This window comes from Canis lupus, chromosome 34 (assembly GCF_011100685.1).
Source record: "Canis lupus familiaris isolate Mischka breed German Shepherd chromosome 34, alternate assembly UU_Cfam_GSD_1.0, whole genome shotgun sequence".
NCBI lineage: Eukaryota > Metazoa > Chordata > Mammalia > Carnivora > Canidae > Canis > Canis lupus.
Window position 1 is genome coordinate 27,404,572 of NC_049255.1, and position 72,089 is coordinate 27,476,660.

The following is a 72,089-nucleotide window of genomic DNA, read 5'->3' on the forward strand; positions in this document are numbered from 1 at the left end:
AGTACATAATAAATTACATAATATTTTAGTGTTGATTATATTCATGCTGCCTATATGAAAGGGGCTTCGTGTGTATATGTGTGTGCAGAAGAACAGATAAAGAATTATGGTGATTAGTTCCAAATATAATTTCATAATAGTAACAGTTATTAATACTGGAACTGTTAGTGAGGAAGATTGTGTGTGTGTTTATAAGATCTCTTATAACACCAGGATCATTCACAACTTTCTCCTTAGGGTCAGATATAGTTAAAAGGTATGTGGAACTTAAGAAACAAAACAGATGAACACAGGCGAAGGGAGGGAAAAGTGAAATAAAACCATGTCAGAGAGGGAGACAATCTGTAAGAGACTCCTAACTATAGGAAAAAAACTGAGGGTTGCTAGAGGGGAGGTGAGTAGCAGAATGGGGTAACTGGGTGATGAGCATTAAGGAGGACAAGTGATATAATGAACACTGGGTGTTATATGCAATGGATGAATAACTGAACTCTACATCTGAAACTAATGATACACTGTTAACTCATTGAATTTAAATTAAATAAAAAATTTTAAGAAAGGTTAATAAGACAACATGAAGCAAAAGATTTGTTGCTGTTATTTTTTTACAAAAGACCAAATAGGGTAAAGATGCCCTCTAGTGGAAAGTTAGGTCCTCTCTACAATCAAACTGAAAGCATGAAAAAAATCTGCTATCCATCGTTTTACTTTAAACTGCTCTACATATGCAATTGAGATGTAGGGTTTTTGCTTTCTTTCTGAACAATAGAATCAATAGAGAATTAAGAAATTAATTCTCTTACATATTAAATTATATTCCCATTCATATGCTCTTCTTGGATGGATTTTATTTATTTTAATTACTTCCATGGCACATTATCTTATAAATAGGGAAAACAAAATTGTCATGGTCAACAGTCTGTTGTTCTTTTTTGAAAAAAGAATTGGTCACTCTTTATTGACAAGTATATCTACTCTTATAAGTTTATGTAAGTAAATATTGACTTGTTCAATAGACAATCTGAATGTGTTATCAGAATTTGCTTTAATTTTATGAAAGAAATTATTTTAATATTATGAAAGTAAATAGTTTGTAAAGTTATCAAAAGAGATAATGATAAATATTAGAAAAGAAAGATGTTGACAGAAATGCTTATTATATGACTTCCAGTGTTGATAATGGTTGAAAAGGAGATAAAAGGATAAAGGAAATTGAATGTGTAGAATTAATTTTGTGGTCTTTTAAAAATAAAAATCTAGGCCAATTGGATATCTGTCAGGACAAAAAAAATATGAATCTTAACTTCCCCTCACATCATAGAGAAAAATTGATTCCAGGTGGATTGTAGATCTAAATGTAAAAGGTAAAAAAGGAGCTTCTAGAAGAAAACATAGGCATCTTTGGGATAGCAAATATTTCTCAAACTGTATACAAATAACGCCTACAAAGGAAATTTTTGATAATTGTAGTAAACGAAAATTAAGAGCTTCTTTAAATAAAAAACACTCCTAAAAGGAGTGGAAAGGCAAATCACATGCTGGGAGAAGACATTTGCAATACATGTATTCAATAAAGGACTCATCAAGAATATGTAAGGAATTCTTATAAATCAATAAGAAAAAGAATATAGTAGAAAAATGGACAACAATTTAATAGGAATTTTGCGAAAAAAATTCTAAGGACCAATAAACTTATGAAAATGTGTTCGACTTCCTTAGTCATCAGGGAAAGTAAACTTAAATCACAGTGTGATAGGTAGCACTATAACTAGAACTGTAGTGGTAAATGTTGGACAATGGGCTTTCCAGTAGGGGAAAAAAAGTATATCACAAATTGACATATAATAAAAAAAATACAATATAATATAAATTCTTCTAAATTCCATTTAGCCAATTGATGTTTATAGAATGAATGCTTTTATTGGTTTTTGCTGAACTCTTGTTTTTTTTTTTTAAGATTTTATGTACTTATTCATGAAAGACACAGAGAGAGAGGCAGAGACATAGAGGGAGAAGCAGGCCCCTCATAAGGAACCTGATGTGGGACTTGATCCCCGGACATGAGATCATACCCTGAGCCAAAGGCAGACGTTCAACCCCTGAGCCACCCAGGCATCACTTTGCTGACCTCTTGTAATCCATATCTGTTTGCAATTCAACCATGCTTTGATAATTTTTTTTAGCTATTCACAACATATCAGCTACAAATATGACACTTTTGAGTTTAACCTGCATTATTAACATTTCTCCATCACTTTCTTAAGTCTATATAAATCAACAGTACAATAAATCAAGCCCTGATAAGTAGCATTTCTCAATTTCTATGGTATAAACACTGAGCCGTAGTCAATTTCATATTACCCACAAGATTCTGCTGAAGTGATGCATGGCGGTGCACCATTATATAGTTTTTTCCACCATACAAATACAATTGGTGTAAATAGCCTTGATAGCATTGATGATCATCAGATGTAGTAAAATAGAAGGTAATGAAATTTGAATACTTAATACCTTGTTTTAATATAACCTACTTAAGTTTATATATAATTTAATTTTTTTTAGCAATACATTTTATTTATTTTTTTAATTTTTATTTATTTATGATAGTCACACATACAGAGAGAGAGAGAGAGAGAGAGAGGCAGAGACACAGGCAGAGGGAGAAGCAGGCTCCATGCACCGGAAGCCCGATGTGGGATTCGATCCCGGGCCTCCAGGATCGTGCCCTGGGCCAAAGGCAGGCACTAAACCGCTGCGCCACCCAGGGATCCCTATAATTTAATTTTTAATAATGATTGTGTTTAACAAATAGCTCTCAAAATAATAGAAAATTTAACCATTGGCTCCTGACAGCTGGTATGAGTCAACTTTAGCATACTCTTCAACCTACGAGAAGGAAAAAAATAGCCAATACCAAGTGTGGCTCTATGACCTGACAATTCAATTCCTAGACATATGACAGAAATGCACACATATATTCATCAAAGATATATATAAGAATGTTCACAGCAGCGCTATTTATGATAGCCCTGAACCAAAACAACCCCAAAGTCCATCAGTAATAGAATAGATAAATAAATCACAGTGTATTCAGCGATTATAAACCAACTATTATTACATGGTACCAATATGGATGAATCTCATAGATGTAATGTTGAGTGAAAGAAGCCAGACCCAAAGCATACATGCTGTATGTTTACATATATATAAAGTTCAGAAATAAGCAAAATTAATCTACAGTATAAAGGTGAGGAGAATGAATACCTTTTGGGGTTTAGGGCTCAAAGTTTAGGGCCCTGGTTATGTTCTTTTTCTTAACCTAATCCTTTTTTTTTTTTTTTTTTACCTAATCCTTTTTTTAAAAAATAATCCTTACCCCTAATGTGGGGTTTAGACTCATGAACCCAAGATCAAGAGACACATGTTCTATCAACTGAGCCAGCCAAGCACCCAATGTTTTTTTTTCTTATCTGGCATTGTGTATACAGATGTGTCCAGTTTATGAATATTCATCAAACCATACAACTGGAGACCTGTGTGTTTTTCCATGGTTGCTGCACTTCAAAAATATATTTACTTTAAAACATGTTCACAGCAGCGCTATTTATGATAGCCCTGAACCAAAACAACCTCTCAATTTCAAAAAACTAAAACTGACCTGTTAATTCCAAATAAATTGTTTGATTTGATTATATCTGAAGGAGTAGAGGAGTAGAAACCGGAAGACTAGGTAATGGAGTCACATTATCTAACCATGAGACTACGTGAAAGGAATTTTATTCCTTTTGTGACTCAATCCTTTCTACTTTAAGACAGTAGTATTTGTGAATTACACAAATCAGAAAACTGCTGAAAGAAGAAGCTTATCAAATATCTGTATTTTTTTAAGTTTATTTATTTATTTATTTATTTATTTATTTATTTATTTATTCATGAGAGACAGAGAGACAGAGAGAGAGAGAGAGAGAGAGAGGCAGAGACACAGGCAGAGGGAGAAGTAGGCTCCATGCAAGGAGCCCGATGTGGGACTTGATCCCGGGTCTTCAGGGTCACATCCTGGGCTGCAGGCGGTGCTAAACTGCTGCGCCACCAGGGCTGCCCCAAATATCTGTATTAACCTTAAAAATATCTAAATGTTTTATGAAGCAAAATTATGTCAGAGAAAAAAAATGCTACGTTTTCCCTAAAAATATGGCTTTCATGATAAGAATGAAGTAGCCATTTTAAAAGTCTTCAAAGACATAATAACCTTGTTCATTTTTGCCTTTGGCTTGGATCCACAGAAGGGAAACAGCTGCAGGCCAATAAAATAAAAAAGGAGTGCTTCCTAGTGAAAGATATGGATAAATGGTTAAATGAATATTGGAAATGGAGTGAAGGTTCCATCAGCTATAAACATGGGGAAAGGCAAGAAGCAGCTTTCTGCTGAATGGAAGTTAATTTAGCAATGTATATTGCAGATAAAAAAAATACTTTCCAGAGATTATTAAATCCTATAAATCTATACCTACATTTTCAAATTAGTATCAAATTAATTTTGAAGGTTTTCTCCTCCCATATATAGCATATCAAAATATTATGTAAAAAAGACATTAGATTCTGTTGCTACACAAAGACCCTCCTAGAAGTTTTACTGCTACAGCACATTTCACATTTCATAAATTTTTATGCCTGCTTTGACCTAGACTTTCCTTTCTGTGTGAGTTGCTTAGCAGAACTTAGCTAAAGAATATGTGATATGTCTAAAAGAGTATTCATTTTAGGTTAATGTGATGGAAAGAAATCCTTTCTTGAAGATTCCTGTGAGCTTTATGTTTTGGTCAAGAACGAACACCACCACTGAGCACCAGTTTGGCAATAATGCTACATATCTCTGAAAAGAGGCTTTAATCAACAATCAAAAATCTTGGAATTCTTTTACACATTTGGCTCTGCACATATAACCAAATTAATAAATGTGAATAGGCTCAGATCAACAGAACATCCAGATGCAGATACCACTTGGTTAAGTCAAACAAGGTTTATATATTTAGAAGTACAGCATGAAGTTGAAACATGTAGGATATACAGTAAAGAGATCAGTTTTCATTTCCTTAAATATCCCTCAAAAAGGCCACACCAGCAGACACACAGTTGCAGATGGTAAATCTGAGCAAATGAAGTTCACATTATACCTTTCAAAACTCAGATGCCACTTCAGACTAGTCTTACACACATGGCACTAAAGTAGTCTAGGACATGGTCTCGCTTGGATACATGCTGGAGACAGCTGTCCTATGGCCAGGTATACGTCATCTCAGAGGCATATGATACATATAAGGCTTGTAGGTGTGCAGTAAATAGTACTTGTACTCCTAAACAAACATTTCATTCATTAGTCTAACCCCCCCCCCCCCAAGCTAAAATACCTTGGGCTAGATATAAGCCTGATTTCCATGTTGTGGAGCAGAACAAGAATCCGTTACCCTGATGGCCTGGAAGTCATGTTAATGCACCATTGGACCAGCTCTAGGGCCTAGTCCACAAGTCCGGATTTACTTAGGTTGACAAGGAATCATAAGACTTGAAGGAAGGAAAAGAGACTGCAAAATATCTGCCCCAGCCAATAGTCTGTCTAATTATGTAGTCACTAGCCATTATAAGACAACTTTCTTTACATCATTATTTTCTACATGATTTTATTTTGTTCATTTGTTTTTGCCTTCTAAACCTCTTCATTGAAGTATGAAGAGTATTATATCTAGTTATCCTTTAATTGGGTGAAATAACCATTTGGTTGGGACATGTCCTTCCTTTCAACCCAGTTTTACATGATGGGATGTATGAAAGGGACTATAAGGGAGAGGAGGGAATCTGAGTGGGGAAAAATTAGAGAGGAAGACAAACGATGAAAGACCCCTAACTCTGGGAAACAAACAAAGAATGGAGGAAGGGGATGGGAGAGATGGGGTGACTGAGTCATGGGCACTAAGGAAGACACTTGATGGACTGAGCACTGGATGTTATACTATATGTTGGCAAATTGAATTTAAATAAAAAATTTTTTAAAAATAAATAAGTGATAGGATGTAAAGTTGCAGTGTCTACATGCAATCCCAGCAATTCAGGTTCATCATTGGATTAATCCATAATGTGTTAATTGGGGAAGAATTGCTAGATGTTACATGTCTCTGCCTAAAGCATAGCCTACTTTCACTACTTTGTCATGCTGAAACTCTTATTCGTCCTGGGTCATTCTGCTAAGACAGAGAACTGGTTAGAATCAGAAGCCAGATTCACACCCTGACTTTACCACCTCTGGTTCTATAATGTTTGTTAGGGCCGTAGACCTTGAGTAAGGTGGGATTAAATCTACTTCATGGATTTGAAATGACAGTTAAGATAATGTTTGTAACCTTGACTAGAACAGTGATTGACTCATAGTCTATGTTTGGTAAATATAAATTAAGTCTAAATCTGACAGTTTGGTCTTTTAGAATATGTAGCATATGCCAAAATTCTTTATTGTCCACAATTTCCACTGCCAGGGATGGGTTTTATTGAAAACCTTTAAACTTCAGCAATAAATTAATTGCCAGAAGTTAAGTTTGTTAGGTTCTGAACAGAAATAAAAATGCTTGCAGCTAAAAGCATTTCCTTGTACATGAAACTAAGGCTCATGACTACATGCCAAGCGACTCACAAATACATATCATATTCTGGGCCACCACTTACTTTCTTGGAAGCTTTTTGAGAAAATTAATGAGTGTAGCCAAGAGTTTGTTGAACTCAAGTAAATTTTCACTGAGCTGTTTGTTTGCCCACTTTGTTAGATGAGAGAGGGGCATAGTTGACAGGGCAGCTGATGGACTAGGAAAGAGTGAGTCTGCACAACAATGCAGGCAAGGAAAATGACGCTACATAGGGATTACAGTTTTAATTGGTTTCTCAAGGCACTTACAGACTATTCAGGAGCTAATTCTGAATTTTAAAGGGATACTGGAAGATTGCAGTCATGACCATTTAGGGCTTTCTATTTTACATTTATAAATATTAATTGAACACATTACCACTGTCTAAAAATGGTCTAATAAATATTTACCAAGATCATCTGGCTGTTAGACTTCTTAACTTTGTGCTCCCAACTGTGTTAATTTGGGCAATGAATGTGCAAATTGCTAAGCTCGTTTAAGGATTCTAAACTTGGAAGGGGCAGAGATGGGGATATAGAGGGAGTTCTTTGAAAATTAGCAAGAAAGGGACAGGACAGTAGCAGGCAATGGCTCAACTCTCCATCTCTGGTTACTGCCCAGTCTCCATCCACTCACATGAACTAGGCTCACCTGATTACAGATGCCGGCCCTGAACTTCTGTGTTAACTTATGCAAAGAAGCAGGGCCTTGCAGGAAGCCCCTCAGGTGTTACCTAGTCAAGTTCCCAGGGAAGCAGGGACCACAGCGTTAACAGGAATAGCTGTGTCCGAGGTGCAGACTGCTGTGTGCATCCTGCGAGAGTGATGTCTGTGTGGATTTGACTGGGTGAGTTGGCTCTAATGTGTGATGTTGGGTGATGTTCCTGGCTGCATGTCCCAAGTCTGGTCCTCCACCTTCCTTTGTGTCCTGGGACCTACCAAAAGCATGTTCACAAATTCCTTTCTGCTAAATAAGCCAGAGTCAGACTCTCTTGCTCGTAACTAGGATTATTATGTGATGGAGCTATTAATTCAATTTTTTAAAAGCCAGTGTTAGGTTGTCAAAATTTCCACGGATTGGGTGGATTTGGTGTGGCCAATTTGAGACCTCCCTGACAAGTGATAAGCTCCTTTATCAATGAAGGGGGAAAATAGAAAAATACGAACAGAATCCATACAAGTTAGGCTTCTTCATTTTTTCCCTCCTCATTTAAAAAAATTAAAACGGTATTTTTAACGGAGGAATAATTATATAATAATTCTTTAACAGGTTGTTATAGGTTCAAAGAAAAGGCAAGGATCGAAGGTAGAATGGCTGATAGGGCATAGGGCATAACTAGGTGCCACAGCTCTTGGCACACTGTGGAAGCATACTTCCTAATACCTGGGAAAATAGTGTAGCCTGGTGAGAAAAACAATGGAGACTTTTCCCTTTCTTTCTTTTAACATTCATGCCAATCAGTAAATGTTGTCTATTTTAAGCAAAACATTATGCTAGCAATCTGGAAAAACTCAAAGAATTGTGAGTCCCCTGAATGCCCTTGAAGGAAACACATTCATTCATTCATCTTTCAAATGTTTATTACATGCTATTTTATGAGATACAATGGATACAAAGGTATACAAGTTACAGCTCTTGTCCTCTGAAGCTTATGCTTAGTGAGTACCATTATTCCAAAGCCTAGATACCTGTGTGGCCTGATGGTACACAGGAGCGTATTAGATATATTTATTTACTTACTAGGTTATTTATTTTCAGCTAACATTTTAGACATGTACAACCAATTACCAGAGCCTATGATGTTTAAAAAACAAAACAAACAAACAAAAAAAAACGATGTTTGTTGCAGTAGCTCCAATTTACAGATTTAAGTATTTTATAACCAGCAAGTTATAAAATTCCCATGTTCCCAAAGGTGACATGTACAGGTACATTAACTAAAAGCATGCATCTAAAATTATGACTAATCTCATGGGATGCCTGGGTGGCTCAGTTGGTTAAGTCTCTGATTCTTGATTTCAGTTCAGATCATGACCTCAAGGTTGTGAGAGTGAGTCCAAGCCCGAGCCCAAGCTCAAGCCTGGGAGTGTGACTCTCCCTCTCCCTCTGCCCCTGCTCAAACACATATGTGTTCTCTTTCTTTCTCTAAAAAAATAAAATAAAATAAAATTATGACAAACCTCTTTTGAAAATGCAGAGATATAAAGTTACACTTCCTTTTAAGTGAATAGATTATTTATATACTTCAAAAATCAAATTTGGTTTATATCAGAGATGGATATCAGCTACAGAAGCCAATTACATAACTTTTTTTTATTTTTGGTATATAAGCAATAGCAATGGTATTAAAAGGAAATTACCCCCGCATTTTAATTGTCAATCTAGCATTTAAGAACATTCTGCAAAAAGATAGTGCAATTGAAAGGCTTTTCAAACTGCAAATTAAAACCTGCTAGGCTCGGATTAAAATTGGGAATGTTGCAGATGAAAAAGAAAGATACAGTTGGTTTATTGGATAGAATCAAAAGTCGTTGACATTTCTTTGAATCTTGAACTATTAAATTTCATTTCTCTAAATATTTCTATTAGGTTTTCTTAGTGGTACAAGTTATCTCGATTAGGTTACAAAGTTATTCTCTACAAAGCACTTTTATTTGCTGTAGAACAAAAACTGTTCTGCATTAACAGTATATGTATTTTTGCTATAAAATTTTATCATGGCAAACATCTAACAATTTTTCCACTAAAACAAATATAATATTTTTGTACTATCAGCATTGCATTTAAAAAACGTTAATGTTAAACCTAAAGAACAGGGGCAGCCCCTGTGGCTCAGTGGTTTAGTGCCACCTTCTGCCCAGGGTGTGATCCTGGAGACCCAGGATCGAGTCCCCTGTTGGGCTCCCTTCGTGGAGCCTGTTTCTCCCTCTGCCTGTGTCTGTGCCTCTCCCTCTTTGTGTCTCTCATGAACAAATAAATAAAATCTTTAAAAAAATAAACACAAAGAACCATTTTCTTATTTGGCTATTAGATACTGAGTTGGAAAAACCTACGGTTCTTTTGTGTTTCCCCTTGACTCTCACGCTTCTGCCACACTCAGCACTTTTGATACTTCTGGTCACCAAATGTGTAGAGGTTTTCCCATATCAAGCAATTCTCCAGCATACCTGGTAGGTGTCCTATAATTCTGACATTATCTACCTGGAGACAGTGATAGTGTCAGATCCTACAGGTTAAAGGCTCAGTCCCACAAGACTGCTCTCACCCCATTTCAGATGTCAGTCTCAAGTAACAGGTCCTTAGCCTACCTGCAATTTCTGTCTGACATGGGTACAAATCAGTGGTTCCCACTACCCACTCCCTAGATTCGCAGAACTGGGCAGCTTGCAGAACTCAGGGAAATGCTTAGTAATGTTACCAATTTATTAAAGGATATGATTGAGGATACAGGTAAACATTCATATGAAAAGATACATACGGCTATGTCTATCAGGGTCCTGAGCACAGGAGCTTCTGTCCCCCATGAAATTGGGGTGCATCACCCTCCCAGTACATGGATGTATTCACCTACTTAGAAGCTCTCTGAAACCCTTACTGTTGGGATTTTTTGGAGGCTTCCCTTACGTAAGCAGATGAATTATTAATTTCATTTCCAGCCCATTTCCCCCTCTGGAGGAGGGGGGTCGGTGAAGCTAACGATTTCAAGCTTCTAAAAATGACTTGGTCTTTCTGATAACCAGCCCTCACCCAGGAACCAAAGAGGATCCCGCCCAGAGTCACCTCAATAAAACAAAAAACACTCCTAGTGCTCTTATCACCTAGGAATTTACAAGGGTTTTAGGAGCCCTTTGTCAGGGATTCGGGATAAAGACCAAATATATATTTCTTATTATGCATCCCAATGTCACAGATAGAATTTAAATCTCTTACTAAGAAAGAAAGCCTATAAACAGAATGTAGAATTTCTTGAAGCTTAGAGTTTGAAGAACCACAAAAGGCAAAATCCAATTAAGTGGCGTAGCACTTGGAAGGAGGTTAAAGGCATTTATGTATTTTAAGACCTGAGTCAAAATCTCTGGGCTTCCATTCTTTCTAGGTATCATACCTTAGCTAAGTAACAACTTCCCTGAGCTTCAGTTCCTTTACCTGTTAAATTGGGATCACTACACATTTCTTGGGATTGTTGTGAAAATTAAATTAAATAGTGAGCGTAAGGTGTCTGGCTTGTCATAGGTAATTTAACAAATATGTGTTCTGTATCTTTTCCTTCTCTAAGAGCTTAAGATCCAGTTGGGACTATAATGCCATAAACACCCAGGAGGGGGTAAAGAAAAATCCAGGAGTTAAGCCACAGCTCACAGGCACTGAGGTGGCTGGAGAAGATGATCTTTCATGTCCCTTCCAGCTCTGAACATCGATTATTCTATGACAGCTGTATAAGAAGTGTCATGGGGCAGTGCATGATGAATCGGCGATTGGGAAGTGCAGACACTAAGTGCTGTGAGGTCGAAGAAGAGAGCATCTGCCCTGGGCTGGAATGGTTTTGGAAGACCATTAAAAAATTCTGAGCGTCTGAGCTACAACAAAAGCCCAATTCAATTAGGAGAGCAACTGGCAAGAGTCTGATTATAATACAAATTCAGGCCTAGCTGAGGAGAATAAGAAGCATAAAATACTGTAGAGAAAGAAGAAAGGAAAATGCAGTGTCAGCAATTTGGTTTCTGAAACACACAAAGAATATTAAGTAGCTATCATGCTTTTCATCCTTACAATAGTCTTTTAAGGTAGGAAAAATATATCAGCCCTGCTGAGAATCTCCCATGAGTGAGGAATTTGTTAGAAATATGTTTGATTACAAATAATAGAAAGCCTGCCCAACATTGGCTTAAAGAAAAAAAAATTATTTTTCTTAAATAGAAAGAACTCTAAAGGTAGGCAGCCGAGTTGGTGCCACCTCATAAGAACACAACCAGGACACAGTTTTTCCTAGTTCTCTGCCTCACCATCCTTAGCGTGATGGCATCAGCCTTTACTGCTTGTTGCCTTGGTCAGGAAATGGCATCACATTTGCATTCCAGACAGGAAGCAGACAGAAAGGCAAAGGAGCAAAGAGCGAGGGCAAAATGGCATATCCATTGAGTCTGTGACTTTTTATTAAGAAAGCTGAAATTTACCTGGAAAATTGCCCAGTAGACTTCTCCTACTAAACTGCGGGCCAAAATTGTATCTCGTGGTTGTTTCAAGTGGTTCAACTGGATACTGGGGTCAGGGGTTAGTCAGCCAACCAAGGGAGTAGACAAAAGTATGGAAGGCTTGTGAAAAAAATTACTACAAGAGATGAAAGCAGGGGGTTGTTTTCCTTAACAGAAAATTTTACCCTATTTTTAAAATTAATCTAACAATTTCAAATTATTGTAGATTCACATGCACTTGTCAGAAACAATACAGAGTGATCTCCTGAACCCTTTAACCTGTCCCCACAAAGGGTCACATCTTGCAAAACTGTAAGTAATAATATCACAGCTAGGATATTGACTTGGGTATAATCAAAATACAGATCACTTCCATCACCACAAGGATCCATTATGTTGTCCTTTTATAGCTTCATCTACTTCCCTCCTGCCCTTTCCTTCATTCTTAATTTCTGGCAACCACTCATCTGTTCTCCAGCTCTCTAATTTTGTCATTTCGAGAATGTTACATAAGTGGAATCAGATGGTGTATAACCTTTTGGAAATGGCTTTTTGACTCAGCATAATTCTCTGGAGAATCAGGAGATTCATCCAGGTTGTTGTTTGTACAATAGTTTATTCTTATTTCTGAATGGCATTTCATGGTATGGATATAACACAGTTTATTTACTTGTTGAAAGATATCTGGGTTGTTTTGGCTTTGCAAAAAAAAAAAAAGTCTGCTATAAATATTTGTGTACAAGTCTTTATGTGAACGTAAGTTTTAATTTCATCAGGAGAACTACGTAGGAGTACAATTGCTAGATTGCATAGTAGTTGCATTTTTGACATTTTAAGAAACTGCTAAGTTGTTTCCTAGAGTGGCTATACCATTTTGCATTCCTACCAGTAGTGTATGAGTAATCCAAGTTCTTTGCATCCTTACCAGCATATGGTATTATCACTATTTTTTATTTTAGCCATTCTGATACATGGGTAGTAATATATCATTGTGTTTTTACTCTGCACACTCCTAATGGCTAATGAATGATGTTAAACATCTTCATATTTGCTTGTTTGACTACTGGATATCCTCTTCAGTGAAATATCTATGTTTTTTTGTCCATTTTCTAATTGAATCTTTTTTTTCACTTGTAAGTGTTGAGAGTTTTTTATTTTACTATTTTTAAAGTTTATTTTTTAAAAAAATCCACAACCAATGTGGGGCTCAAATTCATAACCCAGAAATCAAGAATTCCATGTTCTTCCAACTGAGCCAGCCAGGCACTCCAAGAGTTTTTTAAAGTTGAGGTTTGTTTGTTTATTTATTAATTTTTGCTACTGGATGGATATCACTTCTTCTAGCACCATTGTTGAGAAGATGATCTTTCTTCTATTGAATTTCTTTTATACTTTTTCAAAAAATCATTTGGGCATATTTGTGGGAGTCCATTTCTAGTTTCTTTATTTTGTTCCAATGACCTGTGTATCTATCTCTCCACCAATACCATGTGATCTTGAATACTGTAGTTCCATAATAAATCTTGGAATCTGTTAGAAAGATTCTTATCATTTTACTTGTTTTTAAAAATTGTTTTAGCTATTTCATTTCCTTTGACTTTTCATATATGTTTTATTTTTTAAAAAGATTTTATTTATTTATTCATGAGAGACAGAGAGAGAGAGAGAGAGGCAGAGACATAGGCAGAGGGAGAAGCAGTCTTCCTTGAGCTGATGTGGAACTTGATTCCAGGACTCCAGGATCACAACCTGAGCCAAAGGCAGACGCTCAACCACAGAGCCACCCAGGCATCCCTCCATATATGTTTAAGAATAACGTTGTCTACATCTACAAAAAAATACCTTATCAGAATTTTGCCAGGAGCTGAATTAAGTTTATATGTTAATTTGAGAAGGATTGACATCTTTACTGTGTTGAGTCTTTGAGTCCATGAACAGAGCATGTCTCTCCACTGGTCTAGATCTTTGTTTTCTTTCATCAGCATTTTGTAGTATTCAGCATACAAATTTTGTGCATATTTTCTTAGATTTACCTATGTTTTCCTTTTTTTTCCCATTGTAAATAGTATTGTATTTTTAATTTGGGAGTCGCATGTTCATTGCTAGTATGTATAAATGCATTTGATTTTTCTTCTTTTTTTAAGTAGGCTCCACACTCAGCATGGAGCCCAATGTGGGGCTTGAACTCACAACCCTGAGATTGAGACCTGAGCTGATATCAAGTGTTGGGTGCTTGCTTAATCAACTGAGCAACCCGAGCACCCCATATCTTCCTTTATCATACGTGTGCTTATATCCTTTTCTTACCTTATTGCACTGAATAGAACTTCCAACACTATACTATACAGGAGTGGTAAGAGTGAGCATGGTTTCCTTATTCCTAATCTTCAGGGGAAGTATTCAATCTTTTACCATTGAATATAATGTTACCTGTAAGGTTTTTGTTGATGTTCTCTATCAAGTTGAACAGGTTCTGCTCTATTTCTATTTTACTAGGAGTTTTTATCATGAATGGTTGTTGAATTTTTTAAATGTTTCTTCTGCAGCAGTTGATATAATTATATGATTTTCTTTTTTTAGCCTGTTAATATAGTGGACTACATTGATTTTCTAGTATTGAACCAGGCTTGCATCCTGGATATAAACTCCACTTAGTCATGGTGTATAATTTTTTGTAAATATTCCTAAACTCTTCTTGCTGATATTTTGCATCTATATTTATGAGGTTATTGGTCTTTAGTTTTCTTTTCTTCTTTCTTTCATAATTTCTTTCTTTCTTAATCTTTCTTTCTTTCTTTCTTTCTTTCTTTCTTTCTTTCTTAATATCTTTCTTTCTTAATTTCTTTCTTTCTTTCTTAATTTCTTTCTTTTCTTAATTTTTTTCTTTCTTTCTTTCTTTCTTTCTTTCTTTCTTTCTTTCTTTCTTAATTTCTTTCTTTCGTCTGGTTTTGGTATCAAGGTGATAAAAGTTTCATAAAATGAATTGGAAAGTGTTCCCTTCTCTATTTTCTGTAAGAGATTTTGTAGAATTAATGCTAATTCTTCTTTAAACATCTGGTGGAATTCTCCAGGGAAGTATCTGGAAGGTTTTTGGGGGGGAGTTGGGATTTTTAAATCACAAATTCAGTTTCCTTACTAATTATTGGGTTATTCAAATCATCTACTAAATTTGGTGTGAGCTGTGGTGGTTTGTGCCTTTTCAGGACTCGATCTATTCATCTAAGTTTTCAAATTTTTGCATGTAGATTTGTTTGTAGTATTTCCTTATCAGTCTCTGACTCTTTACTAGCAATTTAAATCTTCAAGATATTCATAAACATTGTATATTTCATCAATTTTTAGTTCCTTGTAGAAATCTCTCTCAGATCCCTCTTATTGCTCCAATATGGAGCCATCTTATTTATGTATTTATTGTTAGAGAGCATGAGTAGGGGAGGGGCAAGGGAGAGGGAGAGAAGGAATTCCAAGCAGGCTCTATGCTGGTTGCTCAACCCCATGACCCTGAGATCATGACCCAAGCAGATATCAAGAGTCAGATGCTCAACTGACTGAGCCACTGAAGCATCCCTGGAGCCATCTTATTGCACCCTCTGTGTACCATCAAGCTGTCACCTTGATTTTGCTTAACTTCTCTCCTGTTTCCTGAGTCCTATGCCATCCTTTTTCTTGGTCTATATCTATCAGTAACTTCCTCAGGAGGGTGAAACTAAAAATATTTTTATTATACACTCATATTTTATTGATAATTTTGGCTTAGAATACAATTCAAGTTTGGATAATTTTACTTCAGAGTTTTCAAAGTATTTCTTCTTTGTTTTCTTGTTTCTGGCATTGCTTTTGAAAATTCAAAGTTATTCTGATTTTGATCCTCTATATGTGACTTATTCTTTTTCTTCCCAGAAGTTTCCAGGATCTTTCTTTTATCATCAGTGTTCTAAATCTCATGACAATGATCTCTGGTATGTACCTATTAATATTCATTTTGATAAGAATATGGTAGATCCTTTCAATTTGTAAATTCATGTCCATACATTTTGGAAAATATTTCTTGGATTAGTTTTTCAATAATTTTTATAATAATTTGGGAGGTTAATTGGGAGACCATAGGCAACTAACTGAAAAGCATCCTAAAACAAATCAGTTACATACCCAGGTATTTATTTTATTTAAAGATTTTTAAAATTATTCATGAGAGACACAGAGAAAGAGGCAGAGACATAGGCAGAGGGAGAAGCAGGCTCCCTGCAAGGAGCCTGGTATAGGACTCGATCCTAGACCCTGGAGTCATGCCCTATACCGAAGCCAGACACTCAACTGCTGAGTCACCCAGGCATCCTTATCCAGACATTTTAGAAAGTTCTTTTTCTGGCATCTAAATTTGCTTACTTATACTCCATGTACATCTTTGGGATGTGTCCTTAAATGCAACTTCAGATGCCATAGAATACCAACATAATGGAAGTAAGTTCATTTCTAAAGAGTCTTGAAAGGCACATTTTCCCCATCATCTCCAGACTTGCTGGTCACTGCAAGTACAGTTTTGATGTCTTCTCCATTCTTGCTACAGGAGTGAAATGAGAGAACAACACTGGCAATCTTTGAGATCACCTGAGAGAAATAGGTGAGGAGGATTTCAGCATGAATGGGTCAATGACATGGTAGCAATTAGTGAAAAGAAGGATTAGAGCAAAACCGTCAGTTTCATATCTCCAGATTCTCAACTCTTTGGGACCCAGTACATCCACAGTTTTATTGTTGAAATTTATTTTGGTATCTCTAAATTTGTTCATCTTCTCTTTTATGAAACCTGTAAAATGTATTATTATAAAATATTTCTTCATCTGTTACTATAGTAGTAATTCTCTTCCATCGTTAACATCTTAAAGCTAGAGGTCATTCAGTGATTACATCTTTTTAAAACTATAGTAGGGGCACCTGGGTGGCTAAGTTGATTGAGCATCTGACTCTTGATTTTGGCTACAGTTGTGATCTCAGGGTTATGGGATTGCCCTACACAGGGCTCCATGCTCAGCAGGGAATCTGCTCCTTTCCCTCTCCCTCTGCCCCTCCCCCTGCTTGCATGTACACACACTCTCTCTCAAATAAAGAAATATATAAATCTTAAAAAAAAACTACAGTAAAACATTACAAATTCAATCAATAAGAATTTTGGAATTTGCAAAAATGAAGAGATTTCTTGAGTATTATTGTAATTTTATTATTTTTGTTTTTTTTTTTTTCTTAAGATTTTATTTACTTATTCATGACAGAGAGACAGAGAGAGAGGAAGAGACATAGGCAGAGGGAGAAACAGGCTCCACGCAAGGAGCCCAACTCAGGACTCGATCCTGGGACTCTGGGATCACACTCTAGGCCAAAGGCAAATGCTCAACTGCTGAGTCACCCAGGCATCCCTATTTTTTCTGATTTATTTACTGATATATTGTGTGATTTATTTTTTTGTATTTTTAAAGCTTTCATTGAAGTATAATATATATGCACGGATCATATTTTTAAAAATATTTTATTTATTTATTCATGAGAAACACAGAGAGAGAGGCAGAGATGCAGGCAGAAGGAGAAGCAAGTTCCACGCAGGGAGCCCAATGTGGGACTCAATCCAGGGACTCCAGGATCACACCCTGGGCCAAAGGCAGGTGCTAAACTACTGAGCCACCCAGGCGTCCCTGCATGGATCATATTATGGATAAATGAATTTTACAAACTGAACACTGAAATTTCAGTGTTTATAATCTCTTTATTTTCCTTTTCTTCTTTTTTCTTTTCTTTTCTTTTTTTTTTTTAGAGAGAGAGAGAGCATGGGGAAGAAGGGCAGAGGGAGTAGAAGAGGGAGAATCTTAAGCAGACTCCACACCTAGAGCAGAGCCCAATGTGGGGCTGGATCTAATGACTCTGAGATCATGGCCTGAGCTGAAATCAAGAGTCAGATGCCTAACTCACTGAGCTACCCCGGTGCCCCAGGAATTCCATTTTAATGCCATGGTCAAACACATAGAATTTAAGTTTGTAAAAACACACTAAAGCAAAGATTTGAATAAGCACAGAGATCCTTAATATAAGGAGTAGGGGACAAGAGAACCCATTTCTCCAAGATGAGATTTGAGGATTTATTATTATTTTTTTGATTTGAGGATTAAATAAAATGTGCAAACCAAATTTCTCTCTGGTGTAATTTGCCTGTATTACCTCATTTTGAGATGAATCTTACTTAGCAAGTTCATGCTGTGCTTGTGGCAGAGACATTTGACACCAAGCACTTACTTCTGATATCTGGAGATCTTATCTGGAGGGGAGAGAGGTGTGAGAAGAGATATAGGTACTTTCTGCCATGTAAGTATTTCATTTGTCAAAAGCCTACGGCCTTTCTGTGCTAACAAGAGAGGGGTCCATTTGAGGGTCCATACCATTTTGGGTTCCCACGTAACTTAAAGGGAAACTTTCATAGTGTCTAGAGCCCTTGACATCCTGCAAAGGGGAGGAGGACGTCCTTTAATTCCTTGTGGCAGGAACCTACTTAGGTGGTACCAACCCTGACTTCCAAGTCCATCTACAAAAGGGGAAATTCATGGTGTATTACAAATCTGGAGCGATTCTATGAGAAGCAGAAGCTTCTCCAAGCTTGTACCATTGTTGATGTCAAACACTGGGCTGATGTTGGTGTCATATCCTCCTGGAACAGTGGCCAGTGGGATGTGCTTCAGCTTTGGCTGCTGCCACTGGAGCCTCTCCTACTGTGGGCTGCTTCACTTCTGGAACCTTCACTAGCCAGGTACAGGCAGCCTGCAGGGAGCTGTGTCTTCTGGTGATTAGTAATCCCGGAGCTGACCAACAGCTTTTCAAGGAGGCATCTTATGTTAACCTGCTGACCATCACTCTGTGTAAACCAGACTCTCCTCTGCACTATATGGGCATTGCCATCCCACACAACCGCGGGAACTCATGCAGCAGGTTGGAGGTGGTGGATGCTGGCCTGGGAAGTTCTGCACGTGTGTGGCACTGTCCATGGGAGGCCACTCCCAGTCTCTCCTGAAAAGAACATGACCAAGGAGGAATTTCCAGGTGAATGGACTGCCCCAGGTCCCAAATTTACTGCTACTCAACCTCAGGTCTCAGATGGTGTGAAGGTGTGCAGGGGTGGGGTCCCTGTGTCTGCCCAGTAGTTCCCTACTGAAAACTGGTGCACTCAGCTGCCAGTCAGAACTGGTCTGCAGCTCCCACTGCTCAGGCCTCTCAATGGCTAGGAACAACCCCCGAGTGTTCCTAAGCTGCTCTTCCATAGACTCTTTTTTGTTTTTTTAAAGATTTTATTTATTTATTTATTTGTTTATTTATTTATTTATTTGAAAGAGAGAGAGTGTGTGTGTGCACAAGTTGGGGGTGGGACAGAGGCAGAGGGAGAGAATCTCAAGCTGACTCTGCACTGAGCTGGGAGCCTCATGTGGGGCTCAATCTCACAACCCTGAGATCATGACCTGAGCCAAAATCAAGAGTCAGATGCCTAACCAACTGAGCCACTCAGGTGTTCCTCTTCCGTAGACATTTAAACAGAAGATGGAAATAAGGTTGATGGAAAATAAAGTCTCTTAAAAAAAGGAAGAAAGCCTGTGAATAATAGGTGGCTTGAGCCTCAGAAAGGCATGCAGCCTGGTGTGGTGGTGAGGGCATGGGTACAGTTAGATGAACTATAGTTCAGATCCCATTTCTGCCACTTACTTGCTCTAGAACTCTCAGCAAGTTACCTAAGCTTCTGGAATATTACCCACATCTGTAAAATGTAAGCTCCAGAAGGTCTGTGTTGTTCACTGTTGTATATCCAGTGTCTGACAAGCCTGGTACTGTGGCACTTGGTGTCAAATCAAATAGGGTATTAAGGGACTATGTTGAGAAAGAAAAGAACAGCCACTGACATTCAGAAGCTGGCCTGTACTCACAGGTAGCCCACATGGTTCTCCTGTTAGACACACAATTTCACAGAATATCCATCTCTGACAAGGTTACTCTGACGCCACACTAAAATGAGACAAAGCAAGGCCACTGCATAATTTTGTATAACCACAGATAAATACAAGGTCACTGCACTACCCACAAAATACCAAATACTCCCTCTCTTGGCTAAAATGAGTAACTGCTGCTTCTTTACTAACTGCAGTTTTAACTTTTGCTTCTCTTCCTATGCATAAGATTTGTTGAGAGATATCCATTCATAGAATTACCCCTACTTTCCGACAGCATCCAATCTAGGGCAGACCTAGATTTTTTTTTTTTAAAGATTCTTTTTTTTTTTTCTTAAAGATTTTTTCTTTCTTTTTTTTTTTTTTAAAGATTTTATTAATGTATTCATGAGAGAGAGAGAGAGAGAGGCAGAGACCTAGGCAGAAGGAGAATCAGGCTCCATGCAGGGAGCCCAATGTGGGACTTGCTCCTGGGACTCTGGGATCATGCCCTGAGCCAAAGGCAGACACTCAACCACTGAGCTACCCAGGCGTCCCAGACCCCTGCTTTCTTAGTCTCTCTCTCAAGTTACCCAAGAAAGCCCAAATTCTATGATAGGTCTTTCTTTCATTTTCTTTCTTTCTTTCTTTCTTTCTTTCTTTCTTTCTTTCTTTCTTTCTTTCTTTCATTTCTTTCTTTCTTTCTTTCTTTCTTTCTTTCTTTCTTTCTTCTTTCTTTCTTTCTTTCTTTCTTTCTCTCTCATTTGTTTATGAAATAGACTGAGTGAGAGCATGAAGGGTGGGGGGCAGGAGGGGAGGGACAGAGGGAAAAGCAGACTTCCCAGCTGAGCAGAGAGCCTGACAGGGGGTTTGATCTGGGGACCCTGGGATCATGACCTGAGGGCAGATGCTTAACTGACTGAGCCACTCAGGGGTCCCAATTTATTTATTTGAGAGAGAGTGAGCACACAAACATTAGTGGGGGGAGGGGCAGTGAGGGAGCTGGGAAAGAACCTCCAGTAGACTTCCCACTGAGCTGGGCTCATCTCAAGACCCTGAGACCATGACCTGAGCCAAAATCAAGAGTCAGATGCCTAACCCACTGAGTCACCCAGGTGCCCCTATGATAGGTTTTACTTAACACCCTCCTATTGAGACACTCCATGATTCCTCACAATATGTTTGCATTCACTTTAATGAATAATAAACACATTCTATTTAACTACAGTCGTGTTCTTAGTGATACTTGGCTTAAAGAAAATGACAATATGAATGGGAAAAGTAGGAAGATAAGCTGTTTTCTCAGAGTTCTATCAAATAGATAATTCATTCACCACCATATATTGAGGGTCTGTTTTGCACCAGGCACTGTGCTAGGTGCAGGGAATGTGGAGAAGAGACTTGGACTGCTCTCCAGCAATTAGACCTGTGGAACATGCAGAGTAGAAAATTTACGATCCAATTTAATGTTGTTGGCACCATTACAGAGGCATATACCTCTATAAAGATGTAGGACCACACACAAAGGAGGAACATCTTTTTCAGACTTACCACCTCTAGAAGTGTAAGATAATAAATTTGTGTTATTTTAAGCCATAAAATTTGTAATTTGTTGCAGCAGCAATAGGAAACTAATATATGGTACTTGAGCTTAATCTTTATGGCAGACTGTCCCAAGCATAAGCAAACGTAGACTAGCTCCTGTAGGACTTTTCAGTGGGTCTGTTTGGCTGCGTGCTTGGGAGCGTGACAGGGTATGTCAGGATTAGATCCTAAAGTGTCTTCCTCCCATGCAGAGAAATTGGAAATACTCTGTAGGTTGTCGGAGGCCACTGAAGGATTAAAAGCAGGACAGTGCGACAAGATCAGATTTGCATTTTAGAAGGATAGATTGGAGTCTAGAAGTAAGAGGAAGGAAGGGGAGATTAGGTACCCTAGGCAAGAGAAACGAGGAGGCCTATTTTGATCACCTTCTCTAACATGACCTTGCTTATTCCTTGAAATTTGGGGTCAGAGGACAGAAAAAATGATTGTGCTCTTTAAATATTTGAGATTCTGTCATGAGAAAGAGTGGTTAGGCATGGTCTGTGCCGTTCTAAGATGAAGGCATAAAGTCATAAAGAAATATTAAATGCATTATCGGGAAGCACATCCTTTTAAATTTTTTATTATTTTATTTTATTTTTTAAAAAGATTTTATTTATTTATCGATGAGAGACACAGAGAGAGAGGCAGAGGGAGAAGCAGGCTTCTGCGGGGAGCCCCTTGTGGGACTCGATCCCAGGGCCCCCATCACCACCTGGGTGGAAGGCGGGCACTCAGCAGCCGCGCCACCCAGGCGGCCTGGGGAGCACGTCCTCATCATCAGTGGGCTAAAAACATACAGACCTCCCATTGAATTGGGACTCCTCTTTATTTCTTGCATCTATTCAACAAATACGCATTTGACTAGGGCGCAGCGGGCATCGGGCAAATGATAGGAACAAAAGAGACAAAGACACCGCCCTTGACGGAGTTTAATTTCTTTGCATGTTGTGTCTTTGCATATTGCGTTTAGAGACAACTTTTATATAATCGCTCAACCAAGAGGCACGCAAGCTCCCCATCAGGATGTCCGAGCAGCGATTTACACACCTGGGCGAGGTTAGCTTGCGGTGACCCCCCCCACCCGCCCCCCGGAAAGCCGGCGCAGGGCGGAGGCAGGCCACGCCCCTCCCGCGCTCGCCCCGCCCCCCCGGGCCGCAGCCCCGCCCCTCGCCGCTCGCCTCCGCCCCCACCCGCCCCCTCAACTTCCAGCTCTCGGCCCACGGGAGTGCGGGCTCTTCTCTCGCGAGATCTTCGCTGCGGGGAGCCGGCCGTGGTGGCCGCGTTGGGGGCCGCGGGGGCTGTCGGTCGCGGCCGCCCCGCCGGGCTGGGTCTGCCTCAGGAGCGCTCGGTAGGTTCCGCGGCCGAGATCCGGCTGCTGGCGCGCGGGGGGCCTGGAGCGAAAGAGCAGGGCGGAGCCCCCGGGCTCGGGCAGGCCTGGGGCCGCGTGCGTGCGGCGCGGGCCGGAGCGGGCGGGAGGCCGCAGCCGCCGGGCGCGGGGCCGGGGTCGCTGAGGGGGCGCGGAGCGGTGCGCGGGCCGCGGCGGCGTCTGGGGAGCGCGCGGTGCCCTGGCCCCTCGGAGCTGCCGCGTGCGACTGGCTCTCGTCGGCAGCTCTGCGACGCGTGGCCGCCGTGTCCACAGACGGGAGGTTTGCGCGGAGGTGAATAGCCCCAAGGACTTAAACCCCACAAGCCGTTCTTTGTCTTTGCATCAAGGTGTGCGGAGACATGGAGTACCTGACGGACGCCGCCGGCCGCACCCCCGGACACATGTGAGTCGTACCCCCCCCCCCCACCCCGGTCCTTTAAATGTAAAAATATTAAAGTGAGTCTTTGAAACTTGCTGCCTGTGAGGAAAGCTTTTTTTTTTTTTTTTTTTCTTGAAGGGAATTCTTAAGCGAAAAGCTTTATTTCCTGAGACAATCGGGATCGTTTTTTAGTTGAAAAGTTTGTTGTGGTAAACACCTGCTGATTTAAGAGCGTTAAAATATTCGCTTTACGTCGTTCTCCGCTGGCACTGTGCCATGTGATAGCTAATTAGCCATGTGGGGCTATTTAAGTGTAAAATTAAAATGAGATAAAATTAAATATAAGCTCTTTAGTCCTAGCGGCCAGGTTTCAGGTGCCCAGTGGCCCCATGGGCCCGGCGGCTACCCTACAGAACGTCATGGATTATAGAACATTTCTGTACCTGCGGGTCTGTACCTGGGTGGCTCAGCGGTTGAGCACCTGCCTTCAGTCCAGGGCCTGATCCTGGAGTCCTGGGATCGAGTCCCGCGTCGGGCTCCCTGCGTGGAGCCTGCTTCTCCCTCTGCCTCTCTCTCTGTGTGTCTCTCATGAACAAATAAAATCTTTTTTTTGATGTACTTTTTAAAAATTTTTATTTATTTATGATAGTCACACAGAGAGAGAGAGAGAGGCAGAGACATAGGCAGAGGGAGAAGCAGGCTCCATGCACCCGGAGCCCGACGTGGGATTCGATCCCGGGTCTCCAGGATCGCGCCCTGGGCCAAAGGCAGGCGCTAAACCGCTGCGCCACCCAGGGATCCCGAACAAATAAAATCTTAAAACATTTCTTTGGGACAACATCAGTGATCGCTAAACATCTTCTGTCTCAGTACACCTAGAGTTATGACACAAGTCCATTATACAGAATCACACTAGCCCTGATACTCTTCTTATTCTTTGACAATTTTTCTACTCTGTTTATTTATTTGTTTTCTAAAAGACTTATTTATTTACTTATTCATGAGAGACACGCAGAGAGAGAGAGAGAGAGAAAGAGAGGCACAGACACAGGCAGAGGGAGAAGCAGGCTCCACGAGAGAGCCCAATGCGGGACTGGATCCCCGGTCTCCAGGATCACGCCCTGGGCTGAAGGCGGCGCTAAACCCCTGAGCCACCCCGGCTGCCCTCTACTCTGTTTGAATGTTTACGTTTTGGCAGTTCTATACTGGCTCCCTAAAGAAAAATGTCTTCGGACGATAATAGATCTGTGATGACTATTCTTAACAGATCTATTAGACTCTCTCTTGACCCTTTGGACAACACCATACTTTGAGGATTTTTGGAATTATAGCCATCCTTGGATTTTTTGCTGCAGTATTCCAAGGTGCTACTTTATCTACAGCATCTTTGAAGATTACTTTGCCAGGTGTTTTTTTGTTTTTGTGTGTGTGTGTGTTTTTTTTTTAAAGATTTTATTTATTTCTTCATGAGAGACACACACAGAGAGGCAGAGACACAGGCAGAGGAAGAAGCAGGCTCCATGCAGGGAGCCCGATGTGGGACTCGATCCCGGGTCTCCAGGATCATGCCCTGGGCTGAAGGCAGCGTTTAAACCGCTGAGCCACCTGGGCTGCCCTGTTTTTGTGTTTTTTAAGCAAAGATATGGCCTCCCCTGAAGGCTTTTGTTTGTTTAACAACCAGTGCATTTATGAAACCTAATTTGAAAAATTTATGCTCTGTTTATTTAAGCTTGTGCTGTGAGTGTGGTGTCCCAATCAGTCCAAATCCTGCCAATATTTGTGTGGCCTGTTTGCGAAGTAAAGTAGACATCAGCCAAGGAATTCCGAAACAGGTCTCTATATCTTTCTGCAAGCAATGTCAAAGGTATGATGCGGTACTATTTTATGTTACGTAAAGTTGAGTTTTATATCTATATATGCTGATGTGACATAGAGGTACATAGACTAAAAGCACACATAATTGAGATTTAACTTTTATTTATGTTGGTGTTGCCAGACATTTTAGGATTTGCAATTTTGTAGTGTACTTCTCTAGTTTGAACCCTGATAATCTGGTAAAGTTAGTGTAAATGTATTTGAATCTACTTTCTTTTAGTCTTATAAGGGTTTAATAGGTTTGGTATATACAGTTAATAGATATTGAGTTGGGTTTTTAAGGGTAAGTGAAAGCAGATTACTAAGAATATAATATTGTTATTATCATGAGGGTTTTTTTTTTTTTCATTTTAGTCACCAGAAGCTCTGTATGATAAACAGCCTCTTATGTTTTAATGTTTTAAATAATTTAGCAAGGTGTTTTAAAAATCTTGGTAAAATTCCAATGTAACTAAATGATTATAGTTAGCTGTTGAGTAACACAACCTGCCTAGTGACAGTGACCATATAAAGCTAATTGCCTGTGATTTCCCAGATGGATTAGGACTCTAGTGGTTCTTAATTTTTTTTGAGGGGTAGGGGGAATGGTTCATGAATCCTTTTGGGAATTTGAAACTACCTTTTCAGAAAACATACTTAAAACGTACGTATATACAAGCACATGAAATTTTTCTGTACTGTTTCAGGGAATTTATAGTTTGCAAGTTTGTGGCAAGTATGATACTTGATCAATTACAGCTACTTGCTGTACTTTAAAGCATGGTGGAGTAGAAATAAAAAGCACTGGACAAAGAATCAGGAGACTTAGTTTGTGTTGGATTTCTCACAAACTAACTTTTTGAAACTCTGTCAGTTAACCTTTCTAAGCCTTAATTTAATTTCCCCATCAGAATGAAAGCACTTTATTAGAAGGCAGATAAAACCCTTTCTGACTCCAAAAGCATCCTTATAATAAAAGGACCTGTATAAGGTTTTTGAATTAACCTTTAAAAGTGAGAATCCGGTCCCTGGCTGGCTCAGTAGGTAGAACTTGCAACTCTGGATCTTGGGGTTGTGGGTTTGAGCCCCATGTTGGGTGTAAAGATTACATAAAAATAAATTCATAAATAAAAGTGAAAGAACATTCACTTAACTAGTATAGCAAAAACAAGCACTCGTATAGTGTATTTAGAAGTATTATGTATTTAACAAATGTTTGTTGAGCACTTCCTATGCTTGGCACTATCCTGAGTCTTGAGCAGGCTGGATTAAAAATCTTAAAAGCATTTGTCCAGGGATTGAAAATTTAATTTAATTAGGTTTTATGTAAGATTTAAAAACAAGTTTTACAATTTAAAATTTGGGAAGAGACTTGGAATAGATGAACAGTCTGAACTACTGTTGATATTTGGTATGAGGTACTAATATACCTTTTTTGTGTGTGAGACATCAATTCTCAAACATTTTAGATGTTTACTATAAACCATTTTAATGCCATTTTAAGATGATTTCTTACCTTTCAGAGTATAGCTTCAAGGAACTCTTAAGCATTTTGTCAGACCTCACTGGAATTCTTTGCTGGTGTTTGAAGTAATAAGTCCTTTGTAATACATCATTTCAGATTGGCTTTCTCAAATATACCTAGGATTTCACTTTTTAATTAAGCCAATTGAAAGTTTTTTTGGAACTATTAAATATACTTGGGTTAAATGCTGCATGTCAGTCTTGGGAATTACTATATCTGATTAATCATCATTGTTATATCCACAGATTCACAGTGAAATTTTTGTTTTTCCTGGGAGATGGTGGTTTTCAGTATATTTTTTTTCTTAGGTATTTCCAGCCGCCTGGAACTTGGGTACCGTGTGCATTAGAATCCAGGGAACTTCTTGCTTTGTGTTTGAAAAGAATCAAAGCCCCTCTTAGTAAGGTAGGTCAGTCAGTTTTAAAATAAGTTTTTTGTGGATATGTGTTTTTGTTTTTATATTTTAATCTCTTGTTAGAAAATCCTATATGAGTAGGTTTTCCAAAAGTAAATGTTAACATTGGTAAGTATGCTACTACAAACTGCTCATTTTTAAAGTTATGTATATTATTTTTTTATGGAAATGAAAATCTTTTTTGCTTTAAAAGATTTAATGTAGAATAACTTTTTTCATTGTTTATAGAGTCTCATGCAATAATTTTTTTCTGAAAATATTTATATAAAACCATCACTAAACATAATTTAGAAGATGATAATATTAGGGCTATGATATTCAGTTTCTTTTTATTTTCAGTATTGCTCTAGAAAGAAAATACTTGTGCCTGTTGCTTAAAGTCAGTGCATCAGGGTCTCCAAAAAACAAATAGAATTTTATCCTGTTTTACCTCTCTGCATAACACTTTCAGTTTTCTTTATGTTAAAATTTATGACTGACTCATTTCCACCATGTATTTTTTTTTTTTTTAAGATTTTATTTATTTATTCATGAGAGACAGAAAGAGAGAGAGAGAGGCAGAGACATAGGCAGAGGGAGAAGCAGGCTCCATGCAGGGAGCCTGACACGGGACTCGATCCCAGGTCTCCAGGATCATACCCTGGGCTGAAGGCGGCGCTAAACCAATGAGCCACCGGGGCTGCCCCCACCATGTATGTTTTTAATTGAAATGGACTCTTGGTTTGAAAGTCTTCAGATTCTCTTTTAAGCTCTGATAAAATTTCATGTAACAGTTCTTTGAAATTTTTTCCTTTATTATTTTTTTTTCTCCCTGGAATTTCTGTTAGTCAAATGTTGGCCCTTCTGGCTGAAAACTTTGTCTTTTGCCCCTTATATTGTTTTTAATCTTTCAGTCTTTTTTTCTGTGTTCTTGGTGATTTACTTTGTCTTCTGGTCTCTATATTGGTTGTTTTTTTGTTCCAGCAGTGACATTTTTATGTTCCAGAGTCTTTACTACAGTCTTTTTTTTTTTTTAAGATTTTATTTATTTATTCATGAGAGGCCCGGAGAGGCAGAGACACAGGCAGAGGGAGAAGCAGGCTCCTTGCAAGGAACCCAATGTGGGACTCTATCCTGGATGCCAGGATCACGCCCTGAGCCGGAAGCAGATACCCAACCACTGAGCCACTCAGGCGTCCTGCTTTGTCATAGTCTTAATGTTTTTGATGCATTCATTTTCTTTTTTCTTTTTTTCTTTTTTTTTTTTATTTGAGTGTAGTTGACACAGTGTTAAATTAGTTTCAGGCATACAATGTAGTGATTTGACATCTTATGCTGTGCATACAAGTATAGCTACCATCTGTTACCATACAACACTATTACATGACTGTATTATCTGTGCTTACCTTTCATCCCTGTGACTTACTCATTCCAAAACTGGAAGCTATATTTCCCACTCCATTTACCCATTTTGCCTATCTCCACAGTCTACTTCCCTCTGGTAATCATCAGTTTGTTTTCTGTATTTATAAGTCTTACTCTGCTTTTTGTTCATTCATTTGTTTTTTAGAGTCCACATATGAGTGATATCATATGATATTTGTCTTTCTCAGTCTGATTTATTTCACTTAGCTTAATATCCTCTAGATCCATTCATGTTGTTGCAGATGGCAAGGTCTCATCCTTTTTATGGCTGTGTAATATTCCATTCTCTGTATACCACATCTTTATCCATTCATCTATTGATGAACATTTAAATTACTTCCGTATCTTGGTTGTGGTAAATCATGCTGCAGTGAACATAGGAGTGCATATATCTTTTCGAGTTAGGGTTTTGTTTTCTTGTGGGTAAGTATCTAGTAGTGGCATTTTTGGATCATACGGTATATCTAACTTTTTGAAGAACCTCCATACTGTTTTCCATAGTGGCTGTACCACTTTACAATAGCAATGCATTCTGTTGAATTTTTGAATTTTTCTGAAGGTATGATAATAGGTTTTTAAAAATTTCCTTCTGTTTCCTACTTTGTCTCTGGAGTCAGTTTTTTTGTGTAATTGGTCTCATTTTCATACTTATGGCTTTCAGGCTTTTGTCAAATGTCTGGTGAGCCTTAATAGTTCATTAGTTCATTCAGCAGTGTTATATTAAGTGTCAGCTCTGTGCCAGTCTGCTTTTGGTGTTGGGGATATAGTAGTGAATGACAGAGTCAAAAATGTCTGTCTAGGTAACTGTTATTCTAGTTGGAGGAGTAGCCACTGAAATGTCTAAATTCTGTAGAAGAATAAACCAGGAAGGGGATAAGAACTGCATAGGGAAGAGTTTGATTTAAAATAGAGGGGAAATAAACAAACAAACAAATAAATAAATAAGAGGGGTTAGCATTATATGTCAGGTATACTCAAATAAGTGAAATAGAGTGGTTAGGTAAGGCCTCACTGATAAGGTGACATTTGAGTAAACATTAAAGGCAGTATGGGAAGGAACTGTGCAGAAATCTGGAGGAGAGAATTATGGGTAGAGAAAACAAGTGTTAGGCTAGAGGCAGGAGCATAGCTGTGAGGTTAGCCTGGAGTGGGGAGGGAAAAAGTAGTGGGGGTTGAAAACAGCAATTGTGGAAAGTCACAGAGGTTGGGTTTTTACTCCAAGTGTAATGGGTATAGAGGGTATAGGGTAGAGTAGTAAAATGATGAAAGATTTATGATTTATCAAGAACCCTTGCAGCTATGTTTAGAGTACGTATGAGGGAAATGGGGGTGAGGGTAGAAGTGGGGACCTTTAGGAAGTGATTGTAGTAATCATGAGAAATGATGCTATTTGGATCAGTAGTGGATGTGGTGAGAAGTGGACAGTCTGGATCTACGTTGAAGGTAGTCAGTAGTATTTACCGATGAATCTGAATGTATGTATATGACAGATGAGTAGAAGGATTATTTGATTTCATGTTCTTGACTTGATCAACCAGAAGGAGGGAGTTGCTGTTAGTAAGGTAGGGAAGACTTCAAGAGGAAGCAGGTCAGTGTGAGAGAGATTAGAGCTATCTCATAGTGGTACTTAGATGTCCATTAAACATAGAAGTAGACATTGTAGGCAGCTTCTAAATAAACATTGATCCAGACTGGAGATGATGAATTTGGAATATAGATGGTTTTTAAAGCTGTGAAATTGAATGAAATTTCCAAGACAGTTTAGATAGAGAAGGGAAGAAATTTGAGGACTAAATCCTGGGGTCTTTTACTCTTAAAAGCTTGAGAAGATGGTAAACCAAAGGAGACTTAAAAAGGAGTTGCTAGTGAGGTAGATGAAAAATTAGATGAGTGTAGTGTCTTGGAATGTAAAGGAAGTATTTTACAAAGGAAGTGACTGGCTATGTAATTTGCAGCTAATGGGTCAAATTCTGTAGATGTAGCAATGTGAAAATCGTTAATGACTTTGATGAGCAATTTCTGTTTAGTGGTGGAAATAAAGACCTAATTTGAATGAAAATGAGAGAATAGGAGAACAGGAATTGGAGATAACAAGTATAGATAATTTTTTTGAGTAAAGGGAAAGAAATAGGATAGTGGGTAGAGGGGGAAAAAAGGGAAGGGACCCATTTCTCAAGGTATGAGGTTAAGGGCGCCTGGGTGGCTCAGTTGGTTAAGTGTCTGCCTTCTGCTCAGGTCAGGATCCCAGGGTCCTGGGTGAAGCTCTGCATTGGGTTCCCTCCTCTGCCTCTGCCACTCCTCTGCTTGTGCTCTCACTCTTTTTCTGTCAAATAAATAAATAAAACATTTTTAAAAAGGATATGAGATGTTAGAGTATATTTATAAGCTATCTGGGAGTTGAGTACAGAGGGAAAAATCTGTGAAACTGCACAGAGACAGAATACTTGACTGTGAGATGACCTTGAGGAGTGGAAAAGAGAAGATAGAGCATACTAGTGGAAGAATATCAACAAGTATTTGGTACTTACTCTCTCCCAGGCACCATTTTGGGACCCTGGAGTATTTTGTGGAACAAAATAAAGGTCTTTGCTCTCTAATGGGGCATTCTTAAGTTTGGTCTTAATAGGAGCTAGGACAGGTTGTCTGTAGTAATAGAGAAATGTTTGTAAGTAGGAGCTTCTGGGAAATCTTCTTATTACTTTTTCTAATTGAGAAACAAAAGCCTGGGGAGGAGTTATGAAGGAAAAACTGTTAGATACTTGAGGAGAGAAGGGAAGGTATGAAACACACCTCCAGAGTGGGAGAGAGAATGTACTAGAATGATGTATGATTGTTGCAAAGGTTACTGTTAGAAATTTAAAGACTAGCATTTCTTTAGCCTCATCAGCTGCACAGGTAGGGCATAGAATAGGTAGGGCACTGGATTTAACAAAGTGATTTAGTAATGACAAGGTGAAATGAGAGTGGGACCAAGGGAATTGAGTGTATGCATGAGAATGATTTTGATGATCTTGACATTTAAGCTAGCATATGATGGAAGTGAGTAGAAAAAGGAGGTAGGAGGGATAGTGAAAAGTGGTAGGATGAATAGATTGTAGGTTGCAGTAGGTTGAAGAATTTTTGGTGCTCAGGAACTAGAAAAGTGAGCTGGAAGGTTAAGAGGTGGGGGTCAAGAAGTGGGATATTTGGAGTTGAGATTTTGGAGGGATTTCAGTTATTGATAAAACTTATTGGTAAAAGATATGAGTAGCTAAGATAGAAGGAGGACAAGATCTTGGGGAAAGAGGACTCAAAGAATGGAGATGCTAGGGTTTTGTGGGGATTATCTATGAGGATATTGAAATCACCAAGTATTAATATTGTTGGAAAGAGCAACAGTGAGCCAGGAGCCTAAATAAAGTCTTTGAGAAATGAGAACATGTGACCTTGCAAGAGTTAACAGATGTTTATAACAAAGAAGGGGTAGCATAGCCTTCAGATTCAAGACTGGGTGTATTTAAGGAGGAGGCAGGGAGAATGGTTTGGAATTAGTAGTTAAGAGCAAAGAGGACACCTCTGGCTCTTGGTCCAGTGATAGGAATGAGAAAAAAAATCATTCATTAGTTTAATTATCTGCAGGGGAACAATATATATAATCAGGAGATTAGAAGACGAAGTGGGGATCCCTGGGTAGCGTAGTGGTTAAGCATCTGCCTTTGGTTTAGGTCATGGTCCTGGGGTCCGGGATTGAGTCCTACATCAGGCTCCCCATGGGGAGCCTGCTTCTCCCTGCTTGTGTCTCTGCCTCTCTGTGTATCTCTCATGAATAAATAAAGTCTAGGGATCCCTGGGTGGCACAGCGGTTTGGCGCCTGCCTTTGGCCCAGGGCGCGATCCTGGAGACCCGGGATCGAATCCCACGTCGGGCTCCCGGTGCATGGAGCCTGCTTCTCCCTCTGCCTATGTCTCTGCCTCTCTCTCTCTCTGTGTGACTATCATAAATAAATAAAAATTAAAAAAATAAAATAAAATAAAGTCTAAAAAAAAGAGAAAGTGAAGGGAATGTTCAGCAAATAGACTGAGGATTTAGGAGGTTTTGTTGTTAGTGAATGTTGCATTCCAGAGGGCACAGTAAAAGGGTTTCAGAATTTTGGGAGAGGTGTTAGATGGGACAGAATGGGAAGTATGTGGAACCATATAGAGATTAGAGTGTGGGGGATTAGAGGTAACAAGTGTCTGGGACTGTTAAAAAGAATAAAGGGTCCAATAAAGTTGATCAGTTCTGATTGTCTGAGGCTGTGTTGGTCAGTGTTGAAGTTAATTGTCAAGGGTCTTCTCTCCATTTCTGTAGATGAGGTTGGAAGCTGAGAGAAGGGCAGTATTAGAGCCCTTGGGCCTTGACCCTTGTGGGTGGATAGAGGCTGAAGGAGTAAGAAACTACTGTCACTCTGTGTACCTGGTGTGGCTTTAGTGGAACCAGTCACATTAAAAGGGTTTTACTCTATAGAGAGTGCTGCGTCTATAACAGCTAGTCTAGTTCTCACCAGACAGGAGCTGATAAAAAATTATCATCTGCCCACTGATGTCTCCAAAATCTGTTATCTACAACAGTTCAAGTTTCTCCATAGAATTCCAAACTGACTACATTAACATCCACTGAACAACTTCATTTTAGGGATCTCATAGATAAATCCTCTTAAACTCAAATATCTGAAACCAAATGTAACATCTTTTCTCCTCATCAAATCTGTTCTCTATTTGTTTCAGAAAAATAGTTATTACCTATATGCCCAAGATGGATATTTGAGTGTCATTCTAAAATCTGTTCTTTTCCTCCTTCCCGTATCCAGTTGTCATATAGTCTTGTAAATCTTCTTTCCTAAATAACTCTTGGGTCTTTCTACTTTTTTTACTTCCAGCACCTTTCAGTTCAACTCACCTGCAACTCCTGCCCAAATTAATGAAATAACCTCCATTTTTGTTCCTCTTCCCTCTTCCTCAAAACACCCATTTTAGCTATATTGAGCTACATTGAGGTCCTCACGTATAGCACACTTTTTGACCTCTGCTGATATATCAGTGAGTTACCATTGTGGATTCAGTGTTCAGCATTAGACCCCCTCTGATAAGCCTTTTTTTAAAAGCCAAATACTTAATATAGATAGAATAATCCAAGTAGAAACTTTTGTTTATGAGATTTCTAGTAGATGATTAAACACCAGATCTTTGCTTTCTTCTAAAAAGTATAATTTCCATTAAAAAAAAAAAAGTATTTTTTTTAGGGAAAAGGATTTCTTCCTACGCAGACACTTATATTTTTGCTTGAATTATACCAGTTGCATTAATGTAGTCCTTAGATGGTCCTTTTATTGCTCTTTTTGTTGCCATACTTCTGATGATAAATTTTTTTTTTTGACTGCTGTTGTAGAGTAATGATGCTAACCACAGATTCCTTAAACATCTTCTGAACTCTGCTAATGAGTTGTTTTTTCATCTTTTTTCTCAAGTGGGAACTTAAGTTTCTTTTTGGTTGTGTTCTTTTGAAGGTACGGCTTGTAGATGCAGGTTTCGTCTGGACTGAGCCCCACTCTAAGAGACTTAAAGTTAAACTGACAATTCAGAAAGAGGTAAGCTGTATACAGTTTTCTCAGCATGTCTGAAGTGTAGGTAGTGAAAATGAGGGGATATTGGTAAGTTATCTTAGGGCTTGAATAGCTTAGGAGGAGAGATTACACTCTTAATTTTAACCTGAGGTGTTTTTTTTTGTTTGTATTTTTTGGTCATTTGCCAGATGATCCAAAGCAGCCATTGCTCATGATTAGTGGGTAAGGTAATCTTTTTCAGAGTTATTTTTATTAGGAAAAAAGATGGAAGTAAAAGCATGAGCTAAGGCAGTGTTTCTCAAACTTGGTCGATCATCATAATAATTCACAGTAACTGAATCGAACTGGATCCATCTGGACGTGACACCTAGGAATCTGTTAAAAAGCTGCCTAGATGGTTTCTGATGATTGGCTATGTTTGGGAACAATTAAGGAATGTCTTCTGTTTTTAGAATTTTCTTTGTCTTGTATTTTTATATATACATACACACATATAGATATACAAATTCTTCAAAGACTATTCTTCACAACCACTTTAACTAGAGGTAAATATGAAATGTTAATTTTATCCTACAATCAAACTTGTTTTTTTCTTGAAATAGGATTAACTTATTCTTATGACCTTTAATTTAATTGATTTATTGTTGATGTCCTCAAAACATTCATGGAAAAAGACTTTAAGTTAAATATTAACTTTAAATATTAAATATTTATTAAAACAAAGAAGAAAGGAATGTGATTTTTTTTTTTCCTTTTCCCCCATATCAGGTGATGAATGGTGCTATCCTTCAGCAGGTGTTTGTGGTAGATTATATTGTTCAGCCTCAGATGTGTGGAGATTGCCACAGAGTAGAAGCTAAGGATTTCTGGAAGGCTGTGGTTCAAGTAAGGCAAAAGGTATTGAGAGAAGGATGATAAGTGAATCCTTCATCTTGTATTTCATCTTTGTCAATTATAAACAGTTAGTAAAACCTCCTCCTTTCCCTTTTCACATCCTTGAGGAACCAGGGATAGTCCAGGTTTCTGCAACATTTACTTTTAAAAATAGATCACTATCATATTTTAGATAATCTTTAAAGATTGTTTTTGTTTTAAAAATCAATGTGCTATAGCAATAGATGGCCTTTTCTTCTTTTTTACATTTTATCTATTAATCTAATAATGTATTTATGTTTAGACTTTGCACAAAAAAACTTTCTACTATCTGGAACAGTTGATTTTGAAATATGGAATGCATCAGAATACACTTCGTATCAAAGAGATTCATGGTGAGTTAAAATTTGAAAGCATTTGAATTTAGGGCAGAATTAGTCCATCTAAATAAGAGGTCTTATCTTTATTGATAATATCTAGAATAATACTGTCCAAAAGAACAGTTTCTTTTGTTAGGAAGAAAAAAATCTTGGTTCTTTATCTGCACTGTCCAATATGGTAGCCACTAGCCACATATGGCTATTAAATACTTGAAATGTGTTTAGTCCAATGGAGGAACTGAATTCTTAATTTTTTTCTGTTTTAACTTACATTTACACTAAGTAGCTACTAGATGAGTAAACCAGTAACTGCATTAATGAAATGTAAAGTGTTATGATGAAAAATTCATCAAAAACTTGTTTTATGCAGAGATCAGTTTCTCATTGGAAGAAAATTATTTTTGAGATTTGTAGGTTCTTTTGTAATATTTTTGGTTTTGATATACAAATGATATAGTTAGATTTCTTAAAGGTGGAATTTAAAACTTGCATGATATCGTATCTTACTGTTGATATCATATACATATTAGATGATGGATGTATATTTCTCTAATAGTAGAAAACAAATATTCTTTAAAGATTTTTTTTTAAATTTTTTATTTATTTATGATAGTCACACAGAGAGAGAGAGAGAGAGAGAGGCAGAGACACAGGCAGAGGGAGAAGCAGGCTCCATGCACCGGGAGCCCGATGTGGGATTCGATCCCGGGTCTCCAGGATCGCGCCCTGGGCCAAAGGCAGGCGCCAAACCGCTGCATCACCCAGGGATCCCAGAAAACAAATATTCTTAAGCAGACTCTTAAGTTTCTTGTTAAAGGTTATTATTTTGAGATGGTACTTGCTGCTGGTGAACATGTACATACGTCGTTTTCCTAGTCTCTTAAAGTATAGGTTTAAAGATATCTGTTCTTGAAGGAATGACTAAATTCTTAGGTCGACTCCTCATTTTAAACCTGGGTGTTCCACTGTTACCAACTGATCTGTTACTCACATCTTGTATGTCTTGGGAAAGTACTTAGAAAAGTGTGGTCTTGGGTCTTTAAATGGGGGGAGATGTATGTAGTGATGTCACCTAAAGAAAATCTCTTAAGCTTTGTATTGACCTGAGTGCCTTGCCAGTAGACATAAGGTTAATAATCTAAATCTGTGAAACACAATTTATTTTTTTCTAAATTTTATTTATTTGAGAGAGAGAGTGTGTGAGCAGGAGCTGGTGGGGGATAGCCGCAGAGGCAGAGGGAGAACAAGACTCCCTTCTGAGCAGGGAGCCCATCAGCACTCAATCCCAGGACCCTGAGAACATGACCTGACCCAAAGGCAGACACTTAACCAACTGAGCCACCCAGGAGCCCTTAAATTGGTGAAACACAATTTAATGAATAATCTTAGTGGGTAAGGTACCTTGCTGCCTAGTCAACATAGTGCCTTGGCTATTTGCGGCTAGCCACCAGGCAAAAATACATCTTTGTTTTGAGTAATTCTGTTTTGAGTAACTCTTTCAAGGATAAGTAGATCCAAATATTCTAGCTAAGAAAGCAAACCACTATTACTCTGTTTCATCACCTGGCAGAAATATACTCAAAGAAGTTTTTTGTAGCAAAAGACTTGGATACATTCTGGGACATGCTTTTGTAATCATTTTCAAAACCAAAAATATTGTGAGTTTAACAGCCCTTTTTTAATCCAGAGAATTTAATCTATATTTTTTTCCCTACTAGTTCTTGGTTTGATTTAGATGAGTTGTTTGTTTGTGGTTTATTTGTAAATTTGTTTTTTAAAATTGTTAAAATTTTACTATTTACTTTTACTAGTAATAGTAAAAATTCACACATAGATGTATATGAATAAAAGACCTCTACATTCCTTTTATCTATTTGTTCTCCCCAGAGGTAACCCCTTAAAACAAGATAGTATATGTTTACTCTTTTGTGGGGCAGGGCCAGAGGGAAAGAGAATCTTAAGCAGGCTCCACACAGTGCAGAGCCCAACATGGAGCTCAGTCTCAAAACCCTGAAATCATGACCTGAGCCAAAATCAAGAGTTGATGCTTAACCACCTGAGCCACTCAGGCACCGCTATAATATGTATTCTGTATAAAAATAGTGATAGCAAAAAAAAAAAAAAAAATTTAAAAATTAAAAAAATACAAAATAAAAATTGTGATAGCATTGGTTTCCCTTATATGTGGGAATTATTTTTTAGTTATATAACTATGGCTTCTAACTTTTGTGTCTTACATTGGAAAGCTTTCTATGCTCCCACTATTGTATTTTTAAAAGTAAATTATTTTCGAATTTTTAAGCTTACCAGTCGGAGTTTTTCCGAGGTCAGTCTATCCTTTCCCACTGATGTGAAATATCTCCTTTCTTACATACAATAAATTATTTTATATACATGGATCCCTTCTGATTTATTTTGTCCCACTGCTTCTACCACAGTATGTAAACTATATAATAATGTGCTCCCTTATTAATTTTTTTGGAAGATTTGAGTGATAGTTAATAAGAACATGGATTCTTGAACCAGATTTTGTGGATTTGAACTCTGTCCCACCAGTTTTTTCGCTGTGTGATCTTAGGCAAATTATTTAACTTCTCTGAGCCTCAGTTTTCCCATCAATAAACTAGAAAGGATGGTAATAGCACCTACCTCAGGATTATTGCGAAGATTAAATTATCTATGCAGAATAGAACCCCGCTTAGTGCATAATCTTTATTCACTTCTTTTCTGTACTTCAGTGAAACATTTTATAGTTTCCTCATAAAGATTTTTAAATGTTTCTAGTTATTTTTTTTTTGGCTGTTCTACACTATTTGTTATTGCGGATTGCAACTTCGTTGCATTTTTATTTTTCATTTTAATTTTTTTAAGAGATTTTATTTATTTGTTTGAGACCGAGAGTGCTTGACCTGGGGGGTGGGTAGAGGGCACAGGGAAAGGGAGAAGAGATTCCCTACTGAGCAGGGAAGCCCAATGTGGTCCTGACCCCAGAACCCCAAGATCAGGAACTGAACTGAAGGCAGATACCCAACCGACTGAGCCACCTAGACCTCATGCATTGCTAAATTTTCAATTAATTCAAAGACTTTATTTATTAATTGGAAGTTTCCTTTATTTTCAGTTTCTAATAAATATCCTGAAGTTTATAAATTTTCACGAATATGTATTGGTTTTATAGCTACCTTATCCTATTATACATTGCATATTTTATTTTCAGCAAACATCTCAGCTCTTTTATTCTTTTAGGTATATACTTAGGTGTAGAATAGTTGAGTCATATGGCAAATTTATGTTTATCATCTTTCTTTTATATTTATCTTCTTAAGAAACTGGCAGACTGTTTCCAAAGTGGCTGTATCACTTTACGCTCCTATCAGCAGTGTTTGAGGGTTAGTTTCTACATCTCACCAACATTGTCTCTTTTTGTTCAGAGTCATTCTAGAGAGTAGTATGAAGTGGTACCTCATTTTGTGGTTTTAATTTGTATTTCCTAATGACTAATTATGTTGATCATTTTTTCATGAGGTTATTAGCCATTTCTGTAAATTTTTTGTTGAAATAACTTCAGATCTTTTGTCCATTTTTTATTTTTTATTTTTTTAAAGATTTATTTATTTACTTATTTATGATGGGGGGGGGCAGAGACACAGGAGGAGGGGGGCAGAGACACAGGAGGAGGGAGAAGCAGGCTCCATGCCAGGAGCCTGATGTGGAACTCGATCCTGGGACTCCAGGATCACGCCCTGGGCCAAAGGCAGGTGCTAAACCGCTGAGCCACCCAGGGATCCCCATCTGTCCATTTTTTATTTGGATTTTCTGTCTTACTAAATTTTAAGAATTTTTTTTTTTTATTCTGGATACTAGTTCCTCATATTATATATGACTCGCAGATATTTTCTCCTAGCCCATACATAGCTTGTTTTTTCATTTTCTTAATGTTGTCCTTTTTTTTTTATGGTGATATGAACACTTAACATGAGATCTTCCCTCTTAAAATTGTAAGTGTATAATACATTATTGTTGACTAGAAATACAGTGTACCAGCAGTTCTCTAGAGCCTATTCATCTTGCTTATCTGAAACTTTATGCTCATTAATTGGTAACTTCCTGTTTCCTCCTTCTCTCCCCCATGGGCAGTCATCATTCCATTTTTTGATTCTACGAATTTGAGTATTTTAGATACCTCTTATAAATGGAATCATGTAGTATTTGTGTTTCTGTGAGTGGCTTATTTTCGTTTAGTATAATGTCCTGAAGGTTCACCCATGTTATTGGCATATTGCAGAATTTCCTGTTGTTTTAAGGCTGAATAGTATTCCACTGCGTGTACATACCACATTTTATCCATTCCTTTGTGGTAGGAACAACCCCAAATGTCCATCATCTTGGCCACTGTGAGCAGTGCTGCAATAACCATGAGAGTGCTAATACCTCTGGGATACTGATTTCAGTTCTGGATAAATACTGAGAAGTGGGATTAATGGAACATAATAGTTCTATTTTAGTTTTTTGAAGACCCTCCATACTATTTTTCATAGTGGCTGCACTATTTCACATTTCCACTGGTGTGTACAAAGTTCCAGGTTTTACATTTCCTTAATGCTTGTTTACTTTTTAATAATAGCCATCCTAATGAGTATGAAGTGATACCTCATTGTAGTTTTGATTTGCATTTGCCTGATGATTTTGACCTTGAGCATTTTTCATATACTTTTTGGCCATTTATATGTCTTATTTAGAGAAATGTCTGTTCAGTTCCTCTGCCCATTTTTAAAACAAAAATATTTTAACTAATCAGGTTATTTTTTTTTCTGTTGAATTATAGGAGTTCCTGATATATTTTGGAAATTAACTCCCTGTCAGATATATGTGGTTCACAAATATTTTCTCCCATTTTGTAGGTTTCCTTTCCACTGTGGTGGCGTTTCTTTTGCTGTGCAGAAACTTTTTAGTTTGATGTAGTCCCAGTTGTTTTTATTGCCTGTACTTTTGGTATCGTATCCATGAAATGATCACCAAGACCATTGTCATGAAGCTTTTCCCCCTCTGTTTTCTTCTAGAGGTTTTATAGTGTCAGGTCTTATATTCGATTCCTTAATCCATTTTGAGTTGGTTTCTGTGAATGGTGTAAAACAAAGGCCCAACTTTGTTCTTTTGTATTAAGTGGAATCCAGTTTTCCCAATACCATTTTTGAAGAGATTATCTTTTCCCCAGTGTGTATTTTTAGCACCCTGTTGGAGATCAGTTGACCCTAGATAAATGGATGGATTGGTTTCTGGGTTCTCTCTTTTGTTCCATTGGTTATTACGACTGTCTTTATGTCATTATCAAACTGTTTTGATTATAGTAGCTTTTAATTTTGAAGCCAGGAAGTGTGATGTCTTTGGAATTGCAAAAGTTTAACATTTTTAAAGTAATGCATAAATTTTTTTCTTTTATCCATTAGGGTTTTGTTGTCATGTTTAAGAACTCTTGTTTATCAGTGTCAGAGATTTTCTTCTGCGTTTCTTCATATGTTTCATAGTTTTAGCTCTTTTTTTTTTTTTTAAGATTTTATTTATTTATGAGACAGACAGAGAGAGAGAGAGAGAGAGAGAGAGAGAGAGAGAGGCAGAGACACAGGCAGAGGGAAAAGCAGGCTCCATGCCAGGAGCCTGACATGGGACTCGATCCCGTGTCTCCAGGATCAGGCAGGCCCTGGGCTGAAGGCGGCACTAAACCGATGAACCACCCAGGCTGCCCTATAGTTTTAGCTCTTAAATTTGGATCTAAACCTTTGTGTTAATTTTTGTGCATGGTGTGAGATAAGTGTCTAAATTCATCTTTCTCCCTGTAGATATATCCTGTTTTCCCAGTGAAAAGCCTATCCTTTTCTCAATGAATTCCTTAGATCCTCTGTCAAAGATGTATTGATTATAAATGTTACGGTTTACTTCTGGATTCTCAAGTTTGTTCTATAGATCGGTATATCTATCCTATGCTAATACCACACTGTCTTGACTAAAGTTACCAAGTTTTGAAACTGGGAAGTATAAGTTCCCAACAACTCTGTTCATCTTCAGAATTTGGTTTTGGTTATTCTGAGTTACTTTACTAGTTAGCGGAGTTGTTTGGAAAGAGTATCTCTATAAGCATTTCTATAAGTATCTTTAAAAGCAGGTAGGTGTGCTTTTAATTTTCCCTTTGTTACTGATTTTTGATGCCACTGCATTGTGATCAGGTAATATTAATAATTATAATTTATACTGTTTAGAATTTATTGAAATTAAAAAAATCTTTGTATGTGATTGTTTTATGAATGTTCTATGAATTTTTAAAAATAAGTATTCTTGGGACATCTGGGTGGCTCAGCGGTTGAGCATCTGTCTTTGGCTCAGGCATGATCCCAGGTCCAGGGAAAATCGAGTCCCACATTGGGCTCCCTGTTAGGAGCCTACTTCTCCCTCTGCCTATATCTCTGCCTCTCTCTGTGTGTGTCTCATGAATAAAAAAATAAAATGGAAAAAAAAAAAGTATTATTGGGACCATGTTCTATAATCTCAGTTAAATCAACCATGAGAGTTATTCAGGTTTTATGTGTCCTTCCTATTTTTAATCAGTTTGGTTATTTTTGTTTTTTGGTATTTTTTTAAAATTATTTTTTAAAATTTCATTTTATTTAATTCATTAACATATAGTGTATTATTAGTTTCAGTGGTATAGTTCAGCGATTCATCAGTTGCATATAACACTCAGCTCTCATTACATCATTTGGTCCCCTTAATGCCCATCACCCCATCCCCCATCACCTCACCCACCTCCCCTCCAGCTACCCTCAGTTTGTTTCCTATAGTTAAAAGAGTCTCTTATGGTTTATCTTCCTCTTGTTTTATTTTTCCCTCCCTTACCCTATGATCCTCTGTTTTGTTTCTTCAAATTCCATGTGAGTAAAATCATATGATAATTGTCTTTCTCTGATTGACTTATTTCACTTAGCATAATATCCTCTTGGTCATTTTGTTTTTGATAGTCTCATATTAGTCTGCCACAGTGATTGTGCATGTGTTAACATTTATTAACTTCTATTTCTTTTTAATAGTTTTTGTTTTCTGCATCTTAGTGCTGTGTTAGTAGATGCATTCATACTATCTTCTTGGTAGATTAATATATAAAATACGCTTCTTTGCGTGGTTTTTCTCTTCCCTCATCTTTTTTTAAGTAGGATACATGCCCAGTGTGGAGCTCAGTTTGGGCTATCCTAATCCTAAGATCAAGACCTGAACTAAGATCACGAGTTAGATGTTTACCTGACTGAGCCACCCAGACACCCCATTTCTCTCCCCCTTTGGCCTTGAATTTTATTTTATCTGAAATTAAGATTGTGAATCTTGTTTTCTTTTGTTATTATTTGCCTTGTTTGTCTATCCTTTTGTTAAATCTTAATTGATATATTTTTATGTTTCCTAATAATTTGTTTACTACACATTTAATTTGTGATATAGTTATGTTAGTAGAGGGGAATCTTATTCTGCAGAATTATTTTCATGTGGCTTTTCTTTTTTTTTTTTCTTTTAAGATGGTTTGGATTTCTATTATTCTTCAAAACAGCATGCTCAGAAAATGGTAGAATTTCTTCAGTGTACAGTTCCCTGCAGGTATGTTCTGAACCTAAATGTGATTAAGTCCAAGGAGCTGGGAATGGATATAGATTATATCCATCCCTCAGGCTTAGATGACTACTCTTATGTTAAAATATTTAAAATTGTAGTAGGAATACTTACATAATTAGTAAGCATCTATTGGATTAGCCACTTTATGGAAATTGTTAGCCAAAGAATATAGAAGAATCTCTTTGGGGAGCTAGATCTCACCCTATGATAAGTACTATACTGCTAAACTTTTGATTGAATGTATTTAAATAAGACACAAGAAAGATGGAGTTAGAGGGCTTTGGGGAGAAGCTTCATGGAAAAAGGGCTTAAGCTCCTAAAATGGGAAGTTTTAAGATAGGGTTTATAGTGAAAGGTGAGATAAGTGTGAACAAAGACTTGTGGTGGACATTAGTGTGGCTTTCAGTGGATGCTGTAAATAGACTACCTTGGTCTGAGCCAAGTGCATGTTTTAGAGGTTTTGAGTAGACAAATTGAAAAGAGGTAGGATGCGATTGGGTTGGCGGAGGTTTTAAAATGTAAGTGGATGAAATTAGGCTTTGCCATAGTGGGCATCAGGAAGCTATTTCAGACCTTGGACAGTGATGATTTGATTAGATAAAAATTGATATTCTCTAGACTATATAAGTAGAAACCTTCGTCTTTTTATTACTATAAACCTTTTTTCTTAACAGACACAAAGCCTCACAGAGACTGATCTCTCAAGATATCCACAGTAACACATACAATTACAAAAGCACTTTTTCTGTGGAAATTGTTCCAATATGCAAGGTACTTTTTCTCATTTAATTAATCCATGTCTATAAAAAGAATAATTAAGGTAATTAATTGGTTTATATGTAATTATTAGCTCCTGAGTTCTTCTGGGACTGGTTAAAAATTTAGAATAACTTCTTAAAGAATTCCTTTCTGACATATTCACCCATGTTAAAAAGATACTGAAAAATAATAATGCTTAAGATTACAAATTGGCATACCTTTCATTTTGATCCTGGTGGACACATGAAAAGTTTGAATACAGGAAAGGACATTAAAATAAATATCAGTGAACCACTTTGAAGCATGTATGTAAAATGAAGTTGGGCATGATGAAATTAAACAGTATTGTGGAAATAAGATCATGGAATCATTTTTGTGATTTAAAAACATCAAATACTTAAAAGTAGGTTATCATTTCCTTGTATTAAGGTAAAATCCTGCTTCAAAAATATAAATGAATTAAAATGCAACGAATAGTTAATGAGCACCTACTATATAGAAGGCAGTGTATTAAGGATATTATTTAGAGGTCTCTACCATATAGGAACTTGTGTGTCAATATCTATTAATAATGATAAATGCCATAGTGTATTAGAAGCATTCCATATAAAGTTAATATCTAAGTATTTGAGTCTATTTCACTTCTTCATATCTAATTATAAGGGGTAAATCATTGCATCATTTTGAACATGAGAAAGTTGAAGCCTGGGGAGGTTAGATGACTTGCCCAAAGTTACATAATTACAAAATGAAGAAGCTAGGATTTGTGCCTAGGTCTTGACTCTAAAGCTTTAAAGATACTATTGCTAATTTACGGTGCAGTGTATAATAACAAGGATAAAATGATAGCTTAATACTGGGTCAGCAGAGGCGCCTGGCTAGCTCAATTGGTAGAGCATGGGACTCTTGATCTCAGGGTCATGAGTTCAAGTGCCACATTGGGCACAGAGCCTACTTTAAAAAGGGGGGAGTTGGCAACTTTTACTTTCTGTAAAGGACCATATGATGAATATTTTTGCTTTTAGGCCATATAATCTGTTTTGTATTCAGGTCTGCTGTTGCACATAAGTAGCCATAGGTAATAGGTAAATGAATAGCCAAAGCTATGTTTTAGAAAAGCTTTATACAGAAATGGGTGGTGGGCCAAATTTAGCCTGAGCTTAAAATAGTGAACATTTTCCTGATACAAAGCCTGGGAAATGTGAATCTAGATATGATGCCATCTTTAGGCCATGGGTTAAGTACTTGGATTGATTAATGCAAGTAACTGAATAAAAATACAATGTAAAAGTATTTTCATTAATCCATGGAGACTCTTACTAAGTTAGAAACAAAGTATTAGACTAGGTGCTATTTGAGATACACAGAAAGCCCATTTAGTGGAGGAGCCTATGATTGTGAATAGATACAGCTTAAAATATAACAAAGATTTTTTTTTTTTGTATTTTAATACAGTTTTAAAACAGGTAATTACATTGCTGGTAATAATGTACACATGGACACATGCTTTCTGGCATTAAATTTTGATTGCGTATTCGTGCATATAGCCATGAAAGAGAAACGTGGCTCTTTTGAAATTTATTTTTTATTGAAAGGCACAGGGAGATTTAGAAAATCATTCTCCTTCATGTTTATAATACTTTGCTTAGAATGTTCACTGTATTACCATAGAGCAGTAAGCATTCACACTTCAATAAAATTGAAGTAAACTTAATAGCTTGGTAAGTGAGATCTGGAAAAATACTTTTAAAGCATTTTTATTAAGACAGATACTCTCATCTTTAGAAGGAATAGCTTATTTTCTGTTTCTCTAAGATTTGATTTAGGCCCTTTGTTAATAGAATTAATGTTTTGGTTTGGGCACATACACTTGGTTTATATTGATGAGTGTTTATTGAAGATGGCTATTTAGGACTTGCTTCACTCTAAATGTTAGTTCTTATGCCTAGGATAATGTTGTTTGTCTATCTCCAAAACTGGCACAAAGCCTGGGAAATATGAACCAGATTTGTGTGTGTATTCGAGTAACCAGCGCCATACATCTCATAGATCCAAATACACTACAAGGTAAGTCTTAGAAAATATTTGTCTTGACAGTTTTATCCAGCAAGGAGTAATAGTTTATATTGTTAATTTTATCAGATATTCTCAGTGATATTGTTATGCAAAACTAGTTCAGATTTTTACTGCTGTTTACTTCTTTAAAAACACTGGAATTTTTAAAGCTTTTGATAAGTAACTCCTGTATTTTTTATTTGGAGAAACAATTCTGTGAACTTCAAAAAATTTTCTAGGTTTAGTCCATTTATTTTTATTGAAATTGACTTATTCACCTCATTTAATTTTTGTGAATAATTAAGTTGATTGCCAAGTTTAGTGTATAGCAGCTATTTAAGATTTGGAACATTTCACTTGTAATGCAGTAAAACATTTAGTTTAAATACGAATTTTAACTAATTTTATCATTATTACACATAATTTTTAACATTCCCTTTATAAAACATTTTTTTTAAAGAAGATTTCATATGGATAGGTATATCTCCTATTTCTTGATCTTTTTCATGTTTTTCCTGTAATGTAAGTTTTCTGTTATACAAAAAAATCAAGTTTATATTTTTTAGAAAGTCCTTTATTATCCTTGGCAATTAGAATTTGTAAGTCAAAGGTCTTTTGCGGTTTTGGGATGAATATCTGTCAGGTAGAACTTTATTTCCTTAATAAAGCTGCTTTTAAGCAGCTAAGATGACTGATAACCTTTCTAAAGGGCTAGCACATGAAACAACTATACAACTGAGTGGATCTGATCTTATTTATTTTTTGTTATTTTTTAAGTAGACTCTGTGCCCAGCGTGGAGCCCAACATAGGGTTTGAACTCGCGAACTTGAGATCAGGGGTCAGTCACCCAACAGAGCTACCCAGGAACCCTGATCTTATTCTAAAGGCACTCAGCTCTGTGGGGTTCTGATGATAGTAACTACTTAAGATATTATTGTCACTTAAGGGCACCTAGGTGGCTCAGTGGTTGAGCATCTGCCTTTGGCTTAGGTTGTGATCCCAGGGTTCTGGGATCGAGTCCCACATCAGGCTCCCTACAGGGAGCCTGCTTCTCCTTCTGCCTATGTCTCTGCCTCTCATCAATAAATAAATAAAATCTTAAAAATAGTATATTACTGTCACTTGAAATTTTTCTTGTGCTGTGAGAAGTTTGGGGCTGATTTATAAGAATAAATGGTACTCCAGAGAGTTGCCACTGTGGTCTCAACCTCATGTTTGCCAGTTCATATATATCAACGTCTTCCTGATTGACACGTTTGATGGCTTTTGAAATACTTCATTTTTTGATGTTCCATGTTTATACTTAGTTGCGGATATTGACGGAAGCACTTTCTGGAGTCACCCTTTCAATAGTTTATGTCATCCCAAACAACTAGAGGAGTTTATTGTGATGGAGTGCAGCATAGTCCGAGATTTAAAACGCAGTGCAGGTGCTGGAATGATATCCAAAAAGGTAAGTTCCATCCTGCCCATCTTTTTGCCCCCCAGTTTAATTGCTTTGGTCCCTCTTTTGTATTTTTCAGTTTCATAGTTTGTTAGGTAATTCCAAAATTTGGTTCCACAGAAATCTAACACTTCATTAGGTTTCAAATGCATTCCATATTTGTATGTTACTTGTTTTTACACATGGCCATTGTTATGAAACTTATTAGACATACACTGGTAAGTTTTTTTTCTCTTTAATGTTGAAAACATTTTTAAAAATGTTTATTGTGAAAAAAGCATTTCTTTGCTTTACTTTTGTATAGGAGGACGAAATGATAAGTAAACCTTTTTTTTCAAACATTTTGAATGTAAGTGTATCTTATATTATCAGTAATTACTGAATACTGCAATATGTATCCCTAAAACATAGGAACATTTTTCTTTTTTTTTTTAGGAACATTTTTCTAATCAAAGTATTATCATTCATATAAACTTAAATAATTTATATTCAAATTTCCTCTTTTGTCCCAAAACGCCTTTTATGGTTTGTTCAAATTAGTATCCAGTTAGGGACCTTATATTGAATGTGAATGTTCTACCTCCTAAATCTTTTACTCCCCCTTCGCTCTTGTTTTCCTTTAGGATATCAACTTCCTAAGGCAACTGGGGCATTTATCTTATGAATCTCTTACTGTTTTCTCTTGATATTATTTAGCTTTCTTAATTTCTTGTATTTCTTTTAAATGAAGAGTGGATCTAAAAGGCTTGCTTAAACTTGAGTGATTTTTGGCCAGAACATTTTAGAAGTGTCACTATGTGATTTTATGCTATTCTGAGTGATAGGCGTGTTTGGCTGTTTCACTGATAGCCAGATCTCTTCCTTGTAATGTTATGATTTTTCTCCCTTTCCTATTAACTTGCTTGTCTTCTTTCTTTCCTTTGGGACATTCAGATTGTCCCAAATTTAGCCAGTGGGAGCTCCTGTGCCTTAATTTTTTTTTTTTAACAACTTTTTAAGAGCAGTTTTAGCTTAATAGCAAAATTAAGAGGAGATAAGAAATTTCCCATATACCTCTTGTCTCCACATATGCCATAGCCTCCTCCATTATCATTTGTTAAAATTGATGAGTCTACATTGATACTTGATACTCAACCTAAGTCCACAATTTAAGTTATGTTTCACTCTTAGTTTTGTACATCCTATGGCTTTGGACAAATGTATAGTGACGTTTCCATTATAATATTATACACGTTTTTTCCTCCTCTAAAAATCCTCTGTGCTTTGCCTGTTTATCCCTCTCTCTCTCTCCTGACCCCTGGCAATCATTGATCTTTTTACTGTCTGTAGTTTTGCTTTTCTCAGAATATTACATAGTTTAGATTAGAACCATATAATCTTTAAATGCCAAGTAACATTTCATTGTGTGGATTTACTGCAGTTTGCCCATTCACCTAGTAAAGGACATCTTGGTTGCCTCAAAGTTTTGGCAATTATGTATAGACTTGCTATAAACATCCTTGTGTTTTTAGCTTTTGTGGAGACCTAAGTTTTCAACTCCTTTGGGTAAGTAAATACCGAGGAGCATGTTTATTGTATCATTTGGTAAGATGTTTAGTTTTGAAGAAACTAGTAATTCACCTATTTTCCTTTTTTCTTTCCTAAATCTGGGAACTATCATTTATTTCAGTTTCTCTCTCTATCTCTTCTTTTCACCTCTTTGAGACTTGTTAATTCCTCAGTCTATAACTCTTAGTATTTTCCTCTTGATCCCATTTTGTAGGTCTGTTTTTGTTACTAAAAAGTATTGGCAAGTGCTGCATTTAATTTAGCCTGGAAATTTGAAATGTCAATTATAGTTGCTTGTAAAATCCTATGTTGGAAAGAGACTTTAATGATTTTCCAAATTAAAATTTCAAACTTAGGGGGCACCTGGGTAGCTCAATTAGTTAAGCATCTGACACTTGATCTCAGCTTAGGGTTTTGATCTCCAGGTCGGGAGTTCAGACCTTGCATTGAGCCTACTTAAAAAAAAATAATTTCAAACTTGGGATATTGTTTCTGCAACAGATATTAAGGACAAAAAAGATTATACTTCACATAATAGACAGCCAAAAAATTAATTTTATAAATATTTGGGTTTTCTAGTAGTAGTAGTGCCACTGGGATTGCTAGATTGCTTTGTCTCAACCTTGGTTTTTTGAACCTTATATGTAAAACAAGGGGTTGTTATGATATTTTCTAGAGTTAAGATCTTTCAGTTATTTTTGCTCAGTCTGTATTACCCATCTCCCTGTGAAAACATTTGTTTTGTAAATTCTATATATATCTGTATTTAGATGATAGTGTTTATGTTTTATAAAGTCTTAAATAAAATCTTAATAAAGATATTTATTTTATGTATTCCTTATTTTTTTTACTCTGTATAGTAATTTGTTAATTTTTATAGTGTTTCAGAGAGCTGTAAAATTAAAACAGTTGCTATCTTTAAAATAAAAATTAGTGGGTTCCCTGGGTGGCTCAGTAGTTGGGTGTCTGTCTGCCTTTGGCTCAGGGTGTGGTGCCAGGGTCCTGGAATCGAGTCCCACATCAGGCTCCTCACAGGGAGCCTGCTTCTCCCTCTGCCTGTGTCTCTGTCTTTCTCTGTGTCTCTCGAATGAATGAATGAATGAATGAATAAAATAAAATTAGAAAAGCGAAATCAACATTGTATATGATTTCTGTGAGATAATTTGAGTTATGCTTGGATTATTGAAGAGTGCATTTTCTTTCTTGTCCAGCATATCCTCGGGGAAGTCTGGGTACAGAAAACATCTGAAATGAATACAGATAAACAATATTTTTGTCGCACTCATTTGGGACATCTTCTAAATCCTGGAGACCTGGTGTTGGGGTTTGTATTATTTTACAGTGTTTTAAACTGGCAACTATCATTGCAAATTTTCTTTAGGAGCCAGCAGACTAAACTGCTAACAATGTGTATTCCATAAAGAATTTAAGAGTTCTTAGGAGCATTATAGTTCACTTTATTGAACACTAAATTAGATTAGACAAAAGCCCATAGTTACTCCATTTTGACCATCATTTTAAATGATTTAATCATTTAATCTAAGATTTTTGAGTAACTGAGCCGTGTATATAGTTAGATCATATTTGTAGCTTTTTGGGGAAGTGGGTAGTTTTTTATTTTGCATATTCTATTGCTCAGATATTTCACTTTTAAAATATGGAAGCCAGAAATGTAACAGTTCTTTTTAGGCATAGGGCAGTCTATTCTAATACAGAGTTTATGAGCATGCCTTAAGCATTATTTCTGCTCTTATGCAATCTTTTTTTACTAGAGAGTGAGTTTTTTTTTTTTTTTAAACGGAACTGAATTCTAATGATATATGTTTGTTTCAATTCTTTTACAAGTATATGGTAAGATGGACAGTGAAACTATGAAACTCAGATATCTGTAGAGGCATGTTTATTGTACAGTAAATTGCAAAACTTTTAATGTGGGAAATATTAAATGTTAATCTTAGAACTTTCAGGTGAACATATATTAAATAAAAAGTAATGTGGAAAGAAATGCTTATGTCATTAAGTGTTTATTTTTATTTCAGGTTTGATTTGGCCAACTGTAATTTAAATGATGAGCATGTCAACAAAATGAACTCAGATAGAGTCCCAGATGTGGTAAGCCTTCAGAGTTTTTCCTTTGAACCTGTGTTATAAAGAGAATTGATAATAATTTTTATGGGTAAGATGTGTGAGTTCACATTTATGAAAATAACAAATCAATTAGAGATTCTTTTGAAATTTCAGCTAAGGTATAATAGGGCAAGCCTTCACATTTAGTCATGTGTCTTTGCAGGGAAAATCCATGATTTGAGGTTTTTGTTGCTCTTAATAATTGAATTTCCCTTCTCTGTCAAAATGCCTGATACCATCTGTAGAGCAAAAATAAATTTGCAGCTAAAAACGATGACCATTAGAACTTAATTTAGCTTCATTCTTTTAGGCTCAGCTTATTTCACATATTGCTCAGTTTAAACATTTAGAATGAAAACCTAGATTTTTCAGGTTTGAATATAATTGCAGTTGAAAATAATCTTTACAGTGTTGAGTTTTAGAGAAAGAATGTTTGTGGAAAAGCCTGTTAAATTCTAACATGAGTTTTTTTTATAAGCAAAAATGAATGAAATGTGAAAGATCTTAATTCCTGGATTGTTTAATCTTCACTAATCTCTTTAGATGTGGGCAAAAAAAGTCATGGTATAAGAAGGACTCGCCTTCTTACCACCTAGTTGTGTTTTTATTAATTAATAAATTGGATATAGAAACATAATTTTTAAAAAAGATTTTATTTACTTGAGAGGGAATGTGTGTGTGAGAGAGATAACCTGCAGAGGGAGAAATAGACTCCTTGTTGAGCAGGGAACTGGATACAGAATTTGATCCCAGGACCTTGGGATCATGACCTGAGCTGAAGGCAGACACTTAACCGACCGAGCCACCTAGGCATCCAAAAGGATAGCTCAGATAAAAGTCTAACAGGGTCAGTAGAGGAGATCAAGACAGTCATTCAAGATTTTGTATTGTGTAAAATTATTTTCATTTATTCCACAATTTCTTAAGCTGTCCTAGAACATATATTTGTAAAAGGTATATATAGTTCTATGAGTGCCTATTAGTAGTAATAAAAGGGAGGGGAAAATGTCTGCCTGTAATATTTCAGGATGATTATGTGAATGGTAGGTGAAATTTGAACTTTGATATAAAACAAAGACACAGAGGGGTTCCTGCGTGGCTCAGTTGGTTAAACAGCTGCCTTAGTTGGTTAAGAGGCCCCATTACTTAGTCACCATTTTTTTGTAACTTTGCAAATATTTCTATTACTTTTAGGTATTAATCAAGAAGAACTATGACCGTACAAAACGTCAGCGTCGTAGAAACTGGAAACTAAAAGAGCTTGCAAGAGATAAAGAAAACATGGATACAGATGATGAAAGGTCCTACTTTTCTTTAAACCTTATATATTGTCTCAAAGGAAATCCTTATAATAAAAATAAATCTGTATACTTTTTACATTTAATCATCACCAGATTGTTGCATTCAATATTACTTTTGTATTCTTATGGTGTTAATTGAATCAGCTTAAGAGGATACTCTGTTAATTGAATCAGTGTGAGGATATAATGATATTTAACAGATTGAATTATTATTTCCTGGGTTTTAGCCTGAGAATTGTAGCGTTATTGTAAACAATACATTTGAAAAGCTAAAATAAGTAAGTACCTTGTGGATATCACAAAGAGCAAGTGGGTACTTGTGACTTGGAATAAAAAGAAACTAGCCTGTTGATATCAAATACACTATTTTCAAACAATTTAAGGAGAAATGAAGATGTGTTCTAGAAAAGTATATTGGATGATCAAAAGTGGCCGTAATGAAGGTGAAGACGCTGATATCTAAGAAAATGAAGGTTTTTAAATAAAATTGAGTTGTGAAATTTGAGTGGGCAATAGCAGTATTTCCAAAATATAATTGCCTAATGTAATTTAAAATAATTTTTCATAAGTATATGTTAAATTGATTAGATATTGCAAGTACATATTTATTTCATGTATAGTCTTAAAAGTATATGTATTTTAACTTGGCCATAAGACTTTAGGGGAGGGATGGTAAAGTAGCAGGATGTTTTCTTACTGTCTTATATTTAATATCACCTTATATTCAATGTGTTTATTTTAATCATATAATCTTGAAAAAAAGATTTTTTTTAATGTGTCAGAGTATTTCATTAACCATTCATATGTGACCTTCAGATATTATTTTTAAAGATACTAATACTTGGAACACATTTATAGTGCTGAAAATGAAGGACACATAACTTCATACTTTGTCAGTAAAGATGAAATATTTAAATGTTTCTTTATCCTTCCATAGGCAATACCAAGATTTCCTTGAAGATCTTGAAGAAGATGAGGCAATTAGAAAAAATGTTAACATTTATAGAGGTTAGTGTTTTAGGAATGTATGATTTAGGTTGTATCTTTTGCTTTTGTGTAGATATATTGCCCCAACATAAGTATTTTGGTATCTTAAATTCCATAAGTGACTTCTGTGTGTTTTTAAAACTTGACTAAACATTTATAAAAAATAAAAATACTGTTGCAGAACAGTAAGATTTACTAATGTTGTTTTACCATATTTGATATCATTTGTATCCTACTATGATCCCTCAAATTTCTGATCCCTATACTAATGGATAATTATTCATACATTTATATCATTCATTCATTTAGTATAAATGCCTGCTCTAGGTATGATAAAAGAACTGCAGATACAATATGGTTAAATAATAGTAATGATGGTGGGGGGAGGCATTTTGTATATTTCCATGTTTGTATGTATTTGAAATCCTCCTTGTATTTTTTTTTTTTTTTTTAGATTCAACCATTCCTGTGGAAAGTGACACAGATGATGAAGGAGCACCTCGAATTAGTCTGGCTGAAATGCTTGAAGACCTCCACATTTCCCAAGATGCTACTGGGGAAGAAGGTGAATCGATGATGACACAATGAGATTGTACTATAGATGATTTCCATATCTGTAGGCTCAGGATGTTGGACAAAAATAACTTTTATTGTCTATTCCATCTATGCTTCCGTATTGAGAAGTAGAAATTTAGTTTTAATCTTGAATAAATAGGACGATTTTGATTGCTCACTCAGAGCACTGAAAGAGATTGATAGCTTTGAAGTTTTGGATAAAAGATTATGGAAAATGTAATTATTAATGATACTTAGGTCATTTTATGTGTGGAGTTTTTTAAGTTTGCCTTTTTAAGAGACCCTAGTATTTTTGCATACTGTAGCACTGTATTTGAAATCATATCTCAAAAAGTTGTGGTACTTTGGAAATTACCTAACTCTTCAATTATAAAACAAGCTTTTACATCATTTTACATTGATTGCTTTAGTAAAAGAGCATATGAAGGATCATTTTTTATATGAACTTGTTACACACTTTGATCCACATTAGATCATTTTTATGTTGTTGGGGTAGGTAACTTGGTGTTCAGTTTATTACTGGACATTTGGGGAAGTTAATCTATTGTATCCATAATAGTAACACCTTCAAAAGCTGTTAAATTAGGGATTATCTTAAATTTTATTGCAGAAGGAAATATATTTAAAGTATTTATGGATTTGTAGCAAATATAGGCTATTTAAAGGTTAAATAATTTGTACTTCTGTTATTTTTGTTCATGCCAGCACCTTAGAGCCAGTAGCTTGCTTGTGCATAAAAATGTCTTCCTATCACTTCATGCATTTTTGCTTTTACAATTTTGGTTTATAAATTGAGAAGGAATTATCTTTAAGTTTCTGTCATTGAATACATCACCATAAAAAAATTAGAATCCTGCATATATAGATAATGAAATAATAAAAATGATCTTTATGCTTTATAAAACCATGAATTAGACTTGAATGAGGAACACCTTCCATATCCTTGAAATAAAAGCATTAGCTTGAGTTTTAAAGTGTTCTGAGAATGAAGTATTAAGATCCTATTTCTGTAGTAAAGTCAGACTTAGTAAATATGTCAGAACTGTAAGCTAATTCATAAATTCTAGATATACCCCTACATAAGGAAACTAAGTGCTGAGTGGAGCATTTTCCTTTTTTTAAGATTAGAATCCCCAATTCTGAAGTTACGGACAAAGGCCTGAACTTTGTATAGTGACTCCTGCTCTGTCTGCATATTTAGTTAAAATTTTCACTTGTGGTTTGTGTTTACCTCTTCTTCTATGTCAAGACTTTAAAAAGCATGAAAATAAAAATATTCTCCCCTTTCTTATGTGTCCTTGGAGTGATTGTATTAGTGTCATTTAAATGACAGCGTTACCTTATGCAGTTGTTCTAGGTGGAATTATTTAAGTACTTGTCATACGATTTTCTCAGTGAAAAATAGTTTCCCGCCAAATTTAGTCTTACTCTTTTTGATGTCATCTTTATGAGTAGTGAAACCTGTTTGTTGAAACAGAGCTGTGACAAGGTAAAGGAATGTAGCTAATAGAAAAAGCTAATAAGGGGATCCCTGGGTGGCTCAGCGGTTTAGCGCCCGCCTTCAGCCCAGGGCATGGCCCTGGAGACCCGGGATTGAGTCCCGCGTCGGGCTCCTTGCATGGATCCTGCTTCTCCCTTTGCCTGTGTCTCTGCCTCTCTCTCTCTCTCTGTGTCTCTCATGAATAAATAAATAAAATATTTAAAAAAAAATAAAAGAAAAAGCTAATAAGCCAAGAGTTCTCAGAGGAACATAGCCTTGATAAACCTACATTCATGCATGCATGTATTTATTTATTATTATGTTTTTATTTATTTATTCATAAGAGACACAGAGGAGAGGCAGAGACACAGGCAGAGGGAGAAGCAGGCTCCCTTTGGGGAGCACAATGTGGGACTCAACTCGATGACACGCCCTGAGCCAAAGGCAGATGCTCAACCACTGAGCCACACAGGCGTCCCAACCTACCCTTTTTATTTTTTATTTTTTTATTTTTATTTTTTTATTTTTATTTTTATTTTTTTTTCCAACCTACCCTTTTTAGAGTATAGTTCCCAGGCTGTGGGTTCCCACATACTCTTGTTGATGTCCCAGAGTTGATACAATTTGGGAAGGCTGGTATTAATTGAATTCTCAAGAAGCTGATTTATAATCTAGTTTATAAATAGTACTTTCTAAGTCAATATGATCAGTTAGCTTCTTTTGTAGTCAGTCTTCACTTGAAGGTGTTTTATAGGCAAAAGTTATTCTGTGAACAAACAGTTGAGGGAGAGAGTTGCTTGTATAATTTAGATATTTTAACAGCATCAAGCTAATCCTTGCCATAATAGAATTTAGAACTCCAGGCTGAGTGCCAGGACTAGACATTCCTCTATAGTCAATACTGAGCAAGTGCCAGAGCTTTCCCTAGACTATTTTAGTGAATGTGTTCATATTGATTCTGCCCTTTAGATTACTTGATCTGTTATTTTTAGCCCAAGGGATGTTACTTTTTTTAATAATTTAATTTTGATATAATTTCAGACTAAGTTGAAAGAATAGTACAGAGAATTACTGGATAGACTTCAAATCCTTGGATTTATCAAATGCAGGCACTCTCATTTGCTTTTATTTTTCCTGAACCATTTAAAAGTAGCCCCCCAAATATTTCAGTCCTCCCCCCACCCAAGAGTTTTCTTACATAACCAAAGTGCAGTGATGAAAATCATAAAATTAATGTTGACACAATACACGTATTTTTATTTTTAAAGATTTTATTTATTCATGAGAGAGGCAGAGACAGGCAGAGGGAGAAGCAGGCTGCCTGTGGGGAACCTGATGTAGGACCTGATCCCAGGATTCTGGGATTACGACCTGAGCCAAAGGCAGATACTCAACCATTGAGCCACCCAGGCATCCCATAATACTGGTATTTAATCAATGGTCCATTTTGAAATTTTGTCAGTCGTCCCAACTATAAAGTCTTTTATAGGAAAAATAAATCTAGGGCATCTGGGTGGCTCAGGTCAGGCTGCATTGGGTTCCCTGCTCAGGGGGAGTCTCTTCCTTCTCGCCCTGCTAATGCATGCACATATGTGGTCTCTGGAGCATTCTTTCTCTCTGGCTTGCTCACTCTCTGAAATAAAAATTTTCTAAAAAAAATCTAGGATTGTGCATTGCACTGAGTTCTCATCTCTTTAGACTTCTTTCATCTGGACCTGTTCTTGAGTTTTTTATGTTCAATGTAATTGGCATTTTTGAAGAGTACAAGCCAGTTATTTTGTAGAATGACCTCAATTTGGGCTTGTTTGATATGTCCTGATTATTAGATTTAGGGTAAACCCTTTTAGCAGGACTAGAAGTGATATTAAATTCCTAGATGTAATACCGAATTCTCAGTGCATTTCTATCAGGAGACTCATGCTGTGGATTAGTTCAGATGTCCCTAAGCTTCCTTGGGTTCCTTAGTTGGTTTTTTTGTTTTAAAGGATTAGAAGATTTATTCCTTGAAGATTTATTCCTTGAGTTGCCTGGGTAACTCAGTTGTTGAGCGTCTGCCTTTGGCTCAGGGCGTGATCCCAGGATCCGGGATCAAGTACTATGTCAGGCTCCTTGTGGGGAGTCTGCTTCTCCCTCTGCTTCTGTCTCTGCCTCTCTCTCTCTCTCATGAATAAATAAAATCTTAAAAAAAAGAAAGATTTATTCCTTTATAATTTTTGCTTGATTTTTTTTTTTTTTAAATTTAATTTTACCTTCTAGACAGTGAAATTCAGTCTTGTGATTTACAGTTCTCCATGAATTTCATCACAGGTAGATAATCACGCATTTCCTACCAAAACCAAAATACAGAGTAATTTTATCATTCCTCCAATCCCCCACAAATTCCCCTTTGTACTAATGTTTTAATGTAACTCTGGGCAGGTTTTGGGTTTTCCTTGTTCAGGCCCCACTCTGCTCTTGGCTTATTTTCATGATACAGATCAATTTACCTAAAAATAGACCAGCCTCAGTTGAGTCACCCTATGAATTAAAGAATCATGAAATGGCATCATAAAAAGCACAGATGTAGGCTATTCATTCTGTTTATCAATTTTGTCACATATTGAAATAACTTGAGCAGTGGGGTGGTAAGCCTTGATGAAGGCAAGAAGTCAGTCTTAATCTCTTTTTGAACTTCCAAAGTAATGTGAGGAGAATATTCAATTTTTGGTTTTTGACTTGACACATTTTGAAAGAACTGCTTTATTATTTAGGGATAAGGTATGATTCATGATACCTTCTGGTAAAACAAGATCTCTGTAATACTTAAAAGTTACTAGATGTAGGTTTGGCAGCTGGTGTTTCTTGGTGTTTCTTTTGTAGCAGTGCAGCTTGTATTGTTATCTGATGGAGATTTTGTTTTATTTTTTTGGTGGAGTTAGCACTGCAGTGATGCCTGTCACATATTTTCTTGTGACACAGTTTCACTCAAGTATGTCTCTTTATAATTCACTCTATAGCACTATTATGAAGTACTTTAAGATAATATATATACTAGCATTAGTTTATGAAGTGCTGAACAAATAATTCTGGGGAAGCTATATTATATAGAAATAAAAAGATGTTTTGGGGTCATTTTACCTGCCACCTATTGGTTACAGGACTTAAACATTCTAATGTTTTATTTCCTCACATTTTAAAAAGCAGTAACACTGTTCACTACACAGAGTATTGCTAAAATTCTTAGCATACAATTCATAGCAAATTGTAATTATTCAATAAATATCTGCTTTTAAAATTTATAATGAGTTTCAGTGTTTATTTAAACAAGTTGAAAAAAAAAATCTTATATCTACACTTTTTAGAGCAGCCTAGAGCTTGTTCTAGAAAATGTGTGTAGCACAGAGAACTAAAGACAAAAGCATAAACTACCCATATTTCCAGTATAAGAGGATTATCGCTGTTAAGTTTTGTTTTTTTAAATAGACTTTATTTTTTATAGTTTTAGATCTTCAGAAAAATCAAGAAGATACAAAGTTTCCATATATGCCACACCAGCTTCTCCCTTTATTACTTAATTACCCAATGTTGTCACATTATTATTAACTAATATCTGTAGTTTATTTAGATTTCTTTAGTTCTTATTTAATGTTTCTTTTTTTCCCCCAAGATCCCATTAAGGATACCAAGTTACATTTACTCATCATGTTTTCTTAGTCTCCCCTTGTCAGTGGCAGTTTCTCTGAGTTCGCTTGCTTTTGATGACATTAACCATTTTGAGGAGTACTCATCACTATTTTGTAAGATACTCCACTATTGGAATTTGATGTTTTTGTTTTAGGAATGAGGTTAAGGGTTACGGGGAGGAAAACCACAGGCAAAGTGCTACTTTCATGACATTATATCAAGGCACATACTATCAACATGATTTATCATTGTTGTTGATCTTGACCTGACTGAGGTAGTATTTGTCGGGTTCCTCCACTGTAAAGTTAACTCTTTTTTTCCCCTTTCCATAATGTACACTTTAGAAGAAAGTCATGCATAGATTATACTTAAGAAGTAGTGAGTCCTACTGCTCCTCCTTGAGGGTGGGATATCTATATAAATTATTTAGAATTTTTCTTCATAGAAGTTTTATTTTCTCCCATGTACTAATTTATTCAGTCATTTATTTATAGCAATGTGGATCCATGAATACTTATTTTATATTTTGGATTATTATCTAATGCTACTTTATTTTTTTCCCCAGATTTTTATTTATTAGAGAGAGAGAGTGCACTAGTAGGGGGAAGGGCAGAGGGAGATGGATAAGCAGACTGAGCAGGGAGCCCGATGTGGGGCCCAATCCCAGGACCCTGAGAGCATGACTTGACCTGAAGGCAGATGCTTAACCGATGAGCCACCCAGGCGCTCCTAATGCTACTTTATTTTGTTTGAATTATTCTAACTTTGGCCATTGTTCTCATCTTCTGGCATTCATTACTTAATTGTTCAATTCTGGTATACAGAATTGTTAATCTGTATCCCATGAAAAACAGCCTGATGCTTATGAGCAGTTCCTTTTGCCTTACTTAGTCTTATAGACTGCATTCATTTCTAGAGTTACTTAGATCAGCACCTTCAGTGTGATCAGATCTGCTTCAGTGACTTTGTTTCTTATATTTGTAATGCAGTTAAGAATCTCCTGTCACATGAGAGACACCTAACTCTGGGAATCGAACAAGGCGGTAGTGGAAAGGGAGGTGGGTGAGGGGTTGGGGTGACTGGGTGATGGGCACTGAGGGGGGCACTTGGCAGGATGAGCACTGGGTGTTATGCTATATGTTGGCAAATTGAACTCCAATGGAAAAAAAGAAAATCTCCTGTCACAGCCTTCATTCAATTCCCTGATCTAAATGTTTCTTTTAAATTTGCATACATGAAGGTTCATCATTTGTACTATGAAGTTTTATGGGCTTTGACAGATTCACGTTTTGCATCCACCATTATGATATACCGAATAGTTTGTCATTCACCAATTCATCCTGAATCCCAAACCCTTGGCAACCATTGATCATTTTACTATCTCTATAGTTTTGCCTTTTCCAGCGTGTCATATAATTGGAATCCTAAATATATATCCTTTGGTACTGGCTTCTTTTCACTTAGCAATATGCCTTTAATGCTCTTTTGTGCCTTGTTAGCTTGTTCTTTTTATTGCTGAATGATATCCGATAGTATAAGTGTACCATACTTTGTTTATTCACCTATCCATTCATCTTGGTTACTTCCAGCTTTTGGTGATTATGAATAAAACTTCAATGAACTTCTATGTGCAGGGTTTTGTGTGAACATAGGTTTTCAAATTAACTGAATAATATCTAGGAGCAAGATTGCTGGAGCTTGTGAAAACAGTATGTTCGATTTTGGGAGAGGCTGCTAAACTGTCTTCCATAGTGGTTACACCATTCTGCATTCCCACCAACAAGGTATAAGAGTCCCTGTTGCTCTGCATTTGGTATCGTCAGTTTTTTGAATTTTATTCTATTAGATGGGTAGTGAGTAGCTGATCTAATAGGTGGGTAGTAGTATCTCATTGTTACTGTAATTTACAGTTCCTTGATGACAAATGTGATCTTTTATATGCTTATTTGCCATCTGTGTATCTTCTTTGATGAGGTATCTGTGCAGATATTTGGCCCATTTTTAAACTGGACTGTTTTCTTATTGAGTTTTAAGAGTTCTTTGTGTATTTCAGATATAGTTCCTTTTTATCAGATATGTATCTTGCAAATATTTTCTCCTAGTCTGTGGCTTACCTTTAAAAATATATATGAAAATAATATATGTTTGTGAATTATATATAATACGTGTACTTTACTTATACATGATTATGTAGAGGGGAGATCATACTGTGTACAGTTTTTTTTTTAACCTTCTTTGACTTCTTAGCATTATTTTATAAGTTTTTTCTAAGCCATTAAAAAGTCTTAACTATGTATAATAATAAACCAACACTCCACTGGTAGATTGCAGAAATAGTCTTAATTCTTCACTTTTCCCTGTGTCTCATTCCCTTTTATCCTATTGCCTAGGAGCAAATAATAAACATTTATTTAAGATTTTGCAGGTCATACAGTGTCTGTTGCAACTATTCTGTTAATGTAGCATGAATGAGAGCCATAGCCAATATGTAAATGAAAGGGAAAGGCTATATTCTTTTTTTTTTTTTTTTTAAGATTTTATTTATTTATTCATGAGAGACACAGAGAGGCAGAGACACAGGCAGAGGGAGAGGCAGGCTCCCCACAAGGAGCCCGATGTGGGACTCAGTCCCAGAACTCCAGGATCACGCCCTGAGCTGAAGGCAGATGCTCAACCGCTGAGCCACTCAGGTGTCCAGGGAAAGGCTATATTCTAATAAAACAAAAAAATAGGCAGTGGGCCACATTTTGCCTGTGGTCTGTAGTTTGCTGACCCCTGATATAACTTTGTAGTGCCCTTCTACTCTTACACTGGGCTTTGGTGTTTAGAAGGAGGTGGATTTTCTGAGCTTAGGTTTCCAAATGGCTTGGGACCTGTATCAGAGCTCTGAGAACTTGCCTGGTTGAGTGTTGGAAGAAGAGATAGAGGTCACATAGACCAAGTGGCCCCAGTTGCTCTAGAGAAAGCCAGCCAGCCCTCAAACATGTGAGTAAGCCTAGCTAAGATAAGCAGAGCCTTCGAGCCAATCCCCCAGCTGACCGCAGACATGAGCAATACCCCTTGAAAACCGCTGAGGGTTTGTGGTCATTGTACAGCATTGTTGTGGTGTTAAGACAATTGATAGACTGATATATCAACATTTTATTAGCTGGTCTCTGAAGTTGGGCCTTTCCAGGTTGGTTCCCACCCCTCCTGCCCCATAAAAATCTGTCCATTTTGTTCATAATTTTCTTCCGAAGGAAGTAACTGTGTCAAAGAATATATAAGAATCCCAGGACTTATTACAAAATCCTTTCTAGATAGATAACTACCATGTGGTACAGTTTATAAGAGTGTCTCTTTTATATTCTGCTATTCCTGATGTTTGACATGTTCTCTCTCTTCACTGAATGTTTTCCAGCTTAACTCAGGTGAGGCCCAGTCCACAGTGATCTGTTTGTTGAACTTCTGTAGCAGTTACTACCCATCCTCCTTTGTTAGTTTTTACATGCTTCCTGAGTTATTATTACCATTTTTATATGTATTTGTCTTTCTCTCTAACTAGACTATACATTTCTTTAGGGCACTGCAGATACAGCACAATGCATAGGTCCTCAAATACGTAGTTAGTAATACTATCTGGTTTATGTGAATAGTTTGAAAAAAGGGGCAGAAATTTTTGTTGGGTATAGTTTGGCTTTAACTAATTCCTTTACAAGTCTATTCATAAAATAAGAAGCCAAGCAGATCTTAATGGCATTGGAGAGATGGTGAATGGGATTTGTAGGGAGAGTTCATGATGTTCAAGTTCTCATTTTATTTATAGAAATAGAACCTGCATTTAATTCTAAACTTTGGTAAATTTTATGCGAGGGGTGCTAATTAACCACAGAGGTTTGATGTTGTAGTGTTAACATAAGACTGTTCAGTTTAACACAGTAAGTTGTTTTCTTCCTCCAAGGTACTTTATTGTATATAATAGCACAAGTGGTGTTTACAGATAATCACATGGACAGAGGACCTGTACAGAGAAGGTAGTCTCTTCAATCAGAAGGGAATTTATTGAGTGGTATCCAAGAAGTACAAAATATGTGTTTTTCTGTGTTTTCCTTTATACATTTAGATCAGAATAATGTTGAAGGGCTGACAACTTGAGAAAGGCTGAGATAAAATCAGTGTTCATCTGCATTCTGGAGTGACAGTGTAAACAAGTGGTTATTGCAAGTCTCCATGGACTGTTACCAGATAGATTTCTGTAGTGGTAATAACTCGAATGGTCTGGAATGTAGAATTCTGTCTTCAAAGAGGATCTTAAATTTGTATTTTGATTGTAGAGTTCCATTGTGGTATTTGTCTTTTCTCTTGTGAGAATAGATAGATTCTGATCCTAGGTAAATTTGTAAGTTAGCAAACAGTTTGTTTGGGGTTGGCCCCTCAATCTCTTACTCTTTGCCTTCCCTAGTCTTGTTTGCCCTTTCTTTCTTATCATAAGAAATACTTTGATACTAAGGGACAAATAAATAGGTATGGAGTAAAGTGTCACCCCTGACAGTATTTCCATTTTTGTCAGAGACCAAAGGCTTAAGCAAAGGCATATTCATATTCAGATGGAGGAAATACTTGGGGATATAGCAAGTCTCCTGTGTGTGGTATTTGCCCTATCTTCATGCTGGTAGAAGGCATTTCTTTGCCTCTTAACTTTGGATTTGGCTCTGTGACTTGCTTTGACAATGAGATGTTAGCAGATATGGTAAGAGGGTAGGATTAAAATGCTTATTTGCACTTGTGTTCTCGTCTTTCTTTCATCACCGTGAGAAGAATATCCCTGGGTAGTAGTCACTGCCTTCCCCAACTTGGCTCAGAGTGGAACAGTTAGTGTCCTCCTAAACAGCTGAGAAACCCATGAATGTGACAGTAAGTGATTATTGTTAAGCTGTTGAGTTTTGGAGTGGTTTCTTATGCAGCATTATTGGCAATAACTAACTGATAGTCTTTGCATCTTTAAAATTTATTTCATTAAGCAATTGTTAGTGGATAATACTTTTTCTTATAGAAATAGGCAACCTCCCTTTTTCCTACTTGCTTAATTTGGGTTAAAGTTCAGGTGACAGTAAATGTACTCCTATAGATTCCCTTAGAGCAACTTGATGGTCACTCTTACTTTCACTGTTATTCTGAGTGGGCACAAAAATTATTTTTGGTTTCATGCCCATATATTCTTCTTTCTGTATAATAGGTTCTAATGGTTTAAATAATGCTCTGGAAGGTGCCCTAGGGGGTGAGTTAAGATGACCTAGCTCCAGGTTTTCCTGACTCTTGTGTCAGGCTGACCAGCTTCATTTTCATTTAGATATTTGGTTTTCATGTAAGATTTTGTTAGGAAAAAGCATTTTTAGAGAATTAAATACTGTTGCTATAAATATACTTATACATTTGTACCATAGGATATTATTCATCAATATAAAGGAATGAACTCTTGATAACAATCTGGATGGATCTCAGGGGAATTATGCTGAATGGAAAAAAACAATTTCAAAAGGTTACATACTGTATGGTTCTATTTAGATAATATTCTTGAAACAACAAACTTACAGAGATGAGGAACAGCTTAGTGATGGCCAGAGTTTAGGGATGAGGTGTGTGTGGAGGTTGGGTGTGGCTGTGACAGGATAGCATAAGGGAGCTTCTTGGTGATGAAACAGTTCTTTAAAAAAAAAAAAATCCTCTTTTAAAGATTTTATTTATTTGAGAGAGAAAGAGCATGAGCCCTAAGGGGCAAAGGGAGAGAAGGGATCTCAGACTCCGCACTGAGCACAGAGCCTGACCTGGGGCTCCATCTAATGAACCTGAAATCATGACCTGAGCTGAAATCGAGAGTCTGGCACTTAACCAACTGAGCCAACCCAGGTGCCCCGGTGATGAAACATTTCTTGATTATGGTGATGGTCACGTGAAACTATCCAGGTGATAAAATTGTATACACGTGAATGCGTGCGCTCATGTACACACACACATACACACAAATGCTTGTAACACAAAATCTGAATAAGTTCTGTGGATTGTTGTCAGTATCAGTTTCCTGGTTTTGATACTATACTATAATTATGTCATATTATCTTGGTGGGAGGCTGGGTGAGAAATGCACAGGATCTCCCTGTATGTTATTTTTGTTTTTGTTTTTCCTGTGAGTATATAATTATTTCAGAATTCAAAGTTAAGGATCAGGGGTGCCTGGGTGGCTCAGTGGTTGAATGTCTGCCTTCGGCTCAGGGCGTGATCCTGGGATCCTAGGAGCTAATATTAGAGAAAAAGAAAGAATTCTTTGCTGTTATCAATTGATTTGAAAGAAATGAATGAATATTGACATTTTATTGCATAATTTATTCATCTTTGATAATCAGATATTCCTTAGAGAAAAGTGAAAGTGACTAAAGTGTGTGTGTTTATTCAGTTATATTTAATGCAATTTATTTTTATTTTTATTTTTTAAGATTTTATTTATTATTAGAGACAGAGAGAGAGAAGCAGAGACACAGGCAGAGGGAGAAGCAGGCTCCATGCAGGAAGCCTGATGTGTGACTCGATCCTGGGTCTCCGGGATCACACCCTGGGCTGTAGGCGGCGCTAAACCACTGAGCCACCTGGGCTGCCCTACTGCAATTTATTTAGAAGAGTCTCAAAAAAGAGCCCATTTTTTTCTTTTAATGTGATTGCTGATATGAACAAAAGAGGATATTAAGTAGGGAAAAGAGAAGAGAGAGTCCTCAATTTATGAGAGGTTATTAGGGAGAAGGCAACTAACAGAGAACTAATAATTTTCAGTTTCGGCAACCCAGAGGAACTTCTGTCAGGAAATTAAAAGCAGTTTCCTTCTGATAGGAGTGTTCAGAGCCATGGATGTGCTCATATTCATGGTAGCATTTTCTTTTGCTGTCAGATATTTAGGAATAAACTGAAGCTCACAGGATTTGAGTGGAGTCTTACCAGTTTCAGGAATAAAATCATCTATTAACCCCTGGCTTTGGCCTCTAATCTAGTTAAGTGATGATAAATAATAACATCACCAATGTCCTATACTTTCCCCCTTGTCTGTGGTTTTAGAATTTCCTGTGCAAGCAAGAATACTAGAAATTTTTTAAAGAGAATTTTGAAGATTGTGATATGATTTGCCTTTGTATTTCTTTTAATTAATTTTTTTAAAGATTTTATTTATTTATTCATGAGAGACACAGAGAAAGAGAGAGAGAGAGAGAGAGGCAGAGACACAGGCAGAGGGAGAAGCAGGCTCCATGCAGGGAGCCCGATGTGGGACTCGATCCCAGGTCTCCAGGATCAGGCCCTGGGCTGAAGACGGCGCTAAACCGCTGAGCCACCAGGGCTGCCCCTTAATTAATTTTTTTAAAGATTTATTTGTGAGAGAGAGAGAGAGAGTGCTTGTGGCTGGGAGGTGGAGGACAGAGGGAAAAGGGGAGGGAGTCCCAAGAAGACTTCACTGAGTGTGGAGCCCGACACAGGGCTTGATCTCTCAATCCTGAGATCATGACCTGAGCCAAAACCAAGACTCAGATGCTTAACTGACTGAGCCACCCAGGCACCCCTCTTTTAATTAAAAAACAAAACAAAACAGTGTTTGATGCAAAACAATCTAATATGGGTTGTAGGTCTGTTACTGTCTTTACTTGATCTGGCACTTGTCACTGACTCAACCGTGGAAAGTTGAGCATTAGATCTGTAGGATGATGTATGGAACCATACTCAGTTTTTTCTCCAAGCATATGAATGGATCTATCAAGAAGGAAGGGAGGCCAGTGATGTCTTTTATCATATAACTGTTTTCATTACACTTTTTTTTTCCCCCAAGACATGGTGATACAAAATAAATGTTTACTTAAAAGGCCCACAGGCATTATTTAGTTGTCTTTACCAGTCTCATTTCTTTCTATCATGTGGCATCATGTGGAAATGTAGTTTTACTCTACTTAGAAGTGTGTGACAGCAAGTATAGAAAGTATATATTTAAGTACACAGGCTCAGGAGCCAGAAATCCTAGGTTCATATCCCAGCTGTGGCTCTCAGGCAAGCAGGTACTTTTTCTGACTCACGTTTCTCGTTTGTAAAATGGGAATTCAGGTATTTAAAATTGTGGGGTCCTATTATGAGGTTAATAGGAAACCAGTATATTTCAGGTGGTTTGTACTGTACACTGACATAAAGGAGAAGTGCAGAAAGGAACACAGATGGGCCTGGAGTAAAAAAGGAAGATCAGGAGCTGCGGATGTTGCAGACTTCTGACCTGTTGCTGTACTCAGAGGCAGGCTTGGATCTACTGAAGAGGTCACTTTACCAACCAATGGGTGCTGCGTCTGCCCCGGTTTCTTATCTGGAATCATGCCATTCTCAGAGCAGCACAAGTATCTGCCAGCAACTGTTACACATCGGGAGCCCGAGCCTTTCTTTTTCCTCAGCTTCCTTGGTTCCCTTCACTGCCTAACAGGAAACCACCTGGCAAAAGAGCTTAGAAATATAGTTTGATGTCCCCTGCCCCAAGATGTTCAGAATAGCGTATAGAAGGGTAGGTGAAGTGAATTTATAATCAGTAACTGGTTATCTTTAAGAAGGAGAACTGGGAGGCTTGAGCACCACCACGGAGGGATGCATTCGTTTTACTCCTGTCTTCTTTGCTTTGTTTTTAACGCCTTTAAAACCACAGAATTCAATTGGTTGTACTTATTTTGCGGTATGTTGATTTTGGTCCATGGAAATCATTGTGCCCAATTTTTTTCTTCTTTGTCACCCTTAGCATATGTGTCTATCTTCCACACTTCTTTATAGATACTTAGAAATTCTTGAAAGATATATGTTATTCATGGGTTAAATTTAAATAAAGGCTGTTGTACATTACTTTATTACACTCAGCCCTATGGGTTTTTTTTTTATTATTATTTAAATTCAATTTGCCAACATAGAGTTAACACCCAGAGCTCATCTACTCACATGTCCTCCTTAGTGCTCGTCACCCAGTTACTCCACCCGCAATCCCCTTCTGCAACCCTTTGTTTCCCAGAGTTAGGAGTCTCTCATGGTTTGTCCTCCTAATTTTTCTCCACCTAGTTTCCCTCCTTTCTCTTATGGTCCCTTTCACCATTTCTTATGTTCCACATAGGAGTGGGACCACATGATAATTGTCTTTTTCCGATTGACTTATTTCACTCAGCATAATACCCTCCAGGTCCATCCACGTTGATGTAAATGGTAGGTATTTGTCCTTCCTGATTGCTGAGTAATATTCCATTGTGTATATACACTGCATCTTCTTTAACCATTTCATCCTTATGTTTTTAAATTTTTTTTTTATAAATTTTTATTTATTTATGATAGTCACACAGAGAGAGAGAGAGAGAGGCAGAGACACAGGCAGAGGGAGAAGCAGACTCCATGCACCAGGAGCCTGACGTGGGATTCGATCCCGGGTCTTCAGGATCGCGCCCTGGGCCAAAGGCAGGCGCCAAACCGCTGCGCCACCCAGGGACCCCATCCTTATGTTTTTAAAGTGGATCCATGTTGTTGTGTATAAATTTGGTTCACTGTTTCTGATTGCATAGTATCCTTCCATATGCTTACATCACATTTTGTCTTCTCATCTATTTCCCCATTGATGGGCATCTTAAGTTGCCTGCAGCTATCCTTCACACAATACTGCAATGAACAGCTTCATGCTGTTTTGTTGATCTTTTGAGAGTTTCTGGGATATGTAGCCATTGTGGTCAGCAGCTTTTAAAATGGTTCCCAATGATTCTTGCCTCCCTATATTCATGCCCTCATTTAAATTCCTCCCCTTTAATATGGTCCGGACCAACTGATTCTTTTATAATGAATTGAGTAGGGTAAATGTGATGAGATGTCACTTCTAAATAGTTTACCAAAAATCTGTGACTTTTGTCTTGCTCACCATTTCTCATTCTCTCTTCTCTGAGGGAGAAAAGCTGTTACGTTGTAAACTGCCCTGTGAGAGGTTTATGTGGTAGGGAACTTATATCTCTGACCAACAGCTGTGAGAGTAACCAGCAAGCAGATAGTTTCCACTTTTACCCTTGAGATAACTGTAGCCCCAGCTGACCCTTGACTGAATCAAGGGAGAAACCTGAACTCAGAGGTGCCTAACCAAGCCACATTTGGATTCCTGACCCACAGAAACAGATAATACACATTTGTCATTTTAAGCCTCTAAACCTTGGGTTAATTTGTTACACAGTGATAAGTAACTAATACATATAGGAACGGGATTGTTGGGTTGTAGAATACACGCATACTTAACTAAGTACTGACCAGATTTCTTTCCAACAGAAATACTTGAGGCTCATTTCCTCATGTTTTCACTAGCACTTGCTAATATCCTTTGTAAATCATTTTTTGCCAACCTGAGAGGTGTAAAGTGGTATCTCACTTTAATTATATTTATGAGATTTATGCTGAGTATCTTTTCATTTCTTTTTTTGGTCCGTGCTTATTCATTTTCTTTCCTCCTCTTTCTTTGGTTTTTCTGTCTTGGATTGAAGAAATGTCTTGTAAATAACCCTCGGCTTCAGACATCACTATCTTCACTCATTTTATTACTTGTTAAATTTGCAAATGATGTCCTTTATTAAATAGAAATATTTAACCGATGTTGTTATAATAATTTATTTCTCCTTAAGGTTTGTGCTTCTCTGCATCTTATTTAAGTAGGGCCATTGATATCCATAATTTAGTTTTAAGTAAGTCTTTTCTCTAAAAACTCTTGGATGAATTGAAGCAGGTTTTAAAATGGGAAAAACCCTGCTCTTTTGTTGTCCATTTCATTTGAATTTCCTTTGCAACACCACTGTCAAACACTTATTTTACATACACCGCAATAACTTAACCCATTCACAAATCTGAATGAAGATGAGGTGTGACCATGTAGTAAGTGACCTGAGTTAGGAAACCTAGAAGTGAATTGATACATTGGTCCCCAAATTACAGAAACTAGAAGATAGACTGTTGCAAAATAATAAAAACGTTGTTTTTCTGCTTGCTTGCTTTTTTTAAAGCCCCAAATTCTTTACCTTAGCTTTATTTAAAAATGTCCACCAGATGGCACCAATGCACACTAAGTACTTTTAAAATCAGATCTACTTTTCTCATACTTCTCTTAAATCTGTTAATTATGTATTGACCATGTCATTAAGGAGATGATGTTGGCTCCCTACTAATTAGTTTCTAAGAAACTTTTTCTGAGCCTCCAGGTTGGGTGAGGTATTTTCCTCTGTGGTCCTGCAGCTCATAGCATTCACCTGATTGCTCTGTAATTATTTATTGGAATCTCTTCCATTTCAGGTAGAGATTGGGACATTTTTAGTTTCACTAGGCCCTGAGTAGTGAGGCTGTCAGTTATTTTTCTAGTAGTCATTAGGTTATGAATTAAAGCGTTATTTGGGAGAAGTAAAATCTAAAAATGTAGATTTTATAAAACAAGATAAGAGAGGGAGGCAAACCAGAAGATACTCTTAATCATAGGAAACAAACAGGGTCACTGGAGGGGAGGGGGTGAAGAGATGAGGTGACTGGGTGATGGGCATTAAGGAGGGCACATGATTTAAGGAACACTGATATAGATATCAGACTGAATCACTGACCTCTGCCTCTGAAACTAATATATACTGCATGTTAATTAACAATTTAAATCTAAAAATTCAAAGGAAATTTTAAAAAAGAAAATGAAGATTTTTACAATTTAAACATATCTTTCAATGCTTATAAAATCTGCAGGTTTGGAGAAACCATGGAAATAAATATTTTCATTTTGTCTGTTGATAATGAAAAAATAGTTATTATCTGCCTCATTCACTGGACTGGTCTAGAAATCCGATTTGCCTTTGGGAAATGAACATAAGAGAAATGTATAAGCCTTGAAAAATAAATATATGTGTTAATATGTCCAAGGACCATAAAAGTTATTTCCAAGCAATAGCCTGGACTCCAAATATCAAACTTTCTTACCATTTCTTCTAAATGGCACTAATAAAATTCAGGCTGTGTGTGTGATGTCTGAGTGTCCGACAAAAGTTTCCATGAACTTCTTCCATGCGTTTGGAGAGATGATATTTTTTTCTGTATTATTGACACATTTGAGATAGAGCAGGGAGTGGAGTCCGGTCTCCTCAATCTTGACTGCAAAACCGGGGTTCCTAGGTAGCAGAAACACTACTCCCCTTTTAGTAGCAGAACTTGTAGGAATGTGGAAGCAGTAGGAGACTTGATTAGGATGACTGGTGCAGACCAAGCCAGTCTATGCCAAGTTGGACCCCAGTGCTGATCTTTCACCAACTTTTTCCCTCATTATAATACTAAAAATCATGCCCAGGAGTGGAGATTTAACATGCTAATGAGACATGAGATGCATGAGGAAGCCTGTGCTGTCCACTGCACCTGTGCATCCAACTTTTGGATCTCTCCTTGCCCCTGCATGGATAGCCTGCACTCCTTTTCCTGCCGTAGCCTCATTAAAAACTTTCCCCAGCCTTTGTTTAGGGAGTCAACTGAAGAACCCTCTTCATCATGCTTGAGCATAAACCTCAGTAAAAGTCTTCCCTGAAATTCCTGCTTGGCCCCAAGTTCAATTGCTCGGAGAGCCCGAGGACCCCAGTTGGTAACACACATGGAGAGGTCCAGCTGATGCATTTTTTGAATATATATGAGGTTCTTTGGGGTCCGGAGCCAATGGCCAAAAAAATTCTTGAGACCTGCTTCAGCAAAATGGTAGTTGTATTAAAGCCACAGAGACAGGACCTGTGGGCAGAAAGAACTGCTGCTGCTGCCTGCTGCTCCCTACTGCTCTGGAATTGTGAGGGGCAACTGATTATATACTTTGGGGCTGGGGGGAGGAGTAAAGATAAGGGAAGTGTCAAAATGTTCTTCATATGCTAAAGAAGACTCTTAGGATACCGGAGGCCTTGTTATAGTCAAACCAATGTTTTTTCCTTCCAGCAAGGCAATAATACTAAGCTTCCTGGAGGAAGGTTACACTGCCTGCCTCAAGTATTTGTCAATGGCGTGCATGTTATAAGGACATTTAATTTTGTGTTTCCTTCTGTCTTTGTTTCCCAAATCATAGCCAAGCATCAGACTTCCCAGGAAAACATATCTCCAGAACCTTCTTATTGCGGTTCACTTGTGGTGGGTTACTTAATATGCTTTTTTAAAATTAAATTTTTAAAAAATAATAATATCAGTATTTCCCAAAGTGTGATTAGTGAAACGATAGTCTTCTTAGAAGCTACTTGGGAGAGAAGAGTGTTCTGTTGTAAAGTGTTCTAATGTTT

At 37.0% G+C, this 72,089-nt stretch overlaps 1 protein-coding gene across 1 annotated transcript; it reads left to right on the forward strand.

The window, feature by feature from the left end:
* The first annotated feature begins 22,607 nt into the window (after positions 1-22,607).
* Positions 22,608-54,915, forward strand: NMD3 (NMD3 ribosome export adaptor). The gene is made up of 16 exons (XM_038583787.1): positions 22,608-22,750; positions 23,116-23,171; positions 24,877-25,011; positions 26,835-26,931; positions 33,870-33,950; positions 34,695-34,823; positions 35,104-35,194; positions 42,736-42,814; positions 43,504-43,600; positions 45,538-45,655; positions 46,952-47,097; positions 49,848-49,960; positions 50,676-50,748; positions 51,958-52,064; positions 53,002-53,072; positions 53,506-54,915. The coding sequence occupies exons 2-16, from the start codon at positions 23,128-23,130 to the stop codon at positions 53,637-53,639; spliced, it is 1,515 nt and encodes a 504-aa protein (XP_038439715.1). The 5' UTR covers positions 22,608-22,750; positions 23,116-23,127; the 3' UTR covers positions 53,640-54,915.
* Positions 54,916-72,089: the final 17,174 nt, after the last annotated feature.

Bases quoted from the DNA above. Each gene is read 5' to 3' on its own strand.
- NMD3 (XM_038583787.1), top strand. From the start codon at position 23,128: ATGGAGTACCTGACGGACGCCGCCGGCCGCACCCCCGGACACAT. The intron at 23,172-24,876 runs GTGAGTCGTACC...TGTTTATTTAAG, and splicing joins GGCCGCACCCCCGGACACAT to CTTGTGCTGTGAGTGTGGTG. The intron at 45,656-46,951 runs GTAAGTCTTAGA...GTTTATACTTAG, and splicing joins AGATCCAAATACACTACAAG to TTGCGGATATTGACGGAAGC.